The 72,089-nt window shown below is 41.6% G+C and overlaps 1 long non-coding RNA gene, 1 other non-coding gene and 1 pseudogene across 2 annotated transcripts; all 3 read left to right on the forward strand.

The window, feature by feature from the left end:
- Positions 1 to 21,538: 21,538 nt before the first annotated feature.
- LOC123456730 lies at positions 21,539 to 29,549 on the forward strand. The gene is made up of 4 exons (XR_006634643.1): positions 21,539 to 21,595; positions 25,111 to 25,169; positions 26,993 to 27,055; positions 29,536 to 29,549. It is a non-coding gene; the product is annotated as an uncharacterized LOC123456730 (long non-coding RNA).
- Positions 29,550 to 39,246: 9,697 nt separating this feature from the next.
- Positions 39,247 to 39,319, forward strand: LOC123456953. Its single transcript, XR_006634811.1, has one exon. It is a non-coding gene; the product is annotated as a small nucleolar RNA Z40 (small nucleolar RNA).
- A 4,945-nt stretch (positions 39,320 to 44,264) lies between these two features.
- On the forward strand, positions 44,265 to 49,369 carry LOC101598115 (annotated as a pseudogene).
- The last annotated feature ends 22,720 nt before the right edge of the window (positions 49,370 to 72,089 follow it).

Below are 72,089 nucleotides of genomic sequence, written 5' to 3' on the forward strand. Positions count from 1 at the left end.
GACCTGACTGGGGCTGGACATATGGACCTGGGTAAGCTCACCCAGCCCCACCCTGGGTGTATTGTTAAGTCTCAGGATGTGGACCAGGTTGGGGCCCTCTGTGGACCTCAGTGGGTGACCCTCGCCCTAGGCTTGGGGTTATTGGCCCAGAGTCACAGGTCTAGGCTTGGGTACAGGGATATAGACTTGAATACCTGTTCCAGGATCAGGGTCATGATCCTCATTGGGGCAGGGACTTGTGCAGACTGCATGTGATACAGTAATTTTGGGGTTCCCAGTAATGATACAGAAATTTTGGCATTCCTTGCCAATGTACCCATCAACACAACAATAATCTGGAGGGTTTTGCCCTGGAGGTTCTTTTTTGTCCCCCTATTTTTATTATTTATTTATTTGAGAGAGAGGAAAATAGAAAATTGGTGCACCAAGGCCTCTAGCCGCTGCAAAGGAACTCCAAACACATGTGCCACCATGTGCATCTGGCCTATGTGGGTCCTGGCAAATTGAACCTGGGTCCTTAGGCTTTGCAGACAAGTGATTTAACTGCTAAAGCCATCTCTCCAGCCCCAGATTCTTGCCTTGGGGATTTGAAGAATGAAATCCTCAAACCAGAGGATATGGTTCAGAGAGATGTTAGAGCTTTAAGGAAACAGATATGTTTTTTCTTTTCTTTTTCTTTTTTTTTTTTTTTTTTTTTTGGTTTTTCGAGGTAGGGTCTCACTCTATCCCAGGCTGACCTGGAATTCACTATGGAGTCTCAAGGTGGCCTCGAACTCACAGCGATCCTCCTACCTCTGCCTCCAAGGGCTGGGATTAAAGGCATGCACCACCACGCCCGGCAGGAAACAGATTTAAGAGAAAGAGAGCTAAAGGAAAGAAGGCAGAGCTCTTGCCTGAGGCAAGAAGGGATTTAAGAAGCCCACCTCCATGCTCAGGTTGGGTTTTTTTATGAGCACCATGGATGGGCTGCTGAAACCAGTTTGCTGTGGCATGCATTGTATGTAGTCAAGATCTCTGGAGAAGGGCAATCTTCCTAGACATCTCAATTGTATTGGCAAGGCCTTCTTAGAACAGAGTGGAAGGTCACCCTAAAAGGGCAAAGATAAAAAGGCCAGACCCTTTTGGCACTTTTCACCTATAGTAAAGAATAATGACCTAGATTTTACCCTACAGGCCCATGGACAATTCCTACATTTAGTTGAGGAGAAAGATATTCATTTTGGGGTTTTCCACCTCTAAACTGCCTATCCAATTTCTATCTCTTATATATGATACCATGCAGGGGCTCTCTGTATGGAACCACGTATTTGCTTCTGGTACCAGGCCTAGGAGCTGGGGTCACAGGCCATGGCCAAGGCCTGCTGCCTGGACTCATGTGATTACAACTGGCCTTGAGCTTGGGGCCATTGACCCAGGTGGGAGCCAGACCCATGGCCTTCCATGTGTTCCCTAGCAGGTGACTCTGGCCTCAGTCTCCATGGATCTAGGACAAGAGCCACGGCTGGATGCACAGACCTGGTCTTGTGCTCCTGGCATGGGGCTCATGGTCTCAAGCATAGGCTAGGGCCAGGACTGGGGCCAGAAGTGTGAAATCATGCTGGTGCCCCTTCTCACAGGCCTACTTTCATGGACCCTAGTCATGGGCCTGCACTGGTATTTCTGTATGGAATGGTCCTGGGAAGATACCTCTGTCCCCATGCCAAGGGTCATGGGCCCAGGTTAGGCCCATGACCACCTATGTGGACATGAGCAGGTGTTCCCTGCCCCATGATCAGTGTCATGGGTCAGGGCCACGTCCTGTGACTTGGATGGCCACATGAACTTAGGTAGTCCCCTAGGGTCCCTTTGTCATAGCCCTGGGCTGGCCCTAGGCCTGATCATGGTGAACCAAATGGTCACTCCCAGCCCTTAACCCAGGGTCACATGCTTGTGGTTTCTTGCCCAGGCCAGGCCTGGGGCTCAGCCACATGGACAGGGAGTTTGCCTGTGACCCTAGGCCCAGAGACATAGCCTCATGCCTGGTTGGTTCTATATGCCTGAAGAATGGTCCTAGACAGGCATTCTGAACTCTGGGTCATGAGCATGGTCTTAGCCTTTGGCAGGGGCTGGAGCTGACTGCATGGACCCAGGTGATAGAACCCAGTCTTAGAACTGGAGACATGGGCCTAGTCTGTGTCTGGAGCCAGGGCTGCCACATGTATCTGGGAAGGCTCACCCAGCCCAAAGCTCAATGTCACAGGCCTAGGAAGATACAGGGGCTGGCCACAGGTATCCATGCAAGAATGCCTGAATCTACCCTATCTGGTCACTTTTAGCTGAGTGGCCACCCCTGGTGCTGGACTCAGGGTTATGTCAACAGTCATCCTGGGCCCAGACCAGGGCTGGGACTTCCAAGTAGACCCATGATGTACCTGCAGCTTTGGGCCTGACATCATGGCCACATACTTGGACCTGGGTGGGTACCCAACATGGGCCCAATGGACCTGGGCCTGAGTTTCATGGAACAAGTCTGTGGTCAGGGCTATGATTGGCCATATGGCCTCAGGAAGGTGCTCCAACCCCAGGCCATGGATCATGGGCCTGTGTCACAGCCAGTACCATGGCTACCCATGTGTTACCAGGTCTGCAAGATACAAGGTTACAAGGCCTGCATTGAATACCACGGCTGATACACAGCATTGAACTGGGGCCAAGGGCTGGGCCTGGGCTGGGACAGAACACATGGACCTGGCAGGATCCTCTGTTACAGAAGTAGGATGTTTTCTCAAGTTTGGAGCTGGGGTTATCTATATAGCTCAAAGGTATACCCAAGGTCATGGGCTGACCAGGCCAAGGCTAGGGCTGTGGCAGGCTGCATGCACCCAGGGCAGGCACCCCTCCTCAAGTCCCAGGCCTGGAGTCATAGGACTGGGCTGGGAAAGGGTTGGCCAAGTGTACCCAGGTGGGCAGCTTACACACCGATTCCCCACAGTCATGGGACAGGGACCAGGGCATCTGGTTAAACCTGTCATTGACTCACACCCTGAGTTGGTGGTCTTTGGTCCAGTCTACCAACAGGGCCAAGGCTGACAGTGTGGACCCAGGTGGGAACCCCTGGACCTGGGGTAATATGTTTGGGTCTGTGCTAGAGTAATCCACATGGACCTTGGTGACCATGTCTAGCTCTGGGTCATGGGCCAAAGCTGACATGCTAAAGTCTTAGGCCACATGCTGGGACCAGGACTGGGCCTGCCACATAGACCAAGGCTGATGTTCCTAGTGTCAGGCCTAGGGCCTTGGCCATGCATGTAGACCTGGATGGGAACCCAGCATAGACCTACCAGACCCTGTCACAGGGATCATTGGGGCAGATCTGAGCTGTGGCTGTGATCAGTTGCATGGGCACAGACATCCACTCCATCCCTAGGACAGGGGTCACAGGTTTTCATTGAGGCTGATACAGGGGCTGCCCATGTGTTATATGGTTGGTGGGTGCCAATGGTGTCTGGTCTGGTGTCCTGGGCCCAGGCTTAATCAAGGCTGGCCATAGAGACCTGGGTGCCAGGTGCTAGGACCAGGGCCATGGCAGGCTGTGAGTGCCCAGGCAGGCACCCCTTTCCTTGAAACTGAGTCACAAGCAGGAGGTCACAGGCTCTGGCTGTGATGTGACCATTAGAATTGGGTGGGTGTGGTAGTTTGAATAGATAGCTCCCAATATATTCATGTATAGCCACCTGGCTGGAGGCAGTGTCACTGGGTGGAACTTTTTTTCTTATTATTTAATTAACAACTTCTGTGATTGTAAACAATATCCAATGGTAATGCCCTCCCTCCTCCCACTTTACCCTTTGAAACTTCATTCTCCATTTTATCCCCTCCCCGTCTCAATCAGTCTCTCCTTTATTTTTATGTCATGATCATTTCCTCCTATTATGATGGTCTTGTGTAGGTAGTGTCAGGCACTGTGAAGTCATGGATATCCAGGCCATTTTGTGTTTGGGGGGAGCACGTTGTAAGGAGTCCTACCCTTCCTTTGGCTCTCACATTCTTTCCGCCACCGCTTCTACAATGGACCCTGAGCTTTGGAAGGTGTGATAGAGATATTGCAGTGCTGAGCACTCCTGTCACTTCTTTCCAGCACCATGACGCCTTCTGAGACATCCCAAGGTCACTGCCATCTGAAAAGAGAAGATTCTCTATCAAAAGTGAGAGTAGCATTAATATATAGGTATGAATATTAAGAAGTGCTTACTGGGCAGTTTGATAAACATGGTATATACATTTAGCCAGACAGCAGCAGACGTTACACCCCTAGGTCTCATGACTACCCCTGTTTTAAGTTTTCAGTATCAGGGATGTATTCCTTCCCAAGGAGTGGGCCTCCAGTCCAATTAGACGGAATTTGGTTTCCACCATGACAGATGTGCCATAATGCACCCGTTGGCTCATTTGCTCTGGCTAGCCAAATATAAGGCTTGCAGTGTCTATTGTTGAGTATCTTCACTGGTGATTTCTCTCTCTTCTATTTAACTGCATGCAGAATGGCTTCCTTCAGCTTTCTGTCAGCTTATCTACCTGGAGGAGGTTATCAGCTCATTTCCAGCAGGATTTTTCACTGGCTTTGCAGCCCAAATATGTGGAATCTTCAGCAATAGGGTCTTACCATCTATTCCTGGTGGGAAACCAAGGGCCTTGACAATGGCTTATAATGTTTTGGGGGCATCAGGTACCTCCCTGGCCAACAACTCACAGAAAGGTATCCCATACCTGGCACTGAAAATATATGGCTCCTGAGTGTTCCATTGTCCAAAAGAGTAGGCCTTATCATCCCCATTAATCTATTCTTCTACTTAAATATATGCAATACCATCCTATTAAGTACCCCCCTCCATTCCTTTCTATTACCTTTATATATCTTTTATAGCTTACTGGCCTTTGCTACTGAGTTTTCTTCCTGCTCACACAGAAGTCCAATCATCTATACGTAGGATTCACATATGAGAGAGAACATGCAACATTTGGCTTTCTGGGCCTGGGTTACCTCACTTAGTATAATCCTTTCCAGATCCATCCATTTTCCTGCAAATTTCATGATTTCATTATTCTTTACCACTGTGTAGAACTCTATTGTATAAATGTGCCACATCTTTATTATCCACTCATCAGTTGAGGGACATCTAGGCTGGTTCCATTTCCCAGCTATTATAAATTGAGTAGCAATAAACATGGTTGAGCATGTACTTCTAAGGAAATGAGATGAGTCCTTAGAATATATGCCTAGGAGTGCTATAGCTGGGTCATATGGTAGATCTATGTTTAGCTGTCTTAGGAACCTCTACACTAATTTCCACAATGGCTGGACTAGATTGCATTCCCACCAATAGTGTTGAAGGGTTCCTCTTTTTCCACATCCTCAACAGCATTTATGGTAATTTGTTTTCATGATGGTAGCCAATCTGACAGGAGTGAGATGGAATCTCAACATAGTTTTAATCTGCATTTCCCTGATGACTAGGGATGTAGAACATTTTTTAAATGCTTATATGCCATCCATATTTATTCTTATGAGAACTCTCTATTTAGTTCCATAGCCCATTTTTAATTGGCTTGTCTGATTTCTTATTTAATTTTTCGAGTTCTTTGTATATCCTAAATATTAATCCTCTATCAGATGTATAGCTGGCAAAGATTTTTTCACATTCTGTAGGTTGCCACTTTGCTTTATTCAGTTTCCTTTTTTATGCAAAGATTTCTTGCAAAATCTTTGTAATTTCATGAGGTTCCAGCAGTTAATCTGTGGTTTTATTGCCTGAGCAATTATAAATCCTGATCATGGCTGGATGTCTTGGGACCTTTGCCCAGTGTCATGAGCACTACTGGAACATGGGCTGGTTGAGTATAGTTGCCCCAGACCTAGCCCTGGGGTCATAGTCCTAAGACAATGCTGTGTCCATGGTCAGCTGCTTGGACCCAGGAGGGTGTCTGTAGACCCAAACTTTGTGTTATGAACCAGGATAGGCTAGCTGTGTAACATTGGGGCTGCCACCCAGTTCATGCCCAGCCATGTGGATCCTGGAAGGTACTTGTCTTGATCCTAGGGTAATGTCCATACCTCCTGGCCTGGGCTGGCCATATGGACCCAGTTGAGCCAGGACTTGACCAAGGATAGCGACAGGGCTTGCCCCCTACAATCTTTCAGAAACCCTGGAAAACAAGCCCAACCCTGGGTACCTGCATCCTGGTGGAACAGGTCTGTCCCATGGCCAATCCCAGGGTCAGCCATATAGACATTCTCAGGAGCCCCCAGCAGTGGGCCAGGGGTCATGGGCCCAGAGAGAGCCTGGAGCTGGTACTGTGGAAACCATTGAGTGCTCCTGAGCCTAGCCCAGTGTCATGGGCTTGGACAAAGGCCCAGGATGAGTCTGCCTCCAAGAAACTGGAAGGTTGCCTTTGGCTTGGGCAAGTGCATGGGCTGTGGCCTGGCCAGGCCAAGTCACGTGGACCTGGGCAGGTGCCATGGATCTCAGACTTGGTGTGTCAATTATGGCCCTAACCTAGGGGCCAGGGTCATGCAGTGGACCTCACTGGACAAACCCAGTCCTAGACACAATGTTGGGGACCATAGCCAGGCCCTGACACATGCATGGCCTGCTGCATTGAGCCAAGCAGACCCCTTTGCTCTGTGCAGGGGCCAGGGCTGTGACTGGCCACATGGACATAGGAAGGTGCATCTGATCTCTTGACCAGTTCCCTGTTCTCGACCAGTGCCAACTGTGGATTCTGCTGTATAGATCCAGATGACTGTTCCCTGCCCCAAGCCTGGGATTTCAAGCCTGGGCTGCATTAGCTACTTGGACATATGTGGGCACCACCAGTTGTAAAGCTGGGGTCAAGGGTGCTGGCCAGGTATAGGGTAGGCCATGTATACCCAGTCAAGTGCTTTCCACCTCTGATGTGGGGTGGGGGCAGGGGCGAATCCTGTACAACTATTTTACCATTGTTGGGCACCCCTTGCTCTATATTAGAGGTCAAGGTTCAGTGCTGAGGTGGGAGTCCATGATTAGCCTCATGGACCTAGGCAAATACCATGGCCCCTGGAATGGTGAAATGGATCCAGGCATGCACACACATATTCCCTGAACCAAAAGTGTGGACCCAGGCCACATGCCAAGTCCAGGGTCATGGGCCTGGATATGGCCTGAGGTTAGGACAATTTATGTGTGCAATTGTGGTTCCTCACCCAGAACTGGTTCCCAGGGTTATATACCAGGTATCGGCCATGGCCAACTGCATGGAACTGACAGGGTCCTCCTGGAACTAGGGCCAGTGTCACAGTCTTAGAGCTGGCTGTGTGAACTTAAACTGGTGCCTGTTGACTTGGGCCAGAGGACACAGGTCTGGCCTGGGTCTAGTTCCTGGTATAAATCTCATAGGCTAATGCTGTGGTCAGGGATGAAGTTGACCGCATGAATCCAGGTGGTAGTCCCCAGCCCTAGGCCCAGGATCATAGGACCAGACTGGGGCCAAGGCAGGGAATAGCTGCATGAACTTTTGTTGGGTAACCAAGGTTCTAACCAAGTTAGGTGATGAACCTAACTTGGGGCCAGTAATGTGACCAGCCATATAGAATGTGTTGTCAGTTTTATGTGGCTGTGTCAAATATCTATGTCAGGTACCGTTTAGGAGGAAAAGGGATTTATTTCACAATGACAGATCCAGGGGCAGGTTCCATCAGTGGTGCAAGAAGCAGCTTCCATATAGCCAAGCAGAGAGAAACAACCAAACAAGTAAGAGGCAATAAGCAGCAGAGACCTCTCAGAGCTCAGACTTCTCACTTACATCTTCAGGCTAGAATTCAGATACATCCCCAACACACCTTAGTGCTGGACCCCAGGATCTGCTGTCAGTGACACCTCCTCCATCCAGGTGGCTGAAGATCTAAATTACAAGCTTTGTTAAAATACTTGAGTCTGTTGGGTGTGCTGGTGCACCCCTTTAAACCCAGCACTCAGGAGGCAGGGGTAGAAGAATCGCTGTAAGTTTGAGGCCACCCTGATACTACATAGTGAATTCCAAGTTAGCCTGGGCTAGACTGAAACCTTACCTCAAAAACGAACTGATGAGTCTATGGGGGATACACATTCAAACTATCATATTGACCAGGAAATGAACCCCTAATCCCAAACTTTGGTTCCTAGTCTTTGGGCCAGAGCTAGGGCAGCTATGTGGACCTGGTTGTGTGCCCCAGCCCAGGCACAGTTTTCCATGTCTGTGTAGTGTCCAGGGTGTCTGTGTGGTGCCTGGATAGTGCTCCCATCCCAGTGCCCAGTGTCAGGATCCAAACCTGGCAGTGTAGATTCACATGATCACCCCATCTTTGCTCTGATTCCTGCCAAGTTTCCTAGGCCAAGGCTAACCATATGGAACTGAATGGGTGCCCCTGGACCTGGGGCTGAGATCAGGGGTCCAGGCTAGTGCTGCCCATGTGGTATTGGGTCTGGGGCCTGCACTATGGTCACAGGCAGGCATTTATGACAGTTTGGCTCCTGGTCATGGGACCTGGCCTGAACAGGTACAACAGTCCCTGGGACCAGGTCACAGGCCCAGATTTATGTTCTTGGGCCATGGACAGTGCCAGTAGTGTCCACCAGGTCAGGTGCCTCTAACCTATTGTTTGGTGTTACAACCCCCTATCATGGCCCAGGATTGTGGCTAGGACTGGACGTGTGGACCAAGGTAGGCACCCACTGCCCAGGATCTGGGGTCATGGGTCCAGTCTTGAGGTGTGGCAAGGCCTAAGGCCATCCACATGTAACTGGGTAATGACTCTTGTCACCAATCCTGGAGTCATGAACTACAGACAAGGCTGTCCATGTAGTCCTTGGCAGGTGCTTGTGACCCAGGGGTCCTGGTCATGGACCTGCACTGGGCCTGAGTTGGAGCTGGGACCTATCACATGGACCCAGCTGGGTGACTCTGTCCTATATTCTGGGATAACAGTCCTGGGTACAAGGGCATGGGCTGGTGCCAAGAACAACTGCTAGGACCCATGCAAGCACCCCTGGTCCTGGTCCTCATGTCATGATTGAAGGAGAAATAGGCAGTAAGAGAGGTTATTGTAGACAAATACAGGGACCCAATGAGAACAAGGAGATGTCATCCTGCCAGGCTTGACAGATCTGAAATTCAGCATCTGATCCAGTCTCATCCATGATGGCTGCAGTGCCCCTCCTTCTTCCCCAGCCTGGCATACTTGGGTGAGCTGGCCTCTTTGTGTCAGCCCTCTGAATCCAAGAGCCAATACATTCCTCAGTCTGAAGACAAAAGGCCATCCTATTTAATTTTGAATGGCTTGGCCCATGATAACTATCCTGTGAGTGGGTGCTAGGGGTCCCGGAAAGTCCTTGGACCCCAAACCCTAGGTTTGTTTCTAAATTTAATCAAAGAACTGAGAAGGCTGGGAGTGGTGGTGCATGCATTTAATCCCAGCACTTGGTAGGCAGAGGTAGGAGGATTGCCATGAGTTGGAGGCCACCCTGAGATTAAATAGTGAATTCCAGGTTAGCCTGAGCTAGAGTGAAACCCTACCTCAAAAAAAAAAAAAAAAAAGACTGAGAAGGATAATTATTAAATCATTTACTGAGGGAAGTACAGACCAAAGGAAAGGCACCCATGTGGTAGCAGAGCCCACATGAATGGCCTGGAAAAAAGCATGGAAAGAAAGAAAAAAAAGTTCAAGGAGCTCCTGCCATGTGGGGAGCTCCTGCCATGTGGGGAGCTCCAGGGAATAAAGAAGTCCATGTGGACAGTAAGGGCTAGGAACCCTCCCTTTTGTGCCTTGGACAAGAAAGCCCAGGACCAGCTGAAGGAAAATTTCACCCACAGCTGAAAGTTCCCAAGTGGTTAGAGAACTTGCCTTCCCCTTGCAAAGGTATTTATGACCTTAGGGTGGTGGGCTGTCTTCCGGCTCAGGTGAACCAGAGGGACAGCTGATTGGTTAGGGGCTAGGGGCTGTCTCAGGAAGAGGCTAGCCCTGTTACCAGGGGCTGAACTTTACCAACAATAATGTTTAAATTCTATGATAGACCTTCCTCCCAGGAAGGGTCCTGGTTGGTTGTAGAGAAACAGGTCTGGAGAACTAGGCAAGAGATAAGAAGTCAGATCATCTTGGCTTTCTATCAAGTGCAGACTTTCCTGTCTTTTCACTTTTAGGGGTCCAGTCACCCTTACTGTACCCTGCTCTCTGTTCCATTCCCTGATTTTGCCTAACTGACCTGTGGTTATATCATCTGAATAATACTGTGAAAGTACCTCCTCTCTCCTGGCATGTCCACTTGCCCAGTGTCTCAATCCCTGGCCCAGGACAGGGCTGAGGCTGGTCATGTGAAGGTGAGAAGGTGCCCCTGTCCCAGGCCCGTTATCATGGACCAGGGCCAGGGCTGGTGCCTTTGCCAGCTACGTACATCAGAGCAAGAGTCAAAGTTCCTGGGTCCATTGGCCTGGTGTTATGGGCCCAGGATGAGGCTGGGGCCTGCTGGGTGAATCTGAGTGGGTGCTTCCAGGCCCTGACCTGGTGTCATGGTCATGAGGTCTATTGCCTGAAGGGCTACCTGACTGGAACTGGGCGTATACCCCATGGTCCCAGTCCCACAGTCCTGGCACCATGGTCATGTGCTCAGGCCTGGACCAAGGTCAGCTTCATGGAGTGCAATGCATGTCCCTAGTCTTGTCTTCTGGTCAATGACACAGGGTAATACACCTGAGACAGAACAGGTTGCATGAACCCATGCAAGCACCCAAGCCACAGTACCTGGTTGGAAGCTGGGTCCATTACAGGCCACATTGAACTAGGCACATAGATGCCTCTGACCAAGGATTCCAGGTCCTGGGTCTGGACTAGGATCAGCATCAGCTCTGTGGACCCTGGTGGGTGCCTGACATGAGATTTCCCTTTCCTGTGCCTGGGCTGATCCTGAATGTCATTGTTAAAACCAGGCTCTTAGTTATGGTTCATGGGCCCAGGGCCTGGAGCATGGTTGGGTATATGGATTTCAGTTTGTGCTCCTGGTCCTGGGACTGAGGTCACAATTCCCGCAGGGCTGGGACTTACGCAGACTGCATGGACTAGGTCTAGGGTCAGCCATGTGGATCCAGGCAGGCACGCATGGCCAAAAGTCCATTTGTCAGGTGTCATGGACCAAAATTAGGACCAGGGCCAGCTAATTGAGGATAATTGGGCACCCCCAGCCCCTGGCCCAGGGACACATGATGGGGGTCTATTGCCCTTGTCAAGGCTGGGGCTAGCAACCTGGATGTAGAAATGTGTTCCCTGCCCTGGGCATGCAGTCATGAGTTTTGTTTGGGCTGGGTCCTGGGTAGACTGTGGGGACACAGGGGGTACCTAGAGCCCTAATCCCTGGGTTGTGGACTCTGGGCAGAGTAAGGGTGTTGGCTGACTCCCTTGACCCACATAGGTACCCACAGCCCAGGGCCTACAGTCATGTTCCTTGTCTGTGATCAGTGTGTGCCATGTGAGCTCCAGGCCCAGGTTCCAGGGTCCAATTATCACTCCTCAGGGATAGGGATAGGGCCTAAATTTTGGATTTACATAAGCACCCTCAGTCTCTGGCCTGGGGTCCCAGGTTTTGTGTTTCCTTCCCAGATGAGAGCCAGGTCCATCCATGTGGACTGTTGAAGTCAGGGTCACATTGCTGCTGCTAGCAACAGGAGAGTGTGCCAAACACTGGCATGGGAAACTGGCTATAACACCCATAAGCCCACCCCCAACAATATACTGCCTCCAGGTGGCGTTAATTCCCAAATCTCCATCAGCTGGGAACCTACCATTCAGAACACCTAAATTTATGGGGGACACCTGAATCAAACCACCACATTCCACCCCGGCCCCCTTAAACTGATATCCATAAATGATGTAAAATACAATGCATTCATCCAACTTCAAAAGTCCCCAGAGTTTTAATCAATTCCAATGATGTTCAAACATCCCCATAGTCCAAGGTCTTTTAACTGAGCCACAATATCAAAAAACAACCTCAAAAAAACCATAATGACACAGAATAAACATTCACACTGCAAAAGATGGCATTGGACATAGCAAAAAAATATTCAAACAATACAAGATTTAAAACAACCAGGGCAAACATCAAACTCTGTAGCTTCAAGTCCACCAACTCTAGCAAGTGACAAATTTCCAAGTCCAATAATTCTAACCAGCAACAAGTGTCTGGCATTCCAATTCTGCCCCTCCAGCTAGGCTACTCACAGTCCTAGAAAACTTTATCAGGGCGGGCCAGCAGCTTCTTAGCAGCCATCTTGTGGTCCCTGCATGTCCACTGCAACCCACAGTTCATCCTCATGGCCCCAGCAAACCTTCTTCATACTGCTCATGGCCATTTCCAAAACATAAGACCGTGTTGCAAACTCAATGATCCTTTCTTTCCTGCATTTCTTATACTCCACAATACCAAGTAGGGTGCCAATTTGTTAATCCTTCAAAAGAGTCTGCATTCTTCCTGTTGCTCAAGTGCAGTTTATCTGGCTCAGACTAATGGTTGTAATCTCTCAAACAATTTCCAGGTGAATAGGCAGCAGAATAGGCCCAAAGATTTTGTTTTTTCTGTGCAATATCCCTCTGCTCACACCAGTTCATTTCTATGCAACCCAACCCTGTACAACTCAGAACACAGGCATTACAGCAAGATTTTCACACAAACTGCTAGCCCAGTCTGAGCAAAGCTCTTTCTCACCCTCATAAGCCAAACCTCACAAGTCCATAGTTCTTATTGCATTCAGGTCTTTCAACTTTGACCTGAATAGTCCATCAAGCTGTACTTACAGCACTGCAAGGTGTCTCTCAGGCCAAGGTTTCAAATCTTTCCATATTCCTCTTGAAAATAAGCTCCAAAAGGCCAAAGCCACACAGTCAGGTGTCTAGCAGGAACCCCACTCCTCGGTACCACTTTACTGTTGCAGTCTGGTTCACATTGCTGGTAGAAATCACCCAACCAAGAGCAGCTCATGGGTAAAAGAGAATTTATTTTGGCTTAAAGGTTTGAGGGAAAACTCCAAGATGGCAGGGGAAAATGATGGCATGAGCAGTGGGTGGACATCACCCCCCAGCCAACATAAGGTGGACAGTAGAAATAGGAGAGTGTGCCAAACACTGGCATGGGGAAACTGGCTGTAACACCCATAAGCCCTCCCCCAACAATACACTGCCTCCAGGAGGTGTTAATTCCCAAATCTCCATCAGCTGGAAACCTAGCATTCAGAACACCTAAATTTATGGGGGGACACCTGAATCAAACCACTACATGGACCTTGTGGGTGCACCATGGATCATGTGTCTTGAGCTCAGACCAAGGTAGTCTGTGATCACCTGGTCAAAGGATCATGGGCCAGTGCCAGAACAAGGGCTGGAGCCAGCTCTGTGAATATGAGATGGATTCCCAGACTCAGGCATATGGTTTCAGTTGCTGGGACATAAGCCTAGGCAGTGACTGGTGCTCGTTTTTGCATTCAGGGGTAATGGGCTTGGGGACTGGGGTTGTACAGGCTACGAGGTTCCAAGCTGGGAACGACTCTCTCCAGTCCTGGGGGACAAGGACCAGGGTTAGAGTCTTGTCTGACCTTTTGTTCTTTGCTGTGCACATCTGGCCTAGGTCTCAGGAGCATAGGTCCAGTATGTGGCCAGAGTTGGACATGTATACTCAAGTGAGCACCCTAGGCTGGGAACCTAGTGTTAAGGGCCAGGGTAAGGCCCAGATGCATATACCTAGAAGTGCGCTCCTAGCCCCAAGCCCCAGGGACACTGGTCTAGGCTGAAGATAGAACTGGATTCATGGACCTAGATGAGCTCCCCTGGCCCCAGACCCTCTGTCATGGTCCTGAGGTTACAGGCCAACAAGGAAGTCTGGTCCAGACTAGTGGGGACCCAGGTGGATGATACTATCCTCATCTCATAGAGTCCTAGGCCTGGGGTAATGGGCTGGGGGTGGGATGGGACTGTAATCTGCAACAAAACCCCAGAGAAGCACGTTAGCCTCAGGCCAGGGTTCAAGGGCCTTCACCAGGGCCAGTACTGAGCCATCTATGTGGAGCCTTTTGTATGACACTGACCCTGGAGCCAAGGACATGCAGGAGGACTGAGACTGGGCCTTGGGAATGCTAGTGTGGAACAGCTATTTGTTCCCCTTCCAGGATTGGGAGACCTGTGTCACTGGTCCAGGCCAGGGGTAGGGACAGACACAGTATCCTGGACATAGAAACTCAGGTCTCTTTCTGGAGTTATCCAACCTGGTCCATGCAGTCTGCCCCAGTACTGGCACAGGCCCCTGAACCCAGTACTAGGCAGGCTCTCACCTACACCCACATGCCTGGCCTCAGTTTCAGCCCTGGCCCAAGACCATGTACATGGATAAAGGACACACACCATGGTTCAGGCAGCCTGCCCCATCCACAGGCCTGGCTGGGGACTGTCAGCCTAGCCCAGGCCAGAGTTTCCTACCTAGGATATTGCAGGCCAACACTGTCTCTGCCCATACCCCTTAATCCTGATCCAGGGCTAGGAGTACATATATACTTACCCAGCCATGGCCAAAAAACAGTTCCATGATTGTGAGCTCAAGTCAAGGGCAAACACCTGACCAGGCCCCTGACCCCAGGCTGGATTACTAGCAGAGCTGAGGGTACAGTCCCAGATGCAGCTGGCCCTAGACCAGGCTGAGACCTGTGACACTGGGGCTGGAATGAAGGTGCCTGACAGTTCTGTGCAGATGACTTGGCTCTGGTCTGGGTCCATGACAATGGCCCAGGAGTGTGCATCTGCCCACTTCCACATGGCCATCTCTAGCCTTAGCTCAGGTCTGTGACCTTAGTCCTGAACCTGGAGGCACCAGCCTGTGTGGACATTGCTGTCCTGTACTATAAGGGAAGCATTTAAGTTAGGATGTTTAAATTCAGAGAACAATAAAACCCTGAGACCTCTTTCCTTAGGCTTATCCCAATTCATTATCTCACCTTGTTTTGCAATGCAGTAAATCACAGTATAGCTGAAAGTGAACCCCTCTAATCAGACCTTTCAATACAATTTGCATTCATACTAGCTCAAATCTTTAATGAGTTGGGCCTTGCATTCAGGGCATCTTTCCTATCGGCACAATTCAGATCAGTTGTCTTACCCATAATGATAGTAATGGCTTTAAGGTTACGACTGAAATGGCCACAGTTTCTTTACCTGGGACTTCAAAATTGCTAACATCTCTTTCTGTGCAACACTATATTTTCTAAAATATTTGTGCTCTGTATTTTCCTCCCATTCATTGCAGGTATGACTCAGGCTAGATAAGAGATACTATTCCACAGATGCAGTATTTTCTTGCCTTGAAATTTCCTCCACCAAAAACATTACCACATTAATTTTAAGTTCAACTTCACATGAAATTCTCAGAATACAGGGAGAATTCAGCAAGTGTCTTTGCCAGAATATCACTTAAACTGCCTCTAGCTAGGTGCCTAATTGAGTCCATATTCTCTGAAACCTCAGGAGACAAGCCTCCATTGTCCAAAGTTCTTTTGGCATTCTAGCCTTCAAAATGCCCACCAAATTGGGCCATTATGTCCTATTTAGAGCACTGTGTTGGTTCCCTAGTCCAACATACCAAACTCTTACACAGTTCTACCAACGAGTTACAAAAAGCATAGCAACCGGGCTGGAGAGATGGCTTAGTGGTTAAGCGCTTGCCTGTGAAGCCTAAGGACTCCGGTTCGAGGCTCGGTTCCCCAGGTCCCACGTTAGCCAGATGTACAAGGGGGCGCACGCGTCTGGAGTTCGTTTGCAGAGGCTGGAAGCCCTGGCGCGCCCATTCTCTCTCTCTCCCTCTATCTGTCTTTCTCTCTGTGTCTGTTGCTCTCAAATAAATAAATAAATAAAAACTTAAAAAAAAAAGCATAGCAACCCCATGGTCAGGTCTATTAAAGCAATGGCCCAACTTCTCAGCACCAATTTTTCTGTATAAGTTATTTTCTTGTTGCTGCAGCAATATTCCTGATCAGAAGCAGTGTATGGTATGATAGGATTTATTTCAGCTTACATTGTTCAAGGGAAAGTTTCACAATGGTAGGGAAAGTATTGCAGGGGTAGACCAATCACATCATCACATTGGCAAAAAGGAAGTAGGGAGAGACAGTGGAGTTTGATTACAAACAACCCAAGGCCTGATACCATTGACAAACATCCTCTATTAAGGCACTGCCTTATAAAAGTTCCACAGCTTCATGAATATTGTCACCAAATGGGATTAAGTGTTCAAGTACATGAGTCTCTGGACGATATTTTAAAATAAAATTACTATACTAGATGAAGTCTCATAGCTGGTATTGACAGATTTGGAATTCATATTTTAATTTGTTTTTTTATAGTTTTTATTTAAGACAGAGAAAGGGGAGAGGAAGGGAGAGAGAGAATAGGTGACCAGGACCTCTAGACACACTCTAGAAACTCCAGAAGCATGTGCCATCAAGAGTATCTGGCTTGCATGGGTGCTGGGGCATTGCTGTCAAATGCCTTAACCACTAAGCCATCTCACCAGCTCTATATTTTAATTGGTGTAAAGACAAAGCTTATGTCCCAATAATTATACATACCTAATGGGTCTCCACATGTGTTGTCCAGTATTGTACCTAAATGTCCTCATATGGCACTTTTTAAAAAATTTCTTCGAGGTATGGTGTTGCTCTAGCCCAGACTGACCTAAAATTCACTATGTAGTCTCAGGGTGGCCTCCAATTCACAGTAATCCTCCTACTTCTGCCTCCCAAGTGCTGGGATCAAAGGTATGTGTCACCCCACCCAGCTACATATGGCATTTTGATTCAAATAATATACAATTCAATAAAATAAAAAATTTCCCTTGTCATTTGCATTGGGCACATTTGAAGTGCTTAGTACATATGTATAGACAGTGTTTACTGCATGGAACAGGGAAGAAATTGAACATGTACATGGTCACTGAACGATTTATTGCAGAGTGCTGCACAGGATCTAGGCCCTGTCAAAACAACATAACCTCTGTGGCCCTTTCAATGGCAAGATGCTGTGTGGCAATTAATTTCAAAATCACACAATTTGCTATTCATGTGTGTGTTTCTTTTTAAAAATCTATACTGCATCATATGCTCACAGGTATTCTCCCATTCAAGCACTAATAAGGCCCAACTCTTAATAAACTCCGGATAGGATAATGCTGGAGTTTTGTGTGTTCAGAGTGCTACCTAAACGTGCCCATTATAATGCATAGTGGTTTTTTTTGTTTTTTTTTTTTTTACTCTAGAATGTATTCCTGATGTTATGTGGGAGCCCATGTTTTGATAGAACAGTCTATCTATCAGCTTTTTCCAATTTTCCAAGCTAGAGTTTGTGACTTTAGAAAATTTTATAAAAACTGAATGCAAGTTGGAATTCTCCACTATTAGTGACCAATATCTTGTTTTTGACTGTTAGCAATATTTTCCTACCTTCCTGAAAGAAAACTATGGCTATAGAGATGGCTCAGTGGTTAAAGGTATGCTTTTGCAATGCCTTACAGCTCAGGGTATACCAACACAAATCCAGAAGCACAAAGTGGAACATGTGTCTAGAGTTTATTTCCAGCAGCAAGACATCCTGGTGCATGTGCATTTTTTTTTCTCTCTCTCTCCCTCTCTCTATTTCTTTTCTTTCTTTTTTTTTTTTCAAGGTAGGGTCTCACTCTAGTCTAGCTCAAGATGACCTGGAATTCACTATGTAGTCTCAGGGTGGCCTCTAACTCACAGCAATCCTCCTACCTGTGCCTCCCAAGTGCTGGGATTAAAGGCGTGGGCTGGAGAGATGGCTTAGCAGTTAAGTGCTTGCCTGTGAAGCCTGAGGACCCCGGTTCGAGGCTCGATTCCCCAGGACCCACGTTAGCCAGATGCACAAGGGGGCGCACATGTCTGGAGTTCGTTTGCAGTGGCTGGAAGCCCTGACAAGTCCATTTTCTCTCTCCCTCTCTCTCTCTCTCTCTCTCTCTCTCTCTCTTTCTGTGCCTTTCTCTCTCTGTCTGTCGCTCTCAAATAAAAATCAAAATTAAAAAACAAAAAAAAGGCGTGTGCCACCATGCCTGGCTTTCTCTCCCTCTCTTTATACCTGCAAATGAATAATGAAAAAATTAACAAATAACATAAAATTTTATTTTCTATCAAAAATCACACTTGTACAAAATTTGGGTTAGTGCAACTTAAAACTCTTTTGGCCAACAATAGAATACTCTACTTTTATGGTGACACAGTGTAGCTGCAAGTACACAAAAATGAAAAAAAAAATTCCCTATAGAATATTTTGCAGAATGTGGACAGCTCGCTGATATTTTATAGTATAGCTCCTTAAAAAATTGTTGTGAGTCACTAAACTGATATGAGGATCCATTAGTGGTTCAAAACTCAGTGTGAAAAATTTGTTATATATGTTAGAATCTAGACTACCAACCAGGGCCTTCCAGAATGAGTTTACACCATTGCGGTGACTATCCATTTTGCAGGCTATAAACTCAATCATGCAGTGAAGCAGAACTATCACCTCAGGATTCTACTACCAATGCCTCAGCGCTAGCTCAGAGTAGAGGCAGCAGGAATGGTATAACTGGCCATGAAATGCTCACAGCACAATGAAGCCAGTTCCTGTGTTCAAATGTACACTGCAGAAATAAATATCTTGCCCACATTCCTCTCTCAGGCTGTAGGGACACTGTCTACAACCCTTGTGTCTGCTGCCATTCCTATTAGAATTTCATGTTCCATGTATGTGGTGTGTACATTCATGGGTGTGTAGGTATGTGTGCCATAAATGTGTTTAGGATGTGCATGCTTGTGGAGGCAAGAGGACCACTTTGTGTGCTGTTCTTCAGATGTAATGCATCTTTTTTTTGAGACAATGTGTTTTCACTGGTCTGGGATTCACCACTAGGCTCACCTGGCTCTCAGGCAAGCCCCAATGATTCACTTATCTCTGTCTATGTGGTTCTAGGAGTATAAATGTGGGCCATCCTATTTTTCTTCTCAGTGTGGGTTCTGGGTATCAAACTCAGTTACTGCTGCTTATGAGGCAAACACATTACCAAGTGAACTACCTCACAGCCCTATATCACAATTTCCTTATTTCATTCTGGGGTCTCCAGGAGTGACAAGGATAACTGACAATTCAAAGGAGACACATCCTAACTGTTGGCCAGGGAAAGGTCAACCCCATGATTGCTTCTCATTTAGCACATACCCCAGCACCAAACAGTCCCCTGCAACCCTGATGGCAGTGTCTATTTCATGTTCATTTGCACCTGAGTTGACATCATTCCTTGAGTATTATGAAGACTGTCCCCATTATAAAGCAGGTGGACCCTGAGGAGAAGAGCCAGCCTTGGCAAATGGCAGATCAAGTTGGGAGGTCAAATTTCTATTCAGACCCGTGATCTGGGGTGACAAAAGTGGGTGATATCTGGGACTCATTTTGCGGCGACCACAGGATCATGATGTTTCTGCATTTTAACTGTTCAAGTTAAAACATGCTGTCCTGAAGGGCCTGAAGGGGTGGGAAACTATAGGCGCTGGATTGGAAGTCAGATGGCCTAGGTGCATGGTCAGATCTTGCCCTTGATGGTTGGGTTACCATGATTAGTTTTATAACTGACTTGTGACTCCATATCTGTAAATTCTCCTTCTACATGCAGGTGGATGGCATGGGCCCCATCATGTTAGCAGCTGCTGCTGTTGGCATATCAACAAACAACTAGCCAGGAGTCCCAGGAAGAGCCTCAGGAGGGCAGCTAAGTACAGGATGGGAGGACAGGGACCCACACACAGAAGAATATACTAACTCAAATGTTCCCTACCTCACTGCCAAATACAGATTGTCTGTTTGCTTGTTGATCACTAGAAGCCTCTTGGGCTTTCAGGGGCAAGTGCTGGGCCAGCTGAGTAGGAGTTTCATGTTCCTTACTCATTTAATATTTAGTAATCTAGTCTTTGATTTCCCAGGGTTTACAAGTCAATTCTTTTGAAAACATGATGTCTGCTCAGCACTTCAGTGGGTGGATAAACCTCCATTGCCAGATGTGGGTCTGATCCCATGGCTCAGGTTGAATTTGAACCCCTGGGCTGTTTCCATCCTCCCACATCAAACTTTCAAGTATCTGGGACCACATGTGTGTGTCACTGTACCCAGAAGACATGTTCTGTTATTTAACAGCAGACATGTCATGAATGTTCACAGTATTCCAGGCACTAGTCTAACATTGCATGTGTACTGTCTCGTTTGTTGTCATGACAACATTCTGGATGGTGTATTTTTACTTTCCTGGGAAATATTAGAGTGATGAAGAAACTTAGTCCAAAGTCACTCAGTTAAAAACTATAATTGTTAATATTCCAGGATATGAAGTTTACTTCTTAGTCCAGTGCACATATTTGAAATACATGGTTTTCTGACAATGAATGCAAATATTAGAAACGAGTAGTTGAAGCAAGTAGGGGAAGAGCTGAATTGAGAATTAAGAAGGCATAAAGTCAATTCACCTTTCCCATGTTAGGTACATTGTCATTTCTGGGGTGGAATGCCTGAAATACTATCATGGTTTGAATTAGATGTTCTGAGTGCCTCAGCTGATGACAATTGGGGAATTGGATCCTTACTGAAGTAGGTGCATCATTGGGGGCTGACATATGGATATTGTAACACTTCCCCCTTGCCACTGTTTGGCACACTGTCCTGCTGCTGTTGTCCACCTGATGTTGGCCTCTACTCATGCCACACTTTCCCTGCCATACATAATGAGTTTCCCCTCTAGTCTGTAGCCAAAATAAACCATTTCCTCGCACAAACTCCTTCTGGTTGAATGTTTGTCCCAGCAAGGGGAAGCTGACTTTTTTTTTTTTAAAGGTCATTCCCAACCTTCTGTAATGCCAGCTGCCTCATGACAGACTGGAAAAACCTTCCAGATTACAACTGACAGAAATGACATAAGGCTAAGAGGCCACACACTTATGACCCAGGATGGAAGTCTTGGTTCTGGAGGATAAATTGCTTTTAAAAAATAAAGCTGGGCATGGTGACAAATGCCTTAAATCCCAGCACTCAGGAGGCAGAGGTAGGAGGATCACTGTGAGTTCAAGGCCACCCTGAGACTACATAGTGAATTCCAGGTCAACCTGGGCTGCAATGAGACACTACCTTGAAAAAAAAAAAAAAAAACTCCATGGGAGGGAATATATCCCTGATACTGAAATCTTAAAACAGGGGTAATCATGAGCCCTAGGGCTGTAAAGTCTGCTCCTGTCTGGCTAAATGTATATACTATGCTTATCAAACTGCCCAGTAAGCACTTCTCTTAATGTATTAATGCTACTCTCACTTTTGATAAAGAATCTTCTCTTTTCAGATGGCAGTAACCTTGGGATGACTTAGAAGGCATCATGGTGCTGCAGAGAAGTGACAGGAGTGCTCAGCACTGCAGTATCTCTATCACACCTTCCAAGGCTCAGGGTCTGTTGGAGAAGAGGTGGCGGAAAGAATGTGAGAGCCAAAGGACGGGTAGGACTCCTTACAACGTGCTCCCCCCAAACACAAAATAGCCTGGATATCCATGACCTCACAGTGTCTGACACTACCTACACAAGACCATTATAAAAGGAGGAAAAGATCGTGACAGCAAAATAAAAGAGAGAATGATTGAGATGGAGAGGGGATATGATGGAGAGTGGAGGTTAAAAGGGGAAAATGGGGGGAGGGAGGATATTACCATGAGATGTTTTTTATAATCATTGAAGTTGTTAATAAAAAAAATTAAAAAGAAAAAATAAATTTAAAAACATAAAAAAGGTGTGCACCACCATGTCTGGCATTAAATTATTTTTTTCTTAAAGCTAGGATTGGAGAGATGACTTAGCATTTAAAGGTACTCGCTTGAAAAGCCTGAGTGCCTGGGTTTGATTCCCCAGTTCCCACAAAAAACCAGATGCACAAAGTGGTGCATCATCTATCTGGAGTTTGTTTGCAGTGGCAGGAGTCACTGGAACACACATATTCTCTGTGCTACCTCTCTCTCTAATAAATAAAGTATTTAAAAAATATGCCTTGCTTCTAACTTATTCAATATAAGCTGATGCTGATGGTGATGTTTGTCTAAATGCCTATTTGGTTTTAAGACTCTGCCTGGCAGAAATATGTCTCACAGTAGTGATATAAAAGAAGAAAAATTCTTAAAGCATGTATAATGAGCTCAGGATATTAATATTTCACTTTCATGCAAAAAAGAAAATGATGTTACCTTTTGAAAATGTGTCTTCGATCATTCATCAATGAGAAGTTTCAGAAATTTAGTCTGTAAAATTATGGAATCATTTAAATGGTCACTTGATGACAGAAATGGATTGAATATCTAAGATTTCTACAATTGTTTCTGTTCTTTTGATGCAAAATAAAATTCAAATCATTTTTTAGGAAAAATGAAAAAAATCACAATACAGAAAATAGAAAAAAAAGAAAATAAATGACCTAAAATACCTAGGGTCATTTATTCATTATAGTTCCAAAGAACTTACACTCTCTTTAGGAAAAAAAAAAAAACCTTAAAATGCAATTCTCAAGAAAATAAAAGCACTTTAAGACAATATTGAAATATATATGGCAATATAGGCCAATACAAATGAGTGCTGTGTATATATTTTTTAATTTTATACAAAATATAAGACTTAGACATGTTTCTTCATAGAGTTTATGAAATGTCTGATTATCCATTTTTATTCTGTTTTCTACCTTCTCTTCCCTTCCCCTGGTTTCTGTTTTTTCTAAAATGACAGTCTTGTTTTACATGGGCCTCTGTATCTGTGCAGATTACACATCATTGTTGCCACTCTGGAAAGCTTGGTTCTGGTATACTCTAGTGTCAAGAATATCAGTTTTTAGCCAGGTGTGGTGGTGCATACCTTTAATCCCAGCACTCGGGAGGCAGAGATAGGAGGATCGCTGTGAGTTCCAGGCTACCCTGACACTACATAGTAAATTTCAGCTTAGCCTGGGCTAGAGTGAGACCATACCTCCAAAAAAAAAAAAGAAAGTCAGTTTTCGAGGTGTTTACTAACTGAGCATATTTATAATTGTGCCTTTCTTCCAGTTCAATTTGTATTGGGACAGGTGGCCTTGGACATTGGTAACACTTCTGGGCAGGCAAAATTAAGTTTACTACCCACCTGAAGATAACTACCTGCTATGGAGGCATCTTTCCATAATCTGCCTGGATTGTCACTATGTTAACTAATTCATAAACCAGGAGGGTCTGGAAACTTTCTAAGTGTTGCTAACTTTATATGTCAATTAATCATGTTATTGGTATGCCTGGACAAATAGTAGGGTTAGGGATTGAAGGGATGAGTTCAAAGAACTCTTCTTCCTTTCTTGTAAATGAGATAATATTGGCTGTACAATACTTTGTGACTCATATAACTGAAGTCACACTAAGGTAGGAAGAGAGATAGAATGGCTCTTATAAACATGTGCTCTCAACAAGCAGTATGAGACAAGAGTCCTCTGAGTGATGATACAGCATAATTATTTAAAGCTGATAAACAGCTATAGTGCATGAACAGTGATCATACCTTCCACAATTTCAAATGGCACAGATGTTCAGTAAATCAAAGTGAGATTTAGTGTAAGGTTTCCTCTGAGAAGCATTTATTGAAGTAATGCCTATCACAGGATGACCAGAAATCAGGATTGGCTTACTGTTCTAGTGTTAAGTAAGGCTGCTCAGGCCCAGAAAAAAATCAACCCTTCTCCTCCTTCATTATGTTGTTTTCTCAACCTGACAACCCCAGCTATATCTCATTGACAGAACCTGTTTATGGGCTATTCAAGAGATGTTGGGGACGTGGGTATTTGTTTCTTTGATGACAATTGAGAAACTATAATAGCTAATAGTTGAAATCAACCCAGATGTCCATCACTAGAAGAATGGATAACTAAGATGTGGTATATTTACACAATGGAATTCTACACAGCAGTAAGCAAAAAATGACACAATGAAATTTGAAGAGAAATGGTTGAACCTGGAACTAAGAAACTATAAACAGGAATGGGGTTAAAGTACACTGTACACAAAATGTGCATGGGCATGACAAAGGAGTGTTTTTGTTTATATATTTTCAGTTTAAATGGTGATATGTGAGTAGAACCACTGAAAAATCCAAACCCTAATGTCTATTTTTTAATCCATTAAGTTAAAGTTTCTTGCATGATCAGGGTTGGAAGGTTATTTACTGTGGAATAGGCAACTTAATTTTGATAAGAGAGGTAATTGAAGGTAACGAGGTGTGTGTGTGTGTGTGTGTATATAAGAAAATTTCAGAAATGTAAAAAAAAATTGTAAAACCTCAATGTCTCTAATAAAATATCTACCTATTCGCTTCACTCACTTCCTTTTATGTACTTAGTCAATTCCACTTATGATTACTGCAAACCAGTCAGAAAGGAAATTATTCTGAGACAAAACTAATATTTTTTCCTAAGTCTTTGAAAGCAAGGGAAACACAAAATGGCAATGTAACTCTAAATATGTTGATGTCTGTTTCCTACCTTGAGTGGATCCAAGAAAACCAAAGAAAAGCTAAGATAAATTCTCCAGAGCAAACAATAATGGTATTTTATTACCTGCCTAAAATTATAGTATCTGGGTGTATGTAGTCATTTAGAAAATGCTGAGAGTCTCTAATTCATGTTTTCTGTACATTCATGTGTATTTACAACATTCTCACATAAAAAATGTACCTACGTGGTAGACTAATGAGTTTGATTTTATTGGGGAAAAGATAAATATGGCTGTTGGCAAGTTAAGTAAATGTTTGGTATATATGCTGATTTGAATATAAATGTCCTCTATAGCCTTAAGTGTTTGTGATTAAGCTTCCTACTTAGTCCCTAGATGGTTGAACATTTAAGAGGTGGAGCTTTGCTAGAAGAAGTGTGCTTCTGTAGGCAAATGTTGGGGTTGATGAGTCTAGCCCAGTGTGTGTATAGAACTAGCTCATTTTGCTGTTCTTTTTTTGCTGCAGATACATGATGAATGGAGCCAGCTCCGTCCTCTACCATGATGAAGCTTCCCCTTGAAACTGTAAGCCTTAAATAAACCCTTTCCTCCTATAAGCTGATTCTGGTAAAGTGATTTGTCTCAGCAACAAGAAGCTAAGTGCTACAATAATCCAAGCGAAATGGTGGCTGGAATCTCTGACTGACTATCCATGCAAAGTGGGAAATGGAATGTAATTTTCTGTGGACTTACTCCATAAGTTTGTTTGATGTTGTTCTGGTGTGAATGATTATGTCTTACCTTAAATATATGTGCTGGACTACTAATCCTTCATAAATGGGATGAGTGTTCCAATATAGGTGCCTGACAGAGACCTCTTGTTCTATCTCTCATATAAGGCTGAATAGAGAAGGCATTGTCTGTGAGGAAGCAGGCCCTTACCAAAGACCAAAGAGCCAGTCTCCTGATCTTGTGCTTCATAGATTTTGCAACTGTGAGCATTATCTTTTTTAAGTGGCCCAGTTGCAGGTATCTTGTTTCTAAGTGGCCCAGTTGCAGGCCCCAAACATGAGTTCTGTTGTTTTATGTTTTTTGACTTGAGTCATTGACAATCCAGTTATTTGACTTATTATGAATCTAGGGGAGTTAAAAAATTTGAGTTCACTACATTTTAATATGAAAACTTCATGGGACCAATATGCTGACCACGAATGCAAATATTACATTCAGGGTTATATAGCTTTATACTGCCAAGCTGCATTGCAACCAGGATATATCAAGGTGTATATAAATTCAGCACCGCTCTTATAAGATCACATAGCCAAGGCTAGGCCTTGTCAGAAGTTTTATACTACAGTGACATCTGCTGGTGGTGAGTGGTCCTCTCACACCAGAGCAGAGAAATATTGGAAACAGTGGGCTTTTTAAAGTTATGTAGGTTTTATTTATTGGCCCTAAATTCATTTGAACCCATTTGTTTTTATGTTTGTATCATACATTTAGGGATATAAAACCACAAATAAGAAAGGAATAGCTAATAAAGATGCACAGAATGGCAAGCATGAAGGAATTTAACCTGTGATTATTTTAAAATAGTCTGCATTTTAAATTTTGGTCCTCACAAATTTTACCCTACCAAAATGTCCTTTAAAATGTACAAATGTCATAGAAATAACATTTAGAAAAAGCCTATAATGTGCTAGTAATAAACTGAACAGTCATACACTATACCTACTTCACTCTGGAAGCTTAATAACTGTCAGGTAGAGAACTTTGGGTTTTTTTAACTATTTTTTATTGGCAACATCCATGATTGTAAACAATATCTGAAAAGTGAAAGTTCTCTATTGAAAAAGTGAGAGTAGCATTAATATCTGGGTATGAACATTAAGAGAAGTGCTTACAGGGTGGTTTGATGAGCATATGTATTCCTGGTGGGAAACCAAGGACCTCAGCAATGCCCTGTAATGTTTTGGGGGCATCAGGGACCTTCCTGGCCTGTTGGAAGGTATATAACTTTGTAAGTTATATTTATTTTTTTTAAAAAATGTTTATTTTTATTTATTTATTTGAGAGGGACAGACAGAGAGAGAGAGAGAGAGAGGCAGAGAGAGAGAGAATAGGCACGTCAGGGCCTCCAGCCACTGCGAACAAACTCCAGACACGTGCACCCCCTTGTGCATCTGGCTAATGTAGGTCCTGGGGAATTGAGCCTCGAACTGGGGTCCTTAGGCTTCACAGGCAAACACTTAACCACTAAGCCATCTCTCCAGCCCTGTGAGTTCTATTTAAAAGTATAAAGACTAGTTATAATGAAAAATTGTTAAATTTTAGTGTACATTTTTAGTTACAGACCTAACTCTGATCCTCTTCCTGTTTTTGTTTCTTTTTTTCTCCTATGTTGTAAGCTAAAGGCCATGCAAAAACTGATACAGCTGCCCCTTCCACTGATGGAACCAGCTATAAGGATGGTAAGAGAGGAAACTAAAGGAAACACTTCCTAACTTACATCAGTTTGCTATTATGCCAATCCATACTAGAGATAGTGACTCTGGGACTTTTCCCATATACAATTGTGTCCTATTTACTAATACGTTATCTAAAGTCACACCACTTCATCCCCACTTTACAAGCTGCTTTGGTGCTCATGGATCCATACTAGGTAATGTAGCCTTGTAAAGTTGACTATAAAACAGAAAGCAGTTCATACCCAGGGACTGGAGGTGTTTTTGAAGCACACGCTTTCCTTCAGCCCTCCAACATAATAATAAATTCTTTAGTTCTCTTTGAGTGGCACTTGGCTTTCTTGCTGAATCAACCCCCAGTTTCTGCAACAGCTATGTATATTGTTCATTGAATATATAGACTCAAGGTGACCTGCTATGATTTCAATTCTGATTCCACTATTTAATAGTTTAATGATGCAGGTTTCCCCCATGGAGTTGTGGTTTATGCATTGTGGAATCAGCAGTCAGTTTGGGGTGAGGGAATGCCCCCAGACATGATGTCTCAACCTGTGGCTCCTAAGAGTCTTTCTGCCCTCTCTTCTGCAAAATTCCCTGAGCCATGGTGGTGAGTTTTAAGTCTATTTCAGTAATGAGCTCTTATGAGCCTCTGGACCTCTGCTTTGGTTAAGTGTTGAGTATCCTCAGTGTCTGTCTCCTATACCTTGGTGCTGTAATTAATCAATATTTCTAATAAAGCCCATTGGAGATACCTGGAATGCTTGACTATATTTTCTTTTATAATTGCATGAGAAGCCAAGAGTTGAGTACAAATACCAATATAAAATATCATATCAAGAAATACACTGTCTCCTTTTACCTTCTGGGTCATTTTTAAAAAAGGTGTTCCTTGCGGTTCGTAGGGTCTCTTCCCCAGTGTTCATACATACAGACGCACATATACACCCTAAAGCAAACCACTGGTCTTTGCATCACTTTCAATGTTTCTTAAAATAAAATCTACTTTAGACAGTCTTAGTCTTTGATAATGATTGGGATATGTGTTTGTATCATATATATTCATTATCCATGGAGTTAAACTGGTTTATTACCAATGAATATATAATTTCCTGAGATAATACTTGATAAAATCAATGTAGCATGGATTTATCTTGTTTGTATCTTAAGTTTTGTTCTGTGAGAGAGTGTCTAGAAAGAAAACATTTCTATCTTAAATAGGCTCAGCAGGATTTTTTTTTTTTTTCTTTTTTCGAGGTAGAGTCTCACTCTGGTCCAGGCTGACCTGGAATTAACTCTGTCATCTCAGGGTGGCCTTGAACTCATGGCAATCCTCCTACCTCTGCCTCCCAAGTGCTGGGATTAAAGGCATGCGCCACCACGCCCAGCTCAGCAGGATATTTTTAACCAAGGCTATGAACACATTTTTTTTTTCTCTTTCCGAGGTAGGGTCTCACTCTGGCTCAGGCTGACCTGGAATTCACTATGTAGTCTCAGGGTGGCCTCGAACTCTAGGCGATCCTCCTACCTCTGCCTCCCAAGTGCTGGGATTAAAGGCATGTGCCACCACGCCCGGCTTTATGAACACAATTTTTAAAAAATTTTTATTAACATTTTCCATGATTACAAAATATATCCCATGGTAATTCCCTCCCTCCCCACCCCCACACTTTCCCATTTGAAATTCCATTCTCCATCATATTACCTCCCTATTACAATCATTGTAATTACATATATACAATATCAACCTATTAAGTATCCTCCTCCCTTCCTTTCTCTTCCCTTTATGTCATCTTTTCAACTTACTGGCCTCTGCTACTAAGTATTTTCATTCTCACACAGAAGCCCAATCATCTGTAGCTAGGATCCACATATGAGAGAGAACATGTGGCGGCGCTTGGCTTTCTGGGCCTGGGTTACCTCACTTAGTATAATCCTTTCCAGGTCCATCCATTTTTGAACACAATTTTTAATTGAGGGCCTCATTTCTTACCTAGGGGTGCTAGACATTTCTCCCTTTTCATTGTTGACTACTTCTCACATTTTGTGAGACTGAATTTCCTTCTCTGTGTGTGCCTTTGAAGACTAAAATGCTCTTAATTAGAAAATGTTCTCACAATAAAATTCTAAAGTCCCTCAATCATACAAATTGCTACTGCTGACGATGAATTTCACCATGCTTATGTTCTAAATGAAGTTTATGACTAGAAATGAATGAGGAGATCTATCACAGTGTTATCAACATATTAACAAAAATGGCAACTCACTGTGAGCAATTACTGAGACTTCAGAGAATACAGATTAGCAGGTCCCTTGCAACAGTTCAGGGATTGCCCTTTTCCCCATATAGTTTTTCAATAAGGGGATATAGCCCCTTATTTGACATCTTCAGCATATAATCTGATAGCCAAATGCTCCACTAAATTAACAATATGTTCTTTTTGTTTTTTTTAAATATTTTTTGATCATTTTTTATTTATTTATTTGAGAGCAACAGACACAGGGAGAAAGACAGATAGAGGGAGAGAGAGAATGGGTGCGCCAGGGTTTCCAGCCACTGCAAACGAACTCCAGACGCATGCGCCCTCTTGTGCATCTGGCTAATGTGGGACCTGGGGAACCAAGCCTCGAACCGAAGTCCTTAGGCTTCACAGGCAAGCGCTTAACCGCTAAGCCATCTCCCCAGCCCTTTTGTTGTTTTTGATTTGTTTTGTTTTGTTTTTCAAGGTAGGGTCTCACTTTAGCCCAGGCTGACCTGGAATTCACTACTAAGTCTCAGGGAGGCCTTGAACTCATGGCAATCCTCCTACCTCTACCTCCTGAGAGCTGGGATTAAAGGCATGAGACACCATGCCCAGCTACCCCTTCTTGGTGTTTTTTTCTTTTCCTTTTTATTTCTTTATTTTTCTTCAGTGCTAGGAATCAAGCTCAGGGCATCTTACATGTTAGGCAAACACTCTACCACCTAGATACACCTACAGCCTCTACTTAATTCTTATTTCTTCTCTTTTTTATTGACAACTTCCATGATTATAAACAATATCACATGGTAAATCCCTCCCTCCCCCCACTTTCCCCTTTGAAACTCCACTCTCCATTATATCCCCTCCCCCTCTCAATGAGTCTCTCTTTTATTTTGATGTCATGATCTTTTCCTCCTATTGTGATAGTCTTGTGTAGGTAGTGTCAGACACTGTGAGGTCATGGATATCCAGGCCATTTTGTGTCTGGAGGAGCATGTTGTAAGGAGTCCTACCCTTCCTTTGGTTCTTACATTCTTTCTGCCACCTCTTGCGCAATGGACCCTGATCCATGGAAGATGTGACATAGATATTTTAGTGCTAAGCATTCCTTTGTTATATCTTCTCAGTACCATGGTGCCTTCTGAGTCATCCCAAGGTTACTACCATCTGTAAAGAGAAGGTTCTCTAACCAAAAGTGAGATTAGTATTAATATAAGGGTATGAACATTAAGAGCAATGCTTACTGGGTAGTTTGGTGAGCCTAGTATATACATTTAGCCAGACAGCAGCAGACCTTATACCCCTAGTACTCATAACTACCCCTGTTGTAGGTTTTCAATGTCAGGGATGTATTCCCTCCTGTGGAGCAGGCTTCCAGTCAAATTAGAGGATGGTTGGTTTGCCTCATAACAGACATGCCACTTGAACCCATTGGCTCATTTGACTGGCTGGAAAAATATAAGGCTTTCAGTATCCATTGTTGAGTATCTTCACTGGTGATTTCTCTCTCTCCCACTGAACTGCATGCAGAATGGCTTCTTTCAGGTTTCTGTCAGCTGATCTACATGGAGGAGGTCATCAGCTCAGTTCTACCAGGACTTCTCAGTGGCCTTGCAGCCCAAGTATGTGGAGTCTTCAGCAATAGGGTCTTACCAACTATTCCTGGTGGGAAGCCAAGGGCCTTGGCAATGGCCAGAAATGTTGTGGGGTCATCAGTGATCTCCCTGGCTGACAACTCACTGGCAGTTATCCCATCCCTGGCCCTGAAAATTTTCTAGTAACAGTCTATGACTCCTATGTGTTCCATTGTCCAAAAAAAGTAGGTTTCCATATGACTTGTTTATAATATCCTCTTACATTTTGATTAGCCCTCCCTCCACCTTTCCTTTACTGAATCTCTTCCCCTGACCTCACTTAGGCCTTTCCACCTGCATTAGTCTGTACTTCTACTTACATATATGCAAAAGCATTCTGTTAGGTCCCCCTCCCTCCGTTTCTCTTCCATTTATATCTCCTTTAATACATTTGGACCTAATTCTTGTGCATGGAGAGAGATAAGAATCTATTTTCATCCTTTTACAGATACATATCCAGTTTTTCCCAACACCATTTGCTTAAGAGGTTGTCTTCTCCATTGAGTATTTTTGACATTTTTTGTCAAAGATCAGGTGGCTACAGCTACCTGGACTTACATCTGGGTCCTCTTTTCTGTCCCATTGATCTACATACCTGCTTTTGTTACAGTACCATGCTGTTTTTGTTACTGTGGCTCTGTAGTATAGGTTAAAATCAGGTATGGTGATAGCACCAGCCTTATTTTTGTTGCTCAAAATTGTTTTAGATATTCAAGGTTTTTTTGTGCTCCCAAATAAATTTTTCTATTGTTTTTTTCTATTTTTGTGAAGAATGCCATGGGAAATTTGCTGGGGATTGCATTAAATGTGTAGATTGCTTTCAGTAGGATTGCTATTTTCACAATATTGATTCTTCCGATCCAAGAACAAGGGATGTCTTTCCATTTCCTACTGTCTTCTGCAATTTCTTGCTTGAGTGTTTGAAGTATTCATGGTAGAGATCCTTCATTTCCTTGGTTAGGTTTATTCCAATGTACTTTATTATTTATTTATTTATTTATTTGATGCAATTGTGAATGGGAGTGATTATCTGGTTTCATTCTCTGTATGTTTGTTGATATCATATAGGAAGGCTACTGTATTTCTTTTGTATCCTGCTATGTGGCTGTAGGTTTTTATCAACTCCAACAAATTGCTGGTAGAGTCTTTCGGGTTCTTTATGTCTAGAATCATGTCATCTACAAATAATGATAACTTGATCTCTTCCCTTCTAATTTGTATCCCTTTTATGTGTGTCTCTTGCCTTATTGCTATGGCTAAGACTTCCAGTACTATATTGAATAAAAGTGGGGCCAGTGGACACCCTTGTCTTGTTCCTGATTTTAGTGGGAAAGCTTCAAGTTTTTCTCCATTTAGTATTATGTTGGCTATAGGCTTGTCATAAATTGCCTTTATTATCTTGATATATGTTTCTTCTATTCCCAGTCTCTGTAGGATTTTTTTAAAACATTTTTATTTTTACTTATTTATTTATTAGAGACAGATAGAGGGAGAGAGAGATAGAGAGAGAGTAAGAATAGGCACACCAGGGCCTCTAGCCACTGCAGATGAACTCCAGACACATGTGCCACTATGTGCATATGGCTTACATGGGACCTAGGGAATCAAACCTGGGTCCTTAGGCTTCACAGGAATGTGACTTAAACACTAAGCCATCTCTCCAGCCCCTATTCCCAGTCTCTGTAGGACATTTATCACGAAGGGATATTGGATTTTTTTGAATGCTTTTTCTACATCTAATGAGATGACCATGTGATTTTTGTCTTTCAGTCCATTTATATAATGTATTAATTTATTGATTTGCATATATTGAACCATCCTTGCATTTCTAGGATAAAGCCTACCTGGTTGGGGTAAATGATCTTTCTGATATATTCTTGCATTTTGTTTGCCAATATTTAGTTGAGAATTTTTGCATCTGTGTTCATAAGGGAAATTGGTCTGTAATTTTATTCTTTTATTCTATCTTTGCTTGGTTTTGGTATCAACATGATGCTGCCTTTGTAGAAGGAATTTGATGAGATTCTTTCTTTTTCTATTTTTTGGAAAAATTTAAGAAGCACTGGTGTTTGTTCTTCCATGAAGTTCTGGTAAAATTCACCAGTGAATCCATCTTAGCCTGGACTTTTTTTAGTTGGGAGATTTTTGATGACTGCTTGGATACCCATACTTGTTATAGGTCTATTTAAGTGGTTAATCTCATCTTGATTTAATTTCAGTAGGTCATATAAATCAAGGAAATCAACCATGTCTTTCAGATTTTCAAACTTAGTTGAATATATGTTTTTATAGTATATCCCTATGACATTTTGAATTTCTCTGGTGTTTATTGTGATGGTGCCTTTTTCATCTCTAATTTTATTAATTTGTGTCTCTTCTCTCTTTCTCTTGGTTAGATTTTCTAAAGGTTTATCAATCTTGTTTATCCTTTCAAGAAACCAACTCTTCATTTCATTGATTCCTTGGAATTTTTTTTTTGGAGGGGTTATTTCACTAATTTCTCCCCTGATCTTTATTATTTATTTCCATGTTCTGATTTTTAGTTTGCTTTGTTCTTCTTTTTCCAAGGCTTTAAGGTGAAGCATTAAGTTGTTTACTTGAAACCTTTCTAATTTCTTAATATAGACACCTAAATTTATAAATTCCCCACTTAGGACTGCCTTCATTGTGTCCCAAAGGCTTTGGTATGTTGGGTTCTCATTATCATTTGACTCTATAATTTTTTTTATTTGTTCACTGACCCATTCATCATTTAGTAGTGTATGGTTTAGTTTCCCATTATGACCTGATAGAGTGCAAGGAATTGCTTCAATTTTCCTGTATTTGTTAAGATTTTCTTTGTGTCCTAGTATATGGTCTAGTTTAGAGAATGTTCTATTATATATATATATATCTGTTAGGTACATTTGTTCTATGACCTGATTTAATCCAGATGTCTCTCTGTTTATTTTTTGGTGGGATGACCTGTCAATTGATTAGAGTCGGGTATTGAACTCATCCACTACAACTGTGTTAGGTGTTATCTGTGACCTTAGTTCTGATAGCGTTTGTTTGATGAAGTTGGGAGCCCTGATATTAGGTGCATATATATTTAGGATTGTAATGTCCTCCTGTTGGAGTGTGCCTTTAGTGAATATAAAGTGACTTTCCTTATCTTTCCTAACTAATGTTGGACTGTAGTCTACCTTGTCGGATATTAGGATAGCAACCCCTGCTTGTTTTCTAGGCCCATTTGCTTGAAACACCATTTTCCAAACTTTCACCCTAAGATAGTATCTGTCCTTTGTAGAAAGGTGAGTTTCTTGGAGGTAACAAATTGAAAGATCCTGCTTATTAATCCAGTGTTTATATACTATGTCTTTTGGTTGGGGCATTGTGGCCATTGATATTAGGAGTTATTATTTAAATGTTTGTATTTAGTTTTGCCATTTTTCTTGTTTTGTATTTCTTCTGGTTTAACCTTTGCTCTCTTTTTTTAGAAATATTTTTTGTTCATTATTTATTTGTTTATTTCAGAGCAACAGACACAGAGAAAAAGGCAGAGAGAGAGAATGGGTGCACCAGGGCTTCCAGCCACTGCAAACGAACTCCAGAAACATGTGCCTCCTTGTGCATCTGGCTAACGTGGCACCTGGGGAACCGAGCCTCGAACCGGAGTCCTTAGGCTTCACAGGCAAGTGCTTAACCACTAAGCCAACTCTCCAGCTCTAACCTTTGCTTTCTTGTATTAACTAGTATGTGAACATGATTTGTTTTTTTCAGGTTCCTTATATATGTGCTCTTCTTTCTCTTCAGCATGGAGGATCCTTTCAAGTATTTTTTATAAAATTGGTTTTGTCTTCAAATATTCCTGTAGTCTGCTTTTGTTGTGGAATATCCTTATTTCTCCATCTGTTTGCAGAATAAAGTAACCATGGTTGATATTTGTTATCTTTCAGAACTTGGATTACATCATTCCAAACCCTTCTGACTTTTAAAATTTGTGTTGAGTAATCTGCTGTGATCCTGGTGGGCTTGCCTTTTTTATGTGACTTGAATTTTGTCTCTACCTGCTTTTCTTTGGTTTGTATGTTTGGTAGTTTATCTATAATATGGTGAGGAGAGGTTCTTTCCAGGTTTTGTCTGTTTTTTTTTTTTTTTCGAGATAGGGTCTCACTCTAGCTCAGGCTGACCTGGAATTAACTATGGAGTCTCAGGGTGGCCTTGATCTCACGGTGATCCTCCTACCTCTGCCTCCCGAGTGCTGGGATTAAAGGTATGCGCCACCACGCCCGGCCAGGTTTTGTCTGTTTGGTGTTCTAAAGGCTTCCTGTATCTGCGCTGGCATCTCTTTCCCAATTTGGGGGAAGTTTTCTTCTATGATTTTGTTGAAATCATCTACTATGCCTTAGGAGTGAAATTCTTCTCCTTCTACTACACCCTGAATTCTTATATTTGATCTTTTCATAGTGTCCTGAATATTTTGAGATTCCCATTCATACTTTCCTATTAGTTTGTCTTTCTCTTTGTTGGACTGTATTATATCTGTCACCTGATCTTCTAGTTTAGATATTCTGTCTTTTCCTTCATCCATTCTACTGATGAGATTTTCTACAGAGTTTTTTTTTTTTTTTTAATTTCAACTGTGTTCTTCATTGCTAGTAATTCTGACTGGTTTTTCTTTAATATTTCTATTTCCTTATTTATGTCTTTTATTGACCTCCTTATTTCATTAAATTGGTGTCTTGTGTCTTCTTTGATTTCCTCTTTGATTTCTTTGAACATATTTATAATAATTCTTTTGAAATCTTTCTCAGGCATTTCCTCTAAATCATTCTCACTGGAGGTCATTTCTGATGACTTAATACTTTTTGGTGGCTTTATATTGTCTTAATTTTTTTTTTGTGTGTTTCTTGTGCTATAATGTACATATTTTTGCAACTTGGATTAATTTAATGGTTGGATTTTCTAAGTATCTCTAGTATTATTAGATGTATCAATCAATCTGATTATATATATATATATATATATATATATATATTTTTTTTTTTTTCAGGATAGGAGCTTAAGTGATAGGTGTGGCTCTTAAGACTCTCAGAGTAAGTACAAAAGTGTGACACTAGATGTTGGGTTTTCCTGCTATGAGTGTATTCAGATAGGCTGGGTGGAACAAAATACAGGCAAATTCTGAAATTTAACTAAGCGATGTACACATTTAATGAAATACAGCACAGAACATTTATGAAAGAGTAGGGGTATTTTTTTTTTTTTTTGCTTATTTTTTCCTTTTTTGAGGTAGGGTCTCTCTCTAGCTCAGGCTGACCTGGAAATCACTGTGTAGTCTCAGAGTGGCCTCAAAACCATGTCAATCCTTCTTCCTCTGCCTCCCAAGTGCTGGGATTAAAAGCGTGTACCACCATGCCCACCAAGGGTAGGTATTATGACAACCAGATCCTCTAACAAAGTCACAGTCCCTTAGGATGTATGTTGTCCCACAACCTTAATCCTGTCAACTAGGAGGCTAAGATTTCTGATCTGTTGAGGGTTTAAATCAGCTTTTGACCAAGTGAGACCATTCCCTAACAAACAACAGAAGAGGAAACAAAGGCACTATAAATCAGGAAGCAACAAATGACAAGCCCAAAATATTGCTTATTTAAGATTGTCAAATCCTACCATTCATCAGATTTAACATATAATTTACCCTGACATAGAAGGTGCAATTAGCACTTCTGATTCAAGCCTATATACCAGGCTCATTTTGCAGGTACTGACCTGGTATAATCCCAGCTACCTTTTGGAATGGTTTTGGTCTCAATTATGCTGCACTCCTGCTTGGGTCCCTCTTTGCTGTGCTGTGAGCTCAGGTAGGCTGGCTGGATTGTTGCTCTGATTGCTTGTGATGCGTACTGTGTAGGTGAGCTCCCTTCTCTAGGTCTCTGGTGCTTGCGCTGGTAGTGGGGTCAGGGAGGCTATAGATAGTGTCTGAAGTTCTCCCACTGGTCCTCGTGATCCTCTTTCTCATGAGCTGCTCCTCTGTTCTTCCATGCTGCCCTCCATTCACATTTCTTGAGTTTGTGAGGAACTCCAGTATGAGTGAAAAGTCTTCTCACCTGGCTCTTTTTGTGGCTCAGGCTGAGTCTTATGGCTGGGGCCATGTGGACCTGGTTTTGCCACTGCTGGAGCTGCTTCTGCCTGCTTCTATGGGCTCTAGACACTCTAGATCTCTCCTACTTCTCTGCTGCAGTTCAAAATTTCTTATACACTTCACTATTTAATAAAAGAATGTATTTTGCTGGGTTTTGTTTTTGTTTTTGTTGTTTTGCTTTTCTCCCTCAGCCTGCTTTGGCATGTTTCCTATGCCACCATCTTAACTGGAAGTCCAGCAATATGTTCTTTTTTAAAAAAAATTTATTAGCATTTTCCATGAGAGCAATATGTTCTTTATATTAAAACTCCACATTGACCTTTTCTTCCCTATTGTTCTATCCCACTACTTGCATATCTACTATCCCCTTCACTTAAGCCCTTTCCTTTACCCCCCATCATCATGGCCCCTTTTACCTTGCTAGACTCTACTACTTGCTTTATTCCAATTTACATACAAATCTAAAAAGTTAGTGTAGAGAATTTGAGTAGAAGTACCCTGCAGGGGCAATGCCAGCAGCAAGATACTTCTATAGGTTTTTGGTCATGGAGGCCCAAAGCAATTCAGGCCAATACTCTTGGTTGCTATAACAGTTACTTTCTTGTTGCTGTTAACAAAATATTCAACCAAAAGCAATTTATGGAAAGAAAGCATTTTTTTTTTTTTAGAATATAGTTTTGAAGGGAAATTTCTATTATGGTGGGGAAAGCATGGCAGGAGCAGACAGCCAGGTATTGTATCTTCTCATCAACAGGCAGGAGGGAGTATGAGTGAGCCAAGTGTGGCAAGCAGGGCTGGGATATAACACCCATACAGTTGCTCTTAGCACCAGACCTCCTCCAGTAAGACTCCACCTCCTAAAGGCTTAAGTATGAGGCTTAATCTCAAACACATGAGGCTAAGGGGGACATTTTACATTCAAACCACCACACCTGCTCACCAGTACTAGATGGTAAGACTTTGTTGCTGAAGACAACCACATACAACAGTTGCAGGATACTGAGAAATTGAGCCAGAATTAACTGGAAACCTTCACTATATTGGCTAGCTGTCATAATTCTAGAAAATGTTATTCAGGCAGCCTGAGTGGAGGGGGAAGAGTAAATAGTCTTAACCAGCAGTGGACCCTTCAAGCTGTACAACCAGTCAGCTAGGTATGATGTGCCTAATAGTGAAGTAGTGGCTATACTGTTATGGGAATAAAAATTGCTCTCTGATTGGATTTGAGGCTTGTTCTGTAAGACGGAAATCGTTTCTGATACTGAAAACTTTGCTTAGAAGGTTATAGGCCCTAGTGAGGAAGCTACTGCTATTGCTTGGCTAAATGTATATGCTTTGCTTGTCAAATTACTCTCTAAATATTTATGCCATCGTTTAGTGATGTCCTCATTCTTTTGTGGGATAAACTTTTTGTAGAAGGTAACTACTGGGGACACAAGATTCATTGAAGTGCTAAGAAAAAGTGACATTTAGTGCTCAATATCAAATTAATTATGTCTGTCATACCCAGCAAGGTTCAAGGAATATTATGGAAAAGGTGGAAGAAATAATGTAAGAGCCAGAGAATAGGAAATAATGCTTTGGAATGTCTTCTAGGTACAAGGTAGCCATTGCTTCATGATATCAGACAATTTTGGACCAATTGACATGTTATTATGGATGACAGAAGAAGAAAGGCAAAAATGAAGACATCAAAGTGAAAGAGAAATTAGCTGGAAATAAGAAGTAGTTCAGTGAGAGAAGTATAGCAGAGGGGACAAAAGACAGTAATTGGAGGGGATTATGACAAAATACATTATGTATACGTACAAAAATTATAAATTCATTTATGCCAGGTATGGTTGCACATGGCTTTAACCCCAGCACTTTGGAGGCAGAAGTAGATAGATCACTGTGAGTTGGAGGCCAGCCTAGGACAACAGAATGAGTATCACGTCAGCCTGGGCTAGCATGAGACCCTACCTTGAAAAGAAAAATAAAGAAATAAAGAACTTAATTTAAAAATTCTTCACATTGCACACTCATGTGTTTATAGGTATTCCTTGTTTCTGAAAAATTCTCTAATCCTTACCATAAATGACAAGTAAATATGGCATATTTATAGACAGAAGCCCATACCATTATTTTTGCTGCACAACATCTTCCAATAACTGTTTCTTCACCATTTGGTACTGGAGATATAATAAGAATAAAGTTTAGTGTTGTGATGATGGGCAAAATGTTCAGTTGCTCTGAATTGGCTGAATGAAATTAGCCTTTCTGAACATCCACATTATATGCATGCTCGTGGTTACAGGGCTCTTGGGGGTCACAGGCATATGCAATCACACCCAGCTGGCCTTAAACATTAGTTGAGGCACTTGCTTGTGAAGCCTAATGGCCTGGGTTCAATTCCCCAGCACCCATGTAAACCAGAAGCACAATGTGTAGTGCATGCTTTTAAAGTTCATTTGCAGTGGCAAGAAGGCCCTAATGTGCCCATTCTCTCTGCTTGAAATAAAAGCGGTGTGGACTATAGGATACATGAAAGGTAACCTGCTTTCATCTTGGTTGTTTAGTCCTTTTACATAAATAAGAATGTGAAGTATGAATTTTTACACAGAAACCTCATCATTCAACTAGAGAGATGCTCAGAAAATTGTGGTGTAGGTGGATCAGTTATTTTTTTAAAAATTTATTATATACTTTCTTTCAATGAAAAGAAATTCAGCCAGGCATGATGGTGCATGCCTTTAATCCAAGGAAGGCAGAGGTAGAAGCATAGCATGAGGTTAAGGGCACCCTGAGACTTCATAGTGAATTCCGGGTTAGCCTGGGCTAGAGTGAGACCCTACCTTGAGAAACACCCTCCCCCAAAATTCTATTTTTTTGCTTAACTTTAATTTTTTTCATTTCATTTTTATTTATTTATTTGAGAGTAACAGAGAGAGAAAGAGGCAGAGAGAGAGAGAATGGGCGTGCAAGGGCTTCCAGCCACTGCAAACGAACTCCAGACACGTGTGCCCCCTTGTGCATCTGGCTAACCTGGGTCCTGGAGAATCGAGCCTCAAACTGGGGTCCTTAGGCTTTACAGGCAAGGGCTTAACCACTAAGCCATCTCTCCAGCCCACTTAACTTAAAAAAAAATTAGTTATGGACATACTTAGTATGGTGCAATCCTTTCCCTCATCCCTGCCCCTTTTCTGAAGGGGTCCTCCTCTTTGGGCTCACAGGTTATCCCCATGGGGACTGTGGGTCATGCATTGTAGGATCAGCCATCAGCTATTGGGGAGAAGCAATGCTTTTGGGCATGATGTCCCAGCTTGTGGCTCTGACAATCTTTCTGCCCCCTCTTCCTCAAAATTCCCTGAGCCGGGAAATCTTGCGGAAGAGGGGGCGGAAAGAATGTCAGAGTTACATGTTGGGTCATGATTTGCAGAGACATTTATCATACTAATAACTGGGGGCTATCTCCACAATGCACGACCCATTTTCATTAACAAGGAGGGTCTAATGGGAGGGGGTAGATCACAGATGAGCCTAAATAATGGTACCAAACTGCCTGTATTCACTGAAATGAAAACTAATAAATTAAATTAAAAAAAATAAAAAAAAATAAATTCCCTGAGCCATGTTGGGTGGGTTTTAAGTGTACTTCAGTGATAGGCTCTTAGGAGCCTCTGGATCTCTGCTTTGGTAGGTTTTGAGTGGCCTCAGTGTCTGTCTCCTTCACCTTGGTGCTGATTGTCAGGCTCACCATGGAAGCACTGCTCTTGCTCATCTCCCCAATTCCTCTGTGGTTTCAGCTGGGGTTTGGCTGAAGTGCCACGTTTATCTCCTCAGGTCTTGCTCCCATCTGAAAAAAAAGCAGATTCTCCAACAGAGAGTAAAGTCAGCACAGGTCAAATGGGATAATCATTATTAATCTAGAGAGAATTTGATGGGTGTAGTCCCTCTTTCAGCCCAAGATTAATGGGAGCTTGATATTAGAGAGCAAAATCATTGTCTGAATATGATTCTGGCCTGTCTACCAGTTCCACATATAGGCTCCTTTCCACTGAGCATATCTCTTAGCCAATCAAAAAACTATTGGTTACCCAACAAGGCTGTGTGCCACAGTATTGCACTTGTGTGTGCATCACGTCAGGTGTTTCCTTCTGAGTAGCTTAGACCCTAGGTTGTTCAGACAGTTGTTGGCCACTTTCCCCCAGTAGCTTGTATAGCACCTTTCAGCACTAGATGGGCTAACTGGGGTCTAGCTGTCTTCCAGATTTCAGCTAGGTCTCTCCATGTTCCGTGCCAATACACACACACACACACACACACACACACACACACACACACACACACTTACATATTAAGTAAGAAACACACAGTTACAGTTTGTAGGAAATCAGCATGTATTTCTTTTTTTTTTTTTTTCTTTTTGGTTTATCGAGGTAGGGTCTCACTCTGGCTCAGGCTGACCTGGAATTCACTATGTAGTCTCAGGGTGGCCTCGAACTCTCAGCGATCCTCCTACCTCTGCCTCCTGAGTGCTGGGATTAAAGGCGTGCACCACCACGCCCGGCTTCAGCATGTATTTCTGTCTGGAAGTTTTGCTAGTGTTTTCTGTGGAAGGAGAGAAAAATAAATAAAAAACAAAGTGGAGGCTGTAGGGATGGTTCAATGGTTAAGGCACTTGCCTGCAAAGACTAAGGACTTGGGCTTGATTTTCCAGTACAAATGTAAAACCAGATGCACAAAGTAGGACATGCATCTAGAGTTCCTTTGCAGTAACTGGAGACCCTAGTATGCTCATTATCTCTGTCTCTCTTCTCTCTATCTCTCTCTGCTCACAAATAAATAAATAAAAATAAATGCCTGCACCACCAGATCAGGCCCCAAATAATTATTTAAACATTAAAAAAGTAAGCTGGTCGTGGTGGCGCATGCCTTTAATCCCAGCACTTGGGGGGCAGAGGTAGGAGGATTGCTATGAGTTTGAGGCCAGGCTGAGACTACATAGTGAATTCCAGGTCAGCTTGTGCTACAGTGAAACCCTATCTCAAAAAACACACACACAAAAAGAATAAAGTGGCATTGATTAGGCTTATCTTACACTAGTATTACCTATGGGAGTTCCAAGTTCTCCAAGATATAATAGAAGAGTGTGGTGGTTTGAATTAGGTGTCCCCTGTAAACTCATGTGTTTTGAATGTTTGTTTCCCATATGATGACAGTTTGGGAAGTGGAAACTTGCTGAAGGAGGTATGTTGCTTGGGCTGTTACAGGAAACTGAGTCACACAGGGATGGCACCAGAGATAGAATGGAAAATCATAATTTTTTTTTTTCTGGTTGATATGAACTCAGGGGAATAACTTTCAGAGCCTGAATATGGAGCTCTGATAGCTCAGAGACATTATGGCAGGAAGTTTGACATCATCTTGAATTCTTTACACTATTGGTGGGTTACAAGTTTCCAAGGTTACATGATTTTGGGCCATAAACAGAAAATTCTTTAGCAATCAGTCAGAAAGTACAAATATAGAACAGAAAGCTGTTTATTCAGGCGTGTTTGTGCTTATGTCTGCACTAGCCAGAAAACATATTATAAGCAGGGTGCAGCTGCATAAATAGGGAGGCAACTCAGGGTTATGCTGCTTCATGGTAAAGCTTGCATGATAGAAATTGTGTTTTAGAGTAGCATTTAGGTCTGGTTTCTTTGTTAAATTTCTTCTACCACAGGGCAGGGTTATCGGTGTTATAGTCAGCTACCCCTTGTCAATATTTAACATACTCTCTTGCTGCTATTGTCTACCTGATGTTTGCCTCTTTTTATGTTATGTTTTCCCCTGCCATCATGGAGCATCCCCTCTAGCCTGGAAGCCAAAATTAGTTTCTTCCAAGAAGCTGTTTCTGGTCAGGGGCATTGTGCTAGCAATGAGCAAATAACTGCAATAAGGGATTTATTTGAGCCTCTTTTAGAGTAAATAGTGCACGGAGGACTTGGACTTTTGTAACACACCTGCTCAATCATATGATAGCTGCCAGTACTTTTATAAGAACTTAAGACAGGCAAGGTGTCACCTACCCCAGACTGAGGAAATGGAAAGCTTGAGAAGGTCTGGGCAATGTATGGAGAACTGTAGTGCTTAATCTTCCTTGTCTATTTAACTGAATTTAGAATCACAAGGAGGCACACCTTTGTCTGCTATGTTTGATAGAACATTTCCATAGATGTTTCACTGAATAAAGGAGATCTGTCTCGAATAAGAGCAGTACCATGTCATGGGCTTATACAACATTGAATTAAAGACAAAAATAGAAGAAAATTGCTGACCACCAGTATTCAACACTCTTTGCTTCATTACTGTGGATCTAGTGTGATCAACTACCTTACCCTCCTGTCACCAAAGCTAGAGTTGCTCTTATTGCTAAGCTTTCCCTGCCAAGATGGACTATACCCTTGTAATGGGGCATTTAGAGTTCAGAAAGAGTCCTTAAATTACAAATCCTGAGTTCATTTCTGTTTTTAACCAAATAACTGAGATAAACATACTGAGAAGGTTAATAGTTAAATTATCACATTTATTCGGGGAAGTAAGGAAGGGAAATGGATCCACATGATCTCAGAAACCATGCTGGAAGTGAAAATGGGCCTATAAGAAATATAAAAAGGCATTTATAGAGGACAGAGAAGGAAGTGCAGAGAGCTCCTGCCATGTTGAACGCAGGAGGGGGTAGAAAGTTGGAGTAAGGGTCAGGGTTTTCCCTTGTCTCAGCCAGGCTAGGCTGGGATCAGGGGAGGCTTACTGGGACAGGACTAGAAGTTTAGGAGACATATAGCCAACAAATAGGGCCTATACATATATATAGTGGTGGGCTTTATCCTCAAACTAAAGTGAGTCTGAGAAAGAGCTGATTGGTTGGAGCTCTGGAGTAAGTGGTCAGAGAGTTGACTGGATAGTCTAGATAAGATGCTGAACTCTGGTTCTGCTAAGGCAGAACTCTGATTCTGCTGTTCTCTCTTTGGGCCGTCCCTTCTGACTAGCTATCTAATTGCCCCTTATCCTCAAACCATGTAAAAAATAAAGTCTCATATCCTTAAGGTGATTTTGCTTGGAATTTTGTCACAGAAATGAATAATGCACATATTTGGAATCATTAAATAATACTATTTGTGTGATAAAGCTGGACACGTGGTTCATAGGCCTTGGAATTTGGTTTTCAAGAGGAATATGTATGAGTTTTGATGAAGAAACTGTACCATTCTGTAAGCAGTGCTTTATGGGTCATTGCTGGTGGGAGTTTTGAAGATCAGAATGCAGATAGAAATTCAGACAGTGACGATTGTGGTAATGAGGTTTCAAAGTGAAAAAAGGGAATATGTTACAAAGCAGGATAGAGGTCATTTAGGTCATATTCTGCCAAAGAATCTGGCTGAATTTTGTCCATGTCCTAAAAATCTGAGACTAATTTTAAAGGAGATGGGCTAAGTTGTTTGATGATGTAGATTTTAAGAAAGAAGAATTACATTCATATTGTGGCACACTGCATACTGTTCTTTGTCACATCTACAGTATAGAGAGCAGAACAACATGAAAAATGTTTTCTGAGTAAAGAAGTTTGAGTAAGTTGAAAGAAGCAGTCAAGGTGAGTGGACAGAAAGCAGTTGTAGATGTTAAAGGAAATTAATGCCATCGAGGAGAAACCTGGTTCTTTGCACTGAGACAATAGTAAAGGTGCCCTGTGGATAACACTTTACTCATTAAAGCTGTAGCCTGGGTTCAGTAGTTAAGGTGCTTGCCTGCAAAGTCTAAGGACCTGGGTTTGATTTCCCAGTGCCCACATAAAGCCAAATGCACAAAGTGACACATATGACTGAAGTTTGTTTGCAAGTGGCTAGAGGCCCTTTATGCCAATTCTGTGCCTCTCTCCCCACTCTCATAATTTATTTCTTTCTTTCTTTCTTTCTTTCTTTCTTTCTTTCTTTCTTTCTTTCTTTCTTTCTTTCTTTTTATTTCCTTTTTTTTTAATTTTTTTCAAGGTAGGGTCTCACTCTGGCTCAGGCTGACCTGGAATTCACTATGTAGTCTCAGGCTGTCCTGGAACTCAACGTGATCCTCCTACCTCTGCTTCTCAAGTGCTGGGATTAAAGGTGTGTGCCACCACACCAGGCTCATACATTTTCTTATAAAGCGGCAGCCAGTAAAAATGCAAATTTATTCAGATAGAGAAAGATTATGTCATTGAGTAGGATCCCTACTCAAAATAACTGCTTAGGTAAATATTTTCAGAAAAGGTATAGCCAACACATTTTATAAAGACCACTATAGCCACATTAGGAAGGATCCATACTACATCTAAAGTTAACAGAGCAATTTGGAAACATCATCCACCTGGTCCTGGTTTTGCAGGCATCAAAATGCAAGAGTCTGGGGATCATTAAAACATGTATCAAGGTTTAGAATATCATCAAGGCTAGGCAATATGTGGCCGTTTTGGATTTACTACAAGGAGACCAGAGAGGCCATTGTATGAAGCTGTGAAGATGAAGCCCAAGTTACATTTGATAGTCCATGATTTGGAGGTGGCAGAAATGTGTACCATCTGCTGAGGAAAGCTTCAGGAACAGTGGAGCTTGCTCCAGCAGGATAGCTGGAGAGCCAGGCTCATTCAAGGCTATTGGAACAAACATAGTGTGAAAAATGGTCGTGTTGGCTTTGCTCTGATGCAGCTTCATCATGTTTTGAGCTAGAATTTCCATGCTCTGTCCCTATTCCTCCCTTTGAAATGGGAGTGTTCATTCTGTGTCATTGTATGTTGGAAAAATATTACTTATTTTATTGTATTTTATGTTACATGATATCATTGTTAAGAGTTTTGTCTTGAGTCTCAGAAAATACTTTGTTTTTTAATAATGTTAGAACTGTTAAGATTTGGAGATTTCTTACATATAAACTAAATTCATATTGTTTATGACATGTTCATGAGCCTGTAGGAATGAGGGATACAATATTTTGTTTTAAAAGTGGTATGTTTAAGCCAGGTGTGGTGGCACATGCCTTTAATCCCAGCACTCAGGAGGCAGAGATAGGAGGATCACCATGAGTTCGAGGTTACTCTGAGACTACATAGTGAAATCCAGGTTATCCTGAACTAGAGTGAGAACCTACCTCAGAAAATAAAAAAATAAATAAATAAATAAAACAACAACAACAAAGTATGTTTGAGTGTCAAGTTGACAACATATAAACTTGGGATTATTAATTTTCATTGTCACTTTGATTGGATTTAGAATTACCTAGGAGACACACTTCTTGCCCTGCCTACACAGGGATTTTCAAAGAGGTTTAACTAAGGATGTCACCCCGAATGTGGGTGAAATTATTCCATGGGCTTGGGTTCTGGACTGAATAAAAATGGGAAAGGGGGGCTGGGGAGATAGCTCAGCAATTAAAAGCACTTGCTTGCAAAGTCTGCTGGCCAAGATTCAATTCCTCAGTGTGCCTGCAAAGCCAGATTCACAAAGTGGTGCATGAATCTGAAGTTTGTTTGCAGTGGCCAAGAGGCTCTGGTGTACCCATAATCCCTCTCTCTTTCACTCATAAATAAATAGGAGAAAGCCAAGCCAGGTGTGCCTTATTGCTCAACGTTCTGCTTCCTGACTGCAGGTGCAGTATGATCAGCTACTTCTTGCTTCTGTTGCCACAGCTAGAGATACTAGTAACTGCCATTCTTTCCCTACCATGATGTACTTTCACTTGAACCATGAATCAAAATAAAGTTTCTTGTGTAAGTTGCTTTTACTGGGTATTTATTACAACAATACGAAAAGTAATACAGGAGTTCCAGGACAGCTTAGACTAGATAGTGAGACACTGTCTTAACCACCTCCCTCAAGGAACAAAGTCATCACCAGCATGTATGTGTTACAGTGCAATGCCTTTCTCCTCCCTCAAAATTTACTCTGAACATCATTTATTTTAGTAACAAATATATGAAAATATTTAAGGAAAATGCAGAGGCAAGCAGATGTGACATGTGTATATAAAAATTACTGGATAATGAAAGCGTCAATGCAATTATGGAGATGTACCCTTTTAAGTGGCCGGAAAATTTGATGTTTATTATGTTAATTATTTTCAAATCAGTTTATCTACACAGAATCCTCATCAAAACGAAATGTGAACCTTTTCAATATTTAATACCTGATAATAAAATCCTCATAGAGGGGCTGGAGAGAGTCAGCTGGTTTGTTGTCTATAAGTATAGAAGCTGTCAAATATATATTTTATATATATATATATATATATATATGTATGTATGTATGTATGTATGTATGTATGTATATATGTATATATAAAGAAAAGAAAATTTCACTCCATCAAAGGATAAAATAGATAAAGCAGACTTCATCAAAGTTAAATTTTATGCTCTTTGGAATTTTTTTTTTTTTTTTTTTGAGGTAGGGTCACACTCTAGCTCAGGCTGACCTGGAATTCACTGTGTAGCCTCAGGGTGGCCTCGGACACATGGTGTTCCTCCTGCCTTTGCCTCCTGAGTGCTGAGATTAAAGGTGTACACTACCATACCCAGTTGAAAAAGATTATTAAAACAAGAAAATAATTGGCAAACATATAGAATTTTTAAAAGTCTTCAAATATAATTCTGTAAGAAATGCATACAATTTTGTCTGTTTTGAAAAACCATATAACTTAGTGGTTGATTAAAACTGAAGAAATGGATGATCTCAGTATTGGACTTCTAACTAATGGTTATCTGAAAGACATAAAATCATACGTGCATACAAAAATATAAATGCAAATATTCATAGAAATATTCTTTGTAATGTAGGCCGAGATGGAAAATAAACCATGAAATTTCATCAAAAGCTGTGTTTTCTGTCCATAGTACATGGAACTGGGTGAAGGATCTGAGGACAGAACCACTCATGCCAATCACAGTAGAATCCAAGCGAAGTAATCCATGTCTCTTAGCAACATTGGGGCCTCAGGAAGGCAAATCAGTGAGGCTGGAACAGAACCCCCACAGCCAGGGTTACTGTAGAGGATCAAAGGCTTTCAGGAAACTATCCACAATGGATACTATTAAAGTCAATCTCCCCCCCACCCCAGGACATAACTGGCAAACTGCAACACAAGGACCAACTGCTTTCCAAGTACTCCTTGAAACCTAAGAAAGAGCAACTGAAATTCTCTAGCTCCCTGGAGGGTCAGCACTGGCTTTTTAAGAAGGAAAGTCAGGATGATGTCAGGAAAGGCTGTACTCCACATGAAAGGATGAACTCTCCAGGCCTGGAGGGAGCCTTTTTCCCCACAGTTTCTCACAGGGTCCCCAGTTCTATAAGCAGTTAAGAGTCAGAAAAACCTTTCTGAAGACACAAGACTATTTAACTCACTTTCATCACTCCAGCAATGATGCAGTGCCTTCTGGGAAGGCACAGGATCCTGCCAGAACCATATATCTCCATGGCCTCAGGGAGAAGACAATTTTGCAGACCTCTTAATCAAGTGGCTGAACACACACAAACCAGACAGGAAGCGAGAGAGCAAGTGGCCTTTTTGGGACTGTCATACAGAAGCAATCAAGCAAGCCATCAAGGCTGGGAAATATCCTGAAGGAAAACTTGATGATGACAATCTCAATGATAGTGTCTGGCCATGTGAAGGCCATCATTATTATGAAAGTACACACAGACCACAGGATATGCTTAGTACTATTTATTATACATACATATATAAAGGAGGTGAACCAGTCTTTGACTGGGCCAAACCTTTGGAAGACAGGATCCTAATGCAACAAGTTGAAGGTGGCAGTGAATGTCAACTAAGCCTTGAAGAGTCCCCTGTCAAGAAAGCCAGCCCATTTCCCCCTGAGTTCAAGCAATACACAAAGATGAACAAAGTGAAGGGCACAAGACTCTCAAAACAGGAATCAAACTTTAAGATGAAATACAAAAAGTCACACAATCCTCGTAATACCAAAAGGGCTAAGATTTAGTGTGAAACATTTTACCTGAAGCCTAATCAGTTGAAAAAGCTTGGGAATGAAGAGCCTTTAACTTTTCCCAAGTTCTTACTTGAAATTCAAGGAAAACACCCTGGTAAACCAGACACCATTGAGGAATTTCATGAACCAAGTGTCTTTAAAGAGTCCATCGTAAGCCAGGATGACAGTTTGCCAGGAGTGCTTGAGACCTTTAGAAGGAAGAGATGGTATTATAGCCCTTCTAATACTCCTATGCCAACAATAATTAAAACTCAGAAACAGTTCCTATACTAAAATGAGGAAGAGAAAGATAACTAGATAATTTTCCCTTCACCACTTACTATGTCCAGGTCTAATTTTAAATGTCAATCATTATAATATAATAATACATGATATTATTCTATATATACATACTCTCTATATACACAATACCTAATGTTCATGAACATTTCTCATAGAATTTCTGCTGTGCCTTCACCAATGCTAGATATATTATCATCATGGGATGAACATTTTCCTTTACTTTTCTCACATTTTGCAGCATTAAAAGTTTGACATTGTGCTGGAGATATGGCTTAGTAGCTAAGGTGCTTTCCTGCAAAGCCTAAGGACCCAGGTTTGACTCCCCAGGATCCATGTAAGCCACATGCACATGGTGGTGTGTGCATCTGGAGTTTGTTTGTAGTGGCTAGAGGTGCACTGATTCTCTTCTTCTCTCTCTCTCAATAAATAAAAAAATATATATAAAAAGAATTTGACATTATTACATCAATTAGTTGCAAAATAAAATCATTAATAAAAGTACAATTCTTCTAAAATCTAGTAATGTCACTTACAACATGGGATAAATCTAAAAATTGTACAAGTATACAATAAAACTGGCATAGCTGCCTGTGAATTAAAATTTTATGTAACAATTATTTTATCAACAAAAACTAAAAATCTGTAGCCAAAATGATGTGAATCCATATCTCTTTCTTTCCCATTAGCCTTTTTTCTTCCCAGATAACTATTTCTGTTTTGAATTTCTAATTTATTTTTATGTTTACAACATTAGTGCTCACTTATTCGTTTATTTATATGTATAGCACATTTACAAAGAATGTATATTTTCATTTATTCAGTTTATATGGGAATGGTGAGAACACTTAAGAATTAACATTTTAGGTCTGGAGAGATGGCTTAGTGGTTAAGACACTTACCTGCAGAGCCAAAGTGCCTTAGTTCTATTCCCCAGGACCCACATAAGCCAGATGCACAAGGTGATGCATGCATGTGGAGTTCATTAGCAGTGGCTGGAAGACCTAGCACGCCCATTCTCTCTCTCTCTCTCTCTCTCTCCCTCTTTATCTATCTGAAATACATAAATAGAAATAAAATATTTTTAATTTTTTTTAAAAAGAATTAACATTTTTGCAATTCAACAGGCAGGGGTTGCAAATATGTAATCCTATCAGATTCCTGCTATGCTTTTGTTTCTTTGCCCTGATGAAATTTTTGGATTGAGTATATCCCATTGGTCTTTCCTTTACATTTAGAGCCTATACTTTTGAGGACATGTTCAAGAAGTTAATTTTCATATGACTATCAAGAAACTTTTTCCATATATCCTTTAAAAAATATTTTGGCTCTTTCTGTATAGTTCAATGTCATTTGCAGAAGGACTTTTAGCTCATTAATTTTACTTTATATTTTCAGTAGTGGCTATCAATAAAACTAAGATTTATCATTCAGAAGCTAACATATTCATTTATCTCAATAGAACAGAAAAGATGCGACTGTTGCCTACCTCAACTAACTACTAGAAAGATGTTTATGTCATATTCTGGAAAGAAAGTTGAACAACTTATCCAACTCTAACCCAATTTGATAGATATAACTCTATCTTGATTTGTTCCTTTTGACCATGTAGAATAAACTAAAATATTGGGAATCTTTAAAAATCCTACAAGTATATTAATCAAACTTTAAGAAAAATGAAACTAAAATATAATGCTATAAACATAAGAACATAAGTATAATCTGAAATATTAATATAACTGTAAAGCTAGAAGATTTACTGTACTACTTCATTATTTCAATAAAATCATTTCCTAATTTGGTTCAACACTTTATTCTTTGTGAAATAATGTAGAAACTGATAATAAATGCAGTATTTTAAGTTTCAACATGGCTTTTTTTTTCTTTTTTTTTTTTTGGTTTTTCGAGGTAGGGTCTCACTCTGCTCACTCTGGTCCAGACTGAGCTGGAATTAACTCTGTAGTCTCAGGGTGGCCTCGAACTCACGGCGATCCTCCAACATCTGCCTCCCGAGTGCTGGGATTAAAGGTATGCACCACCATGCCCGGCTTACAATGTGGCTTTTTTACGTGTAACTCCTGTGTCTAAGTTATTTCATTTTCACTGCAGTGACAGGTAAGAAACAAGTATTGAGCTAGAAGGTATAAGTTACACTTTATTTTTTAATATTTTATTTGTTAATAAGAGAGAAAGAAAGATAGGATGGGAACCCTAGGGCTTCTAGCCACTGCAACAGTACTCTAGATGTGCCATGCTCCTCCCCGGTGGGTAGGTAATGCTGAAGGAAGAACCAGGCCCACTGGTTCCTTCCATGGGGTTGAGGAGGAAGATGAGCGTCAGACGACTCAAAACCTCTTCTAGCCACTGGAGAAAAAAAACACACTGAGTTGGGAGTCTTGTGGAAGCAGGAACTCACAGGAACTTGCTTTATTGTTAAAAGCAGTTGCCTATAAGATGTTGGGGACGAAGGCGGGGATTTTAGGATGGGGGAAGAGGTAAGGGCCAATAGTAAACTGTGACTATTGAAATGATAATTCCAACTCCTGCGCGGAAGTGGCAGGCAAGAAGCCATTAGGCATCTAGCTGGCCAGAGACAGATCGTCAAACTTTAGCTAGGCTCAGGAAGTTCCACTAGGCCTCATGCCCGGGCCTCTCAAGGCCCAACAAAGATGCATGTACCACTTTGTGCATCTGCCTTACCTGGGTACTGGGGAATTGAACCTGGGTCCTTAGGCTTTGCAGGCAAGCGCTTTAACCACTAAACCATCTCTCCAGCCCTAAATTATACTTTAAACAATGTATACTCAGATTAAGTAATTCTGGACATGTTCATTTTTCTTGGTCTTTGTTTTGAAATCTGTATCCTGAGAACACTGGACTAATTTGCTATAAGTTACTTCTTCCTTACATACACATTGTGGCATAGGCAATGTAGAATTGTATAGGGCTTTCGAGTGAGTGATGAAAGCACTGGATCCTTGGCTCCTTGCAGTGAGTTTTTAACAATTTAAAAATTTAACAACTGCTAGTCCCTAGCAAATCCTTAAAGAGGTGTAGAACCTAGTACACCACCTCATGAGACCTCCTTCTCCTCTAAGATGTAAGGACACAGCTTTGTCTGTCACTGAGAAAACTTCCCTCTGAATCTGTAAGCTTGAAATAAACCCCTTCTGCCCATGAACTCTGGTTTAGATGTTTATCCCAGTGATGTGAAACCATATACAATAGACTAGCTCATAATTTTCTGTGTTTATTGGTTTTGAAAACTAGACTATATCCAAATCTACCTTTGTTTATTAAGGTGGGAAGCAAGAGCGGGGAGAAAAGGGGAAAAGGAAACAAAAAGAATTGTATGAAAAAATAGCACAATGAAACTCAATTATTTGTTTGTATGCTAGAAACATATATTTAAATAAAACAGTTTTATTACCTGCATAAGAACTTCATAAGAGGAGGAAAAGATCATGACATCAAAAGTAAGAGAGAACTGATTGAGATGGGGAGGGGGTTGATGGAGAATGGAGTTTCAAAGGGGTAAGTGGGGGGAGGGAGGGTATTACCATGGGGTATTTTTTTTTTTTACCATGGGGTATTTTTTATGATCATGGAAGTTGTTAATTCAAAAAAAAATTAAGGGGGCTGGAGAGATGGCCTAGCGGTTAAGTGCTTGCCTGTGAAGCCTAAGGACCCAGGTTTGAGGCTTGGTTCCCCAGGTCCCACATTAGCCAGATGCACAAGGGGGCGCACGCGTCTGGAGTTCGTTTGCAGAGGCTGGAAGCCCTGGCGCGCCCATTCTCAATCTCTCCCTCTGTCTTTCTCTCTGTGTCTGTCGCTCTCAAATAAATAAATAAATAATTTTTTAAAAAATCAACAAAAAAAATTTAAAAAAAGAAGAGGAGGAGGAGAATGAAAGGAAGGAAGGAAGAAAGGGAGGGAGGGAGGGGCTATGTAATGTTACATTCCCACTAGCATACAAGGTCCAGTTGTTCCAAATATCATCAACCTTTCCAATTTAAGAAACTCAGTGTCGTAGTAATTCATTTTGGTTTTAGTACACAAATGTTTCTATGCTGTTTTATGAGGTGGTTAAATATCTTCTTTTGCTAACTGTGTATTTCAATCTTGGAAGATAAAAATAAAGCATGCAGATGCCAGCACTTGGGAGGCAGAAGTAGGAGGATCGCCATGAGTTTGAGGTCACGCTGAGACTACATAGTGAATTCCAGGTCAGCCTGGGCTAAAGTAAAGCCTAACTTGAAAAATGAAAAACATGCAGATGCTTCCACAGTATAACTTGATGGTTTACTCAGTGTAAGACATTTAAAAACTATTTGGAATTCTAAAATAAAACTATATGTTAGGTAGCCATATATATATTTTCAGCATGTTTCAATTCAGTGTCTGAAGAGTATCCTGACTTTATATAATAGCACTCGCCACGGCTTCCAGCCACTGCAATCAAACCCCACCATGTGTGTTTGTGTGTGTGTGTGTGTGTGTGTGTGTGTGTGTGTGTGTGTGACTTTGCACTTGTGTCACCTTGTATGTCTGGCTTCCATGGACCTGAGGAGTGGAACATGGCTTCTTAGGCTTTGCAGGTAACTGCCTTAACTACTAAGCCATCTCTCCAGCCTGAAAACCTCTTTTTTCTAGGAAGAATTTTGTCCTGAGATATAAAATGTCAGGTGAAGGATAAGAGTTTCAAAAATAAGACTCCAGCATGCTAGCCTTGATGTGTCCAGGCAGCTGGCCCATTCTTATAAGGAGCAGAGTCCTCTGTTCTAAAGAGAGTATGAGGGGGCTTAGCAGTTAAGGCATTTGCCTACAAAGCCAAAGGACCCTAGTTCAATTCCCCAGGACCCATATTAGCCAGATGCACAAGATGGCGCATGCATTTGGAGTTCATTTTCAGTGGCTGGAGGCCCTGGTGCACCCATTCTCTCTCTCTCTCTCTCTCTCTCTCTCTCTCTCTCTCTCTCTCTCTCTCTGTCTCTTTCTCTCTATAAAATAAATAAATAAAATATTTTTAAATTAAAAAATAATTTTAGTGCCTCAAAAAAAAAAAAAGAATCTAAATCAAATCTCTGCTTTAAGCTGGAAATGAGCTATTGATCTTTCCTGTTAAATAAAGGCTGAAGTCTACTTGTATTGACAACATGTCAACTATAAATTAGAACTGCAGTGAAATCAAGATGCATGTTGTTATTACTAGGATGGAAAAGGGGGTAAAGTCCAACCTAACACTTTGACTAAAACAGAGGCTTAAAGGCCCACAGGTGAAAATTTTGGTTTATTCTCATAGGATAGCCCATCATGGAAAAAAAATTACTTTGAAAGAATTCCATGTAGAACCTCTGAAAGGAGTATCTCTATTGTATAGCTGAGTAGGAGAACATTGGCTTTGCTGAAGAATAGAGCTTTCCCACAAATGCCAGTTCAAGGGTATCCTCACAAGTATAGAATTATAACAGCTACTGGCTTCCCCTTATTTTCCCATTGTAACTGCCAGAAAAGGCCTCAAGAAATTATATCACTCAAAGACTTATTTTTCACACAATTTTATTGAAGAGGTGACTGCTATCTCATGGTAATGATTAAGCATTGACATAACTTTAAGTCCCATATTCTAGACCTGTTTCCTTTATAATAACAAAATAAGTGTGGGAATATAGTGAAAGCATAGGAAATCAGCCAGTCTGGTAAATACTCTGTGGCAGTTACCTTTTCCTTTCTGGGACAAATATCTGACCAGAAGCATCAGGTAGTAGGAAAGGGTATATTTCAGCTTAAAGTTTCAAGGGGACACTTCATCATGGCAGGGAAAAGCAAAGTAAAGTAGAGGCTTATTACAACTTGTCATATCAGCTGAGAGGGAGCAGCAAGAGAGAGTTACTAAAACTTCAAGGTCCACCCACAATGACACACCTTCATCAGCAAGGGTCCACTTCCCAAATGTCCTACCAGCTAAGAGGATTGACTATGGGGTTTAATCACAAATACATGAGGCTATGGGGGTCATTTCAGATTCAAACCAATGTATCCCCATTAAACCTTCTACTTCTTACCTTCTGGAAAAGCTGAGACTGGCTCCTTGGTCACATTTATAGGCATGTTCACGTGAGAAGAAACTTCTGATCCCTAGGATTCACAGAACAGTGACTGGCCCAGGTATGTGAAAATATGATACCCTGTCACTTTTTTCTTCCTTTTTTGGCTTAAAAATCAGCTTCATCATATTATTAGACAATGAGGGAATATACTTTTCTCATTGCTATGATAAAAATACCTTGATAATAGGAACAAGGGAAGATGGGTTTATTTTAGCTTACAATTCAAGGGGATACAGCCCATCATGGCAGGGAAGGCATGGCAGCAGTAATGTGAACAAACAAGTAGCATTGTATCTAAAGTCAGGAAGGAGAGAGCAATAAATGGTTATGCTCAGCTTTAGCTATCTTCTTTCTTCTCAATCTGCAACCCCACATCATGGGGTGGTGCTGCCCACAGTTCAGGTGGATCTTCCCACTTCAATTAACCTAATCTATAAAATTTCTCATGGAAATGCCCAGAGATTTGTCTTCTAGGTGATTCTAGATCCTGTCAAGTTGGCAATCAAGATTAACTATTACATAGGAGAAGAAAAATGTTTTTCTCCTTGTATGTCCATGATTGTTGATCTTAGTTTCCAAGAGGATAAAAAAGGAAACAGGTCATTATGTGATTTCACAAAATCACAAAGTTTCTGGTATAATATACTCCAGTTGTGTGATGAGGAAAAAGATACGAGGTTTTATAACCTTGCTCTGCCAAGTAATTCTTTTCCTATTTTGAGGAATTTAAAAATATTTTAGAGAGTCCATTTTACCTACAGGCCAAAGCCTGTTGTTCTTCAGTAACCTAAGTCCTATTGTCAACAGTAAAGGGGACTAAGACACAGCTCCACATTGTGAAAAACTATAGAATAGTGCTATCCCAAATAGCACTGTATATGCTATTATGAATGGAATTGTGTTCTTGATTTCATTTTCAGATGGTTCAATACTGTTGTCCAAAATACAACAGATTTGGGGTGCTGATTTTTGTATTGTGAAATCATGCTAACTTTGTTCATTCGCTTATATAAATTTTTTGTGGAATAAAAGTGTTGTAGTTAGCTTCATGTTTCTGGCACAAAGCACCCAACCAAAAGAAGCTAATGGGAAGAAAGGATTTATTTTGGCTTTCAGACTTAAGGGGAAACTCCATGATGGGAGGGTGGCAGGGAAAAACATGCATGAGCAAAGGCTAAACATCACCTCCTGCCCAATGTCAGGTGGACAACAGCAGCAGGAGAGTGTGCAAAAACATAGGCAAAGGGAAGCTGGCTTTAACACCCATAAGCCCCCCCCAAAACATTTCTTCTCCAGGAGGCTCTAATTCCAAATTCTACCAGCTGGAGACCTATCATTCAGAACACATAAACTTATGGATATATGGATAGGCCTAGACCAAGACTGGTGCCATATCTTATCTATAAAAGCTAGATGGGACCACCAGAGCATGGCCCAACTATCTGAGAACAGTAGTGGCAATGGCTCTGCTTGTAAAGGAGACCACCAAAATTATAGTAGGTGAACATATAGAAGTCCAAACTTCCCATCAAAGTGAGAGCTATCCTGAAAATCAAAGAATATTTGTGGATTACTGAAAAAAGATTGACTAAATTTCAAGTTGTTCTTCTAGATAATCTTCAAGTTACTGTAAAAACCTATAATACTCAAAATCTATCTGTTCTTTATGTCTTCTTCTGACAGAGTAAAGCATTCCTGTAAACAAATAATCTCTCAAATTATACAAGTAGGAGACCTTACTGACCATTTTCTGGTATGTATGTATGTTTTGGAAAGAGAGCAGAAGCAAGTCTCTGAAATTATAAGTCTAGGAGATATAATTGAATTACAAGTCTTACCACCAGGATCCTCAGCTTAGAAATAAATCAAAAATAATAGCCTTAATTAAAGCTCTAGAGCTAGGTAAAGATAAAACAATGAACATTCGCATTGAATCAAAACAAGCCTTCATGGTGCCACATTCCCACGTTGCTACATGGAAGAAAAGGGATTACTCAATATTGAGCAGTCACCCAGTAAACACCAAAGTGATATCTTATAGTTGCTAGAAACAATCTCCATAAACAAGTAGCAGTGATCCACTAAAAATGCTATCAGCAAGATGGCAGTGAAACCTCTGAAGGAAATAAAACAGATGATCAAGAACCAGGTTCAGTACTCCAAGGACACACTCTATTCTGCCCTTACTTCTTCTGCTCAAAAACTAGAACCAAGATATACCATCAATGAAGACATACATTGGAAAAAAGAATGGAGAAAACAGGAAAGTAATTTGTGGGTTCATGAGGGAAAAATGGTATTGCTTTTCAGCAAGACAATGGAAGGCCTTTCACAACTCATTTCATGCATAACAGTATGCCACCATGTTAATGCTTTCTGGGCATTTTAAGGAGTCAGAAACAGATATGTTCTGCTTTACCAATATATAGGGTTAACAACCTAGCCCCCAGACTTCCTCCATTGTTGAGTCCTGTTCAAAGATGAGGTACCCACCCAGCAACATACTGATGGCCAGATTTCACCCACCTGCAAAGGATATAAGCTTCTGTTGGTATTGATATCTTTACAGGGTGGAAAGAAGATCTCCACACCAGAACAGAAAGGGCTATAGAAGTAATAAAAGTATTACTAAAAAAAAAAAATCATCCATGCCTCAGTCACTATAAATTGACAATGAACCCTCCTTTATTTCATAATTCAGGGGTGGCTAAGGCATTAGACATCAAATATAATCTACATTCTGCTTGGAGGCACTCATCCTCTGGAAAAGTTGAAAGCACCAATAAAACCTTGAAATATACCTTAACAAAACTTTGCCAAGAGACTTTCAGAAAAATGGCTAGCTGTACACCCCTACATCACCTTGATGAGTATATAAAACACCCCAGAGACAAAGGTTAAGGTGCCTCCTTCTGAAAGGCTTTCTGAGATGCCATTCTTTTTTTTTAATTTTAAAATTTTTATTAACGTTTTCCATGATTATAAAAAAAATCCCATGGTAATTACCTCTCTCCAAACCCCCACACTTTCCCTTTTGAAATTCTCCATCATATTACCTCCCCATTACAATCATTGTAATTACATATATACAATATCAACCTATTAAGTATCCTCCTCCCTTCCTTTCTCTTCCCTTTATGTCTCCTTTTTAACTTACTGGCCTCTGCTACTAAGTATTTTCCTTCTCACACAGAAGCCCAATCATCTGTAGCTAGGATCCACATATGAGGGAGAACATGTGGTGCTTGGTTCTCTGGGCCTGGGTTACCTCACTTAGTATAATCCTTTCCAGGTCCATCCATTTTTCTGCAAATTTCATAACTTCATTTTTCTTTACTGCTGAGTAGAACTCCATTGTATAAATATGTCACATCTTCATTATCCACTCATCAGTTGAGGGACATCTAGGCTGGTTCCATTTCCCAGCTATTATAAATTGAGCAGCAATAAACATGGTTGAGCATGTACTTCTAAGGAAATGTGATGAGTCCTTTGGATATATGCCTAGGAGTGCTATAGCTGGGTAATATGGTAGATCAATCTTTCGCAGTTTTAGGAACCTCCACACTGTTTTCCACAATGGATGGACCAGATTGAATTCCCACCAGCAGTGTAGAAGGGTTCCTCTTTTTCCACATCCCCACCAACATTTATGATCATTTGTTTTCATGATGGTGGCCAATCTGACAGGAGTGAGATGGAATCTCAATGTAGTTTTTTTTAAAATTTTTATTTATTTATTTTTTATTTGAGAGCGACAGACACAGAGAGAAAGACAGATAGAGGGAGAGAGAGAGAATGGGCGCGCCAGGGCTTCCAGCCTCTGCAAAGGAACTCCAGACGCATGCGCCCCCTTGTGCATCTGGCTAACGTGGGACCTGGGGAACTGAGCCTAGAACGGGTCCTTAGGCTTCACAGGCAAGCGCTTAACAACTAAGCCATCGCTCCAGCCCCTCAATGTAGTTTTAATCTGCATTTCCCTGATGACTAGTGACGTAGAACATTTTCTTAGATGCTTATATGCCATTCGTATTTCTTCCTTTGAGAATGCTCTATTTAGCTCCATAGCCCATTTTTTGATTGGCTTGTTTGATTTCTTATTATTTAACTTTTTGAGTTCTTTGTATATCCTAGATATTAATCCCCTATCAGATATATAGCTGGCAAAGATTTTTTTCCCATTCTATAGGTTGCCTCTTTGCCTTTTTCACTGTGTCCTTTGCAGTGCAAGATCTTTGTAATTTCATGAGGTCCCAGTGATTAATCTGTGGTTTTATTGCCTGAGCAATTGGGGTTGTATTCAGAAAGTCTTTGCCAAGACCAATGTGTTGAAGGGTTTCCCCTACTTTTTCCTCTAGCAGTTTCAGAGTTTCAGGTCTGATGTTAAGGACTTTAATCCATTTGGACTTAATTCTTGTGCATGGTGAGAGAGAAGAATCTATTTTAATCCTTCTGCAGATATATATATCCAGTTTTCAAAACACCATTTGCTGAAGAGGCTGTCGCTTCTCCAATGAGTATTTTTGGCATTTTTATCGAATATCAGGTGGCTATAGCTACTTGGGCTTACATCTGGGTCCTCTATTCTGTTCCACTGATCTACATGTCTGTTTTTGTGCCAGTACCATGCTGTTTTTGTTGTGATGGCTCTGTAGTACAGGTTAAAGTCAGGTATGGTGATACCACCAGCCTTATTTTTGTTGCTCAGTATTATTTTAGATATTTGAGGTTTTTTGTGATTCCAAATGGATTTTTGGATTGTTTTTTCTATTTCCATGAAGAAAGCCTTTGGAATTTTGATAGGGATTGCATTAAATGTGTAGATTGCTTTAGGTAAGATTGCCATTTTCACAATATTGATTCTTCCAATCCAGGAACAAGGGATGTTTCTCCACTTTCTAGTGTCTTCTGCAATTTCTTGCATGAGTGTTTTAAAGTTCTCATTGTAGAGATTCTTTACTTCCTTGGTTAGGTTTATTACAAGGTACTTTATTTTTTTGATGCAATTGTGAATGGGAGTGATTCTCTGATTTCATCCTCTGTGTGTTTGTTGTTAGCATATATGAAGGCTACTGATTTCTGTGTATTTATTTTGTATCCTGCTACATTGCTGTAGGTTTTGATCAGCTCTAACAGTTTGCTAGTAGAGTCTTTAGGGTCCTTTATGTATAGAATCAGGTCATCTGCAAATAATGATAACTTGATCTCTTCCTTTCCAATTTGTATCCCTTTTATGTGTGTCCTTTGCCTTATTGCTTTGGCTAAGACTTCCAAAAGTATATTAAATAAAAGTGGGGACAGTGGACACCCTTGTCTTCTTCCTGATATTAGTGGAAAAGGTTCCAGTTTTTCCCCATTTAGTAATACGTTAGCTGTAGGCTTGTCATAAATAGCCTTTATTTTATTGAGATATGTTCCTTTTATTCCCAGTGTCTTTTATCATGAAGGGATGTTGGATTTTGTCAAATGCTTTCTCTGCGTCTAAGGAGATGATCATGTGATTTTGTCCTTCAACCCGTTTATGTAATGTATTACATTTATAGATTTGCGTATGTTGAACCATCCCTGCATCTCTGGGATAAAGCCTACTTGGTCAGGGTGAATGATCTTTTTGATATACTCTTGTATTCTGTTTGCCAATATTTTGTTGAGAATTTTTGCATCTATGTTCATGAGGGAGATTGGTCTGTAATTTTCTTTTTTTGTTCTATCTTTGCCTGGTTTTGGTATCAGGGTGATGCTGGCCTCATAGAAGGAGTTTGGTAGAATTCCTTCTTTTTCTATTTCCTGGAAAAGCTTAAGAAGCAATGGTGTTAGCTCTTCCTTAAAGGTCTGGTAAAATTCAGCAGTGAATCCATCTGGGCCTGGGTTTTTTTTTTAGTTGGGAGATTATTGATAAATATTTGGATCTCCATGTTTGTTATAGGTCTTTTTAAGTGTATAATCTCATTTTGATTTAATTTAGGTAGGTCATATAAATTAAGAAAATCATCCATTTCTATCAGATTTTCATACTTTTATAGTATGTCCCTATGATTTTTTGAATTTTTCTGGAATCTGTTGTGATGTTACCTTTTTCATCTCTGATTTTATTAATTTGTGTCTCTTCTCTCTTTCTTTTTGTCAGATTTGCTAAAGGTTTATCAATCTTGTTTATCCTTTCAAAGAACCAACTCTTTGTTTCATTAATTCTTTGGATTTTTTGTTTGTTTGTTTGTTTCTATTTCATTAATTTCTGCCCTAATCTTTATTATTTCTTCCCGTCTACTGATTTTTGGTTTACCTTGTTCTTCTTTGTCCAAGGCTTTAAGGTGAAGCATTAGGTTGTTTACTTGCAACCTTTCTAATTTCTTAATATAGGCACTTAAGGCTCTAAATTTACCTCTTAGAACTGCCTTCATTGTGTCCCAGAGGTTTTGGTATATTGTGTTTTCATTATCGTTTCACTCTATAAAGTTTTTGATATCCTTCTTGATTTCTTCATTGACCCATTCATCATTTAGTAGTGTATTGTTTAGTTTCCATGATTTTGTGTATGCTCTATAGCCTTTCTTGCTCCTGATTTGTAGTTTAATTCCATTGTGGTCAGATAGAATGCAAGGAATTATTTCAATTTTCCTGAATTTGTTAAGATTTGCTTTGTGTCCTAATATATGGTCTATTTTAGAGAATGTTCCATGTGCTGCTGAAAAGAATGTATATTCTATAGCCTTTGGATGAAATGTCATGTATATATCTGTTAGGTCCATTCCTTCTATGACCTCATTTAGTCCAGATGCCTCTCTGTTTATTTTTTCCCGGGATGACCTGTCAATTGATGAGAGTGGGGTGTTAAAGTCACCCACCACCACTGTGTTTGGTGTTATCTGTGACCTTAGTTCTAATAGTGTTTGTTTGACGAATTTGTGAGCCCCCATGTTAGGTACATATATGTTTATGATTGTAATGTCCTCCTGTTGAGTGTGCCCTTAATCAATATAAAGTGACCTTCCTTATCTTTCTTGACTAATGGTAGACTAACGTCTACCCTGTCAGATATTAGGATAGCAACCCCTGCTTGTTTTCTAGGCCCATTTGCTTGAAACACCATCTTCCAGCATTTCACCCTAAGATAATGTCTATCCTTTGTAGAAAGGTGAGTTTCTTGGAGACAACAAATTGTAGGATCCTGCTTTTTAACCCAGTCTGCACACCTATGCCTTTTGTTGGGGCATTGAGGCCATTGATATTAAGAGATATTATTGAAAGGTGTGTATTTATGTTTGCCATTTTTTTTTTTTTTGTGGTTCCGGTTCTACCTGTGCTCTCTTGTGTTAACTAGTATCTGAGTATTCCTTGTTTTTTCTAGGTTCCTTATATGTCTGATTTTCCTTTTGTTCAGCATGGAGGATTCTATCAAGTATTTCCTGTAGAGCTGGTTTTGTCTTTAAATACTCCTTTAACCTGCTTTTGTCATGGAATGTCCTTATTTCTCCAACTATTTGAATGGATAACTTTGCAGGATAAAGTAACCTTGGTTGACGGTTGTTATCTTTCAGAACTTGGAATATATCACTCCAAACCCTTCTGGCTTTAAAAGTTTGTGTTGAATAATCTGCTGTAATCCTGATGGGCTTGCCTTTGTAGGTAACTTGGTATTTTCTCTCTAGCTGCTTTCAATATTTTTTCTTTGGTGTGTGTGTTTGGAAGTTTGATTATAATATGGCGAGGGGAGGTTTTTTCCAGGTTTTGTCTGGCTGGTGTTGTAAATGCTTCCTGTATTTGCATTGGCACCTCTTTCCCAATTTTGTGGAAGTTTTCTTCTATGATTTTGTTGAAGACACCTACTATGCCCTTGGAGTGGAATTCTTCTTCTACTATGCCCTGAATTCTTATATTGGATCTTTTCATAGTGTCCCGAATATCTTGAAATTCCCACTCATACTTTTCTATAAGTTTGTCTTTCTCTTTGTTGGATCTGCCACCTGGTCTTCTAGCTTAGATATTCTGTCCTTTCCCTCATCCATCCTACTGGTGAGATTTTCTACAGAGTTTTTTATTTCATTAACTCTGTTCTTCATTGCTAGTAATTCTGACTGTTTTCTCTTTATTATTTCTATTTCCTTATTTGTGTCTTGTATTGCCTTCTTTATTTCATTAAATTGGTGTCCTGCGTCTTCTTTGATTCCTTTGATTTCCTCTTTGATTTCTTCTTTGATTCTTTTGATTTGTTCTTTGACCTCTTTGAACATATTTATAATCATTCTTTTGAACTCTTTCTCAGGCATTTCCTCTAACTCTTTCTTACTGGAGGACATTTCTGATGCATTAATACTTTTAGGTGGATTTATATCGTCTTGCTTTTTAGTGTTTCTTGTGTTATAATGTATATATTTTTGCATCTTGGATTAAGTTAAAGCTTGGATTTTCTAGCTATCTGGGTTTTCTTAGCTGTATCAATTGATTTGATGTTATATATTTTCAGGGTAGGAACTTAAGGTGTTAGGTGTGGTTCTTAAGATTCTCAGAGCATCTACAAAGGTGTTCCTAGGGGTTGAGTTTCCCTGCTATGGGAGTATTCAAGCAGGCTGAGTGGAATAAAATACAGGTAGATTCTAAAATTTAACTAAACACTGTACACATTCAATCAAAAACAGCCCCAAGTATGTATGCAAGAATAGTTATTATAATGACCACATCCTCTATCAACAAAGAGGTTAAGATTTCTGGTCTGTTGAGGGATCCAAGTCAGCTTGTGACCAAGTGAGACCCTTCCCTGGTGCAATCCCAGTTACCTTGGATGATTTTGGGCTCAGTCATGTTGCTGCCTGCGTCGTTGGGCTGCTGTTCTGATTTCTGTTGCTGGGACACTGGCTTTTCCTGCGGGGCAAACCAAGCCTGGCAAGTGTGGCCCTGCAGATCAGCACCCCTGCCGCTGGAATGGCTACTCAAGCTGCCGCTGCTGGGTCTGTAGCCACTGAAGCTGAAGCTGCTGCTGTTGGGCCCACTGCTGCTGCTGTCTCTGCTCTACTGTAGCTGCCACTGCTGGAACCACCACTGCTGCTGAAGGTGCTGCTGCTGGGTCCACTGCCGCTGCTGCTGCTCCTGGTTCTGCTGCTGCTGTGTGTGCCACTGCTGCTGTGACTGGAGCTGCTACTGCTGGGGCCGCTGTTACTGGTGCCGGAACCACTGATGTTGCTGTCGCACTCTGCTCCTGCTTGGGTCCCACTGTTGGCTCAAGCTGGCATGGCTGGGTCCCGGGACTCCTGTTCTGTTCTCTGGAGCTGTGCTCAGGCAGTGGGGGAGGGGAGCGAGCCGCAGCTGCTCTGGTTCTCTCGCTGTTCTATGTGTTCTTCTACCTCGCAGTCTGCTCCCCCGTTGCTCACCACTGCTCTCCCTTCACATTTCCTGAGTTGTGGAGAGCTCCGGTGTGAATGGAAGCTCCCGCACCTGGCTTTTCCTGTGGCTGGAGCTGAGCCTGGCGGCTTTCTGGTGCGCCCCCACCGCGGCGGTTTGCGGAGCTGCCGGGGCTGCTTTTGCTGGCCTATGCGGGCTCTGGATGCTCTGGATCTCTTCTACTTCTCCGCTGCCGCTTCAATTTCCTATACACCTCACTTTTTAGTAAAAGTGTGTATTTTGCTGAGTTTTTTTGGTCTTTTTTCCCCCTTAGGCTGCTTTGGCGTGGTACCTACACCACCATCTTAACCAAAAGTCCTATTCTTTATTTTATATTAAAAATATTTTTATTTATTTGTGAGAAAGAGACAGACAGAAGTATGCAGAAAGAGAATTATCATGGGAGCAACAGGGCCTCCTGTCCCTGAAAATAAATTCCAGACCTACGTGCCACTTTGTGCATCTGGCTTTATGAGGGTAATCGAGAATCAAACCCCAGCCATCAGGTTTTTCAAGCAAGTGCCTTTACCCCCTGAGTCATCCTTCCAGTCCCTTGTGATTTTGTTTTTTGAGGTAGAGTCTCATTAAAGTCCAGGCTGCACTGGAATATGTAGTCTCAGAGTAGCCTCAAACACATAGGGACCCCCTTACCGTCCTACTTTGGCTTCCCAAGTGCTGGGATTGAAGGTGTGCACCGCCACAACCAGCTCCCTTGCATTTTTTAACAGGACTTCTTTCTCTGTGTATTTTCTCCTTTGAATTTTTTTATTAGTTATGTATACAGTGTGTATACAACCATGTTGGTACCATCGTTAGCCTTCTCCCTGTCCTCTCCCCTCCACAGGGATATTCCTTGTTGGGAAATGTGGGTCATGCATTGGGGATTAGCCATCAGTTATGGGTAAAAGGCAATGTCTGTACATAATGTCCCAACACATGGCTCTAACAATCTTTCTGCTCACACTTCTGCAAATTTTCCTGAGCCATGCTGGGTTTATTTTAGGTCTACTTCAGTGATGAAGTCTTGGCAGCCTCTGTGTCTCTGGATATCTGGTTTGGTAGGAGATGAGTGTTCTGTGTGTCTATGTCCTTCACCCTTGTGCTGGTAACAGGTTCACCAAGAAAGCAGCACTCTTGCTCAATTCCTCAATTACTCTTGGTTTCAGTTGGGGCCCTGGTGAGGTGTGATGGGCTGAATCTCTCTTCAGGATCTACATCCATCTGAAAAAGAGAAGCAAATTCTGTAACAGAGAGTGAAGTCAGCACCAGATAAATGGGGTAACCATTATAATTTTAGAGAGAATTTAATAGGTATAGGCCCTCTTACAAGAGCTACAGCTCACGATTGGTGGGAGCTTGATAATGGAGAGTGGGATTGTTTTTTGGCTATGGTTCTGACTTGTTTCCCAGCTCCAGCTATGGGTTCTGTTCTACTGAGTGGATCTGTTAGCCAAATCAAGAGCAGTTGGTTAGGGATAATGAACATTTTCTTAAATGTGTGTTTGCCATTTGTATTTCTTCTCTGAGAACTCCCTGTCCAGTTTTTTACCCCATTTTGTGAGTGGGTTGTTTGACGTTTTATTGTTTAGGTTTTTGAGTTCTTTCTAGATTCTAGAAATTAGGCCTCTGTAAAAATTTCTCCTACTATATGGGTAATCTATTGGCTCTGCTTATTGTATGTTTGTCTGTGAAGAAACATTTCAGCTTCATAAGATCCCAATGGTTGAATTATTGTTTAAGTTCCTGAGCTACTGAGGTTTTGTTCAGGAAGTTTTTTTCCAATTCCTGTATCATGGAAAGTTCCTCCTATTTTTTCTTCCAGTAGTAATAGAGTTTCCAGTCTTACGTTGAGGTCTTTGAGCCATTTGGAATTGAGTGTTGTGCATGGCAAGATGTGTGGATCGAGTTTCATTTTCCTGCATATAGATATCCAGTTTGTCCAGCACAATTTGTTGAAGATGCTATCTTTTCCAGCCTACATTGCTCCTTTGTCAAGTATCAAGTAGCTGTAGTTACTCGATCCAAAGTCCAGGTCCTCAGTTCTGTTCCATTGGTCTATAATCCTGTTTTTATGGCTTTTTCATATAGCTATAGAACAGGTATGGTGATGCCTCCAGAGTTGTTGATTTTGCTGAGGATATGCTTGGGTATTCGAGGCCTTCTGCCATTCCATATGAATTTTGAGATCATTTTTTCTATCTCTGTGAAGAACAATGTTGGGATTTTGATTGGTATTGCATTAAATCTATATATTGACTTTTACATTGACTTTTTGGATCTGTTAGGTCCTGTGACAGAACACGATATGGGACTGCTGTGGGTCAGGTGACACACGGGGGGACATAGACATCTCCTATGGTGGAAGAGCCTAGGGAGGGAGAACTCTAGCCTGCTGACCTAGGTCTGAAAACAGAGGGGCAGTGACATGTGGATGTCCCTGGTGGCATTGGGGGAAGCGATAGCCTGCTGACCTGGGTCCATATATGGAGGTGGTGGTGGCAGTGAGTTGGACAGCTTTAGGATGTGGAGATCCCCTGGGGAAAGCTAGCCTGCTGGCCTGAGTCTGTGCACAGGGGTGGGGGGCAACATTATTTTCATGTGGAGCTCTGTGGTGGCAGGAACACAGGGGATGGGGGAACACTAGCCTGCTGTTGTGGGTCCCTGCACAGGGTGGGGTGCAGTGGCGAGTGGAATGGCCTTCACAAGTGGAGGTCCCCTCGGGGAACGCTAGCCTGCTCACCTGGGTCTGTGTACAGGGGTTGGGGGGTGGCAGCTAGTGGGATGATGTTCTGGCATGGAGTTCCCCTGGGGAAAAGCTAGCCTGCTGGCCTGGGTCCACACACAGGGTTAGGATGATGCGGCTAGTGGGACAGTATTAATGAGCTCATAGGTGTGCATGGGGCTATGTTAGCCTACTGCCTAGGTCCCCTTGCCTGCAGTTAGTGAAAGAGGAACCTGCGGCTGTGACTATGGCTAGGGCAGCTGCTTGAGGGGATTGGGGGACTGGTGGACTACCAGAGAGTGTGGGAATCAGCAGATTCCTTACTTTGCTCCTTCGCACCCTCCCACTAGAGGTCTGTTAGAGTGTGCTCACCCTTTGAAGATCCAATGAACCCTAAACATGTTGCCTTTCATTCCTCAGGAGTGTATCCTGGTTAGGCAGATGCCATCTTAACCGGAAGTGCCTCCTGAGAGGCCATTCTTATACAAAGACATAACAGCAGATCCTGAGATAGGGCAAATGTTAAGGCCAATTCCTGAAATGCAACAAGGGAATTTGGTGTTCTGGATCTCTCTTCCCTAGATCCTGGCTCCACTGAACTCAAGATGAACTGCCAGGGAACAGGTACTAATAAAAACTTGAAAAGAATATTCCCCATCAAACCAGCCAGCCCCCAAATAGAAAGGGTCCTACACAGTTTTCCTGGCCACTCTGAAGTCTGTAAATGTCATGGACATAGACCGTTGAATTCATCCTTCCAGTATGAAGCCTACTCCACTGGCTTCAGAACCAACCAAGACTGTGGAATATTCCTATAAGCCAACTGAAGATCTATGGTGGCTCTTCAGAAAATCACCTAAAAATAAGTACAACAAGTTGGTTATAATGACCTCACTCTGGCCCCTGATATTGACAACTTTTCTTGTGCTAACCACAGCTGCCTGGAAAGCCTACTGCTTGTTATATAGCAAATCAAACTGCATCTCTTTTATTCACAAAACCCTGCTTTTATGCATCTACACACAGGAACGGGGCTATGTGCAACCTATACCAGTGCAGGATTGGTCCTGGAAAAGGCCTACCTACAGGAAAATACACAGGCTCAATCCCTATAGTCCTACCAGACACTTGTAGAGCTGAGAACATACTTAGATATATGGTTCATTCTTGAGTTAACTCAGAATGGTGATATTTTACTTTCCAGTAGACCATTATTCAATCATCTAACCTGGGATTCAACTATCAAAGTTCCTTTCTGTCTAAAGGAGCTCCGGACCATGGTTGGAAGGCCTGTTTAACAATTCGTGTGAGTCAACCTTACTTGCAGGGAACCCCTAAACTAATAAATCATTCAAAAGAAATTACCCTCAGAAACTGATCAATAGGTTTTCAAAAAGCATCTTCTTTTATTGTCCACTACTTCTACCACCCCTTTTGACATATCAGATAGCCAGAATATTCTGTTTGGGGAGACCCACCCCTGGGCCAACCTGTAGCCCCTTCCCATAGCAGTCTACTATGGATAAGTTTTTTCTCCATAAATGTACTTATGAATCTTTCTGGCACCTGTGGGATTCTAAATGAGTCACCTTGTACTTAAACTTGTTAGGCAAGTAAACCCAACCAAAATAATCCTGAATCTCCCCTCCAGTTGAAGCTAATCTGGAAAAACAAGGGTTAACACTGCAGGGCCTAGCCTGGGGGTAATGAGGAGAAATCATAGCTAGATTCCCTATGTGTCTCAGCCTAACTGGATATTGGTTGACCTTCAGATAACCACACTTTACATTTTACAACTTCAAGTCAAACTACCTGACTCACAGGACCTCTACTGGATTTGTGGGAGATAAGCCTTTTCAATGTGCCCCCCTTTTCAGACAGGGCACTTGCTCTCTAGGCTATGTGGCACCATATATTTCCTTTGCCTGGAAAAATTCTTCCCTGCCTTTTCCAATGTATAAGAACATCCATCATCACAAGTGAAAAGGACCTCTAATCCCACTGACAGTAGTTATGAATGGCTTTCTTGGGGTAGCTGGCTTGGCAGCTGGGGGAACTTCTTTATGTTTCAAACAACAGCTGTGAAAGGAGATTGGAAGAAATATTAAGGTGTCTGCACATGGTAGGGTCCAAATTCAATATCATTTAGATCCCCTTGCAGGGATAGTCCTGCAAAATACAAGATCATTAGATTTAATTACTGCAGGGGAAAGGGGAACCTTCTTGTGCCTCTAGGGTAAATACTGCTTTTATGTCAGTTAATCTGGAAATATTCAACAAACTATCAAAAATATTTTCTAAGCAGCTAGTCCCATGTAAAGTCTGAGTAATAGTCTTTCCATTCCAGTCAGGAAAAACTACATATTGTTAGCACTCCTTCCCTTGGTAATGCCCACCCTTTCTCAGATTCTCTTGCTTGCTCTTAGATCTATTATTCTCAATAAGCTCATACAATTTCTTTCTCTCAGAGTATAACACATTTAGTTGCAAATAGTCCTCCACCACCAGCTGCAAATGAGAACAATAATTCAGGACATTCATGTAACCATGGCCAAAGAAGGCACCTGCTCTATTCTGGACCAACAGACTGAGTGATTCTATGAACCCTCCTCAGCAGAACCCTGGGAAATATGACAGCTTTAGGGAAAGAGGAGAGACTATTTTGGCTCTACTCAGTTCTTCTCTCCTACTAAGCATGAAACAGTTCCAAGAAGCCTGACCTTCTACTACTCTAAAGAAATAGGGAGAAGTCTCTCAGGAATAAGTGGAGGCAGACAAAGCACAGGGGCTAGTTTAGCCACCTAGGACACTGCTTGGCTTGAGCAGGAAACACACCCTTCTAATCCCAACCTTCTAAACACTTTGCTGGGAACTTGAGACCCACACAATACTGAGCTGCTCCTCTTCAAGATCTATTTCCATTCAAATATATTCTTAGTTCCAGGATCAGACATCCTGAAGTGATTTGGGGTGCATGCACAGTAAGGCAAATTGTGTTCTTTAAGTGAACCTTTAGGGGATAAACCCTTATGTATTTACCATATTACACCTATGTGTAACTGGGCATACATAATGTAACAGGGTGTTAGGGGTTCAGGAAAGTCCTTGGACCCTGAATCCTAGGTCTGTGTCTACTTTTAATCAGAAGTTGAATAAAAAATACTGAGAAGGATAATTATTAAATTACTATATATATTGAGGGTAGTACAGAAACAAGGAAAGGAGAATGAATATACCCACATGGTTTGAATGCACATGTGGAGGACCCATAAAAATCATGGAGAAGAAAGAAAGAAAAGAAAGTCAAAGAGCTCCTGCCATGTGGGCAGCTGAAGGGGGTAAAGAGCCCATGTGGAGAGTAAGGGCTAAGGAAACTCTCCTCTCAGCTCTGCCCTTCTGGGCCCATGTTGAGGTGGAACTCACCAGCAACTGAAAGTTCAAGAGAGGTCTGGCAGTACAGAGAGCTTGTTTTCTCCTCACAAGTCTATTTATAACATTATAGTGGTAGGCCCTACCTTCCGGCTCAGCTCACCGAAGAAACAGATGATTGGTTTAGGCTAGGGGCTGTGTCAGGAAGAGGCTAGCCATGATGCCAAGTTCCAGGGTTAGAAATTTGACCAACCACAACATTGGCAATACGTTTAAATCCTATGAGAGACTTCTCTCCCAGGAAGGACCCAGGTTGTTTGTAGAAAAACAGGTTTAGGGAACCAGGAAAGAGATAAGAAATCAGATCATTCTTTGATTCCTAACCAGGGTCACCATAACTGCCTAAAAGAGCTAGCTACCTGACTCTCAGTAAGATCAAAATCAGGTGCATCATGGGAAGCAACATGTGCAGTAGACAAAACATTTTGTAACCTAAACTTGTCAATTAAACCAAAGGATGACCCAAACTATGCCCCTAAAAACTGGTCCATTCTCCCCTGAAAAAGCTTGAAAGAGAAGCCCAATATATTTCTTGGTGCCCTCAAGAATTATCCTTTTGAGAAGCCCACTACTCCATAAGCAATGTATTCAAATCTTTATTGTCACTTTTGCTCTTAATAAAGTGTCTTTTTGCATAGGTACTTGTTTGTGCCTTTCTAAAATTATTTGAGTAAGATAACCTGTACCTGGAAATACCCAGACACCACCAGTAACAGCACAATGTCAAATGTAGAGGTGCCAGCAAATATCCTTGTTTTTCTCCTGATCAAGAGAGTTGTTAGTTTTTCACCTTCAAGTAATATGCTACTTCTGATTATGGTGTATGTGCCTTTTATTAGGATCAGAAAATTGCCTTCTATTCTCAGCTTATTATCTGTTTATATCATAAGAGTGCTGCATTTTGTCAAGTTTCTAACCAAATTTATAGTTATGCCATTTTTCTTTTATGCTATTGACTTTGTTATTCAATGGCTGCTCTTCATATGTTGCAATAGCTTTGTATCCCTTGGATAAAGCAAAAACGTTATTGTGTATAAACCTTTCTATGTTGCTGAATTCAGTCTATTAGGTTTTGTTCAGAAGTTTTATACTATGTTCATGTTCATAAATGACATTGTTTTGTTGTTTC

The sequence above is a fragment of the Jaculus jaculus genome, chromosome X, assembly GCF_020740685.1.
Source record: "Jaculus jaculus isolate mJacJac1 chromosome X, mJacJac1.mat.Y.cur, whole genome shotgun sequence".
Taxonomy (NCBI): domain Eukaryota; kingdom Metazoa; phylum Chordata; class Mammalia; order Rodentia; family Dipodidae; genus Jaculus; species Jaculus jaculus.